Consider the following 72089-nt stretch of genomic DNA (forward strand, 5'->3'; position numbering starts at 1 on the left):
TTAGCATTAAAAAAATTTTTTTTACTGTTTATTTTTGAGAGAGAGGGAGACAGAGCGTGAGCGGGGGAGGGGCAGAGAGAGAGAGGGAGACACAGAATCTGAAGCAGGCTCCCGGCTCTGAGCTGTCAACACAGAGCCCAATGCAGGACTTGAACTCACGAGTGGTGAAATCGTGACCTGAGCCAAAGTCAGATGCTCAACCGACTGAGCCACCCAGGCACCCCCGTTATCATTTTTGCATAGTGTGTAGATGAAGTTACTTTGTTTACTCTAACACTGCCAATGATATTCTTATCCTAACCCTCTAAAGGAGGGAAAAAATATGTTCCATGTTCTCCAGATTATATTCTTACACTTTAACATGGATTCCTTTTTTGCTTTCTTGTTATTATAAAATCACATAACTTTCCATTTGCAAGGGATGTTAGAATACAATTTAGGAATGAATGTTCTAAATTATAGATATTGGGCTATTTACCCATGGTAATGTGGCTGATTAGCAAAGTTTAACTTCTATGAAATTAGAGTTGGTGACCTCAGGAACTGGAAACAAAAAGAAAATCAGAAACAAAACAACTCTGCTATATGTACGGTAAGCATTGTTTCTCTTGTGGTGACTTAGAAGAACAAGCACAGCTGGTCAAATCCAATGTGCCTCGAAGAAGTTTAAGAATAGTAATTCAAGGTGCCTGGGTGGCTCAGTCAGTCCGACTTTGGCTCAGGTCGTGATCTCCCGGTCTGTGGGTTTCAAGCCCCACGTCGGGCTCTGTGCTGACAGCTTGGAGCCTGGAGCCTGCTTCAGATTCTGTGTCTCCCTCTCTCTCTGCCCCTCCCCTGCTCATGCTCTGTCTCTCTCTGTCTCACAATAATAAGTAAACATTAAAAAATAACAAAAACAAAAAGAGAATATTAATTCACATCAGGTCAAAAATAGTACCTATTAGGAAAGCAATTACTGCTTCCATTGCTTTTGATTATTTTCCATTTGTGTGATTCTGCAGTATAAGCTAAATGAGGTAAAGTTTGGAGGTCAAGAACAGTTGGCAAACCTTCGGTTACTTCTGAAGTCTTTTTCTGTTGTTATTGGTCGATGTTTGCCGTAGACTGACCTCCTTTCTCAGTTTCATGCATTTCTTCTTGCCCAATTAGTTTTAGAAATCAAGGTCACTACTCTGAAAAGCTTTCAAATCACAGATTCCTGCTTACAAATAAATAAATGTGAATTCATTGGGTAGACTTCCTTACATGGCTTCTCCTGTTTCTTCCCCTCCCTCAGCACCTGGTGCCCCCAGGCTCTCTTGGAAAGGGTTAGTGCTCTTACCATTAACAGCCAAGAGGCCAAAAACTGTAACACCACGGGACCCCTCTGCCTTAGCTTTACTGAGGTGTCAGTCATTAAAATGAGTATCTCTCTCAAGGGACTCAATATAACATATCTGTATTTGCCTTTTCCATCAATAAATAGAAACTCCGTATGTAATTTGTATACTTAACAGCTTGTGTTGGATCTTTTTTTTTCTTGTTCTCAGATTCCTTTCTCTACTGACCATCTCCAGCACATATCATTGTCGTGTATACTTAGAAAGGGGAGAAAGCATCAGCATGAGATGGAAAAGAGAAGGGTAGCCTTCTGATTTGTGCTTCTTCCAATGGAGGGATCTGCTCATGGGAGAGTTTAAGCGGTTCAGAGTTGTTAGAGATTCACCGCAGAGGATTTGTGCTCTTCTCTGGAGACATTTTTTTTTTTTTTTCTTCCTGTTCACTGCCTAATGGGGTATATTTTGATTGTGTCTTTTTTTTTTTTTCCTGGAGAAGCAATGATCAAATTACTCACTACATCAATCAAAATAATTTAGTTAAGGTATATTTCTCATGCTTTAGAATGTGGGCTTCCATTTATATTACTTTTCTCCCTCTCTCAATCCGTCTCTCTTGTTCTGTCTCCTTTTCTTTCTGTGTTCTCCATTTTCAAGGGTGAGTTATGGGAAATATTGAGAGTAGTACAAGAAAGTGGGCATTATTCCTGCCATCCATCCGTCCATCCATCTGTCCATCCATCCATTCAACAGAATTTTTAAGCACCTAATATACATATTTTATTTTATTTTATTTTATTTTATTTTATTTTATTTTAAAGTTTATTTATTTATTTTGAGAGAGGGAGAGAGTGGGGAGGAGCGAGTAGAGGGAGAAAGAGGATCCCAAGCAGGTTCCACCCTGTCAGAGCAGAACCCAACACGGTTCTAACTTAGGAATCATGAATTCATGGCCTGAGCAGAAATCAAGAGTTGGGCACTTAACCAACTGAGCCACCCAGGCGCCCCGATACATATTTTAGATAAACTGATTTCTATCCACACAGGTCAATTGCCAGAGTAGCATTTAGGAGACTTACATTTGTTTTTGTTTTGTTTGTTTGTTTTGGTCAGTTTGTTTGGTTTATAAAGCAAATGATATATTGTCTTCTTATTTTTGTAAGGGCTACAGAAGGCTTGTTAGGAACAAACCCTGTGGAAAATAGCTTCATTTCACAGTAGCCTTTCCCCAGTTTCTTTTGTCTTGGGATGCAGTGAAATTGAACAAACACAGCGAATCACACATTCTGAAGATGGGGCACATTTATCAGGCATTATCACCACATATTGATAGAGGAATTACCCATGTTGAAATGCAAAACCAAGGAAGTAAATTAGCAATAAAAACCTAATGTCTTCTTTACTATTTTGTTTTATTGCTACATTCTCTGACAGCAGCCTCGTTTCCAACTCCTTATTCATCAAGTAAAACACAATGCTATTGGCAATCTACATAAAGGAAACTACAAAATAGCGATTTTAATGTTGTGGGATGCATTTAATAATTCAATTCTTTTATAAGTTTTACTTTCATTTTTCTTTTATTTTTAATCAAATATATACAATTGCATATCAAAACAGTGAACACTCTCTTTCCTTTTCAAATCACCTTCTTTATGAGATTTTTTTCCCTCTAAATTAATCTGGTTATTATGATGTTATTTGGATTCCCTGATTTGATGAATAAAGATTCTAAGGCCATTTTCCATCATTGAATAGCCTAGATATCACAATCTAGCTATAATAGAATCTGACCATTTTTACTCTAGATAAATCTTCATGTTCAAATTTAAAAATAGCAAAATAGAACTGCTTAATCTACATGATTTCAAAGAATTCCCCAATAAAGAGAATCTAAGTACTCAAATCCAAATCCACTTTGTGAGCCCTGAAGGGGAACAGGATATGCCACCCCAAAATATGCTACTTTGGCATAAGAATGATTTTGAGCTAAGTCATTTCAGAATTAAAATCCTTATCTGCCTAAAAGCAGAGACTCTCAAAAGAACGCAAAAGACCTCAACTCTCATAAACCCCCCACCTCCGGGAAAAGTTCTAGTCTTTTCTTGCAGACAAGAAGTTGGCACCACACTCAAATAGACATGGTCACAAACTATCATGTCCCTCATCTATTCTCCTAGGGACCTATTTATAGTTCCAAAAAAAGTCACTTGCTTTTCCATAAGTACTTCTTTGTCCCTGACTCCCCTTCAGAGAAGAAATTTACTCTCCCAGAAGTTACCCTCTGCCTGTCTCCATCTCCCATGCAGATAGTATATAAGCCACATTCTAACTGCCTCTTTGAGTCACATTTTTTAGTGAACTTCTCTGCATAAATACATAATCATACCTGTTTTTTTTCTTACTCATCGTTTATCAGTTTAATTCACAGGTCTCCAGAACTGCACCTTAGAGGGTAGAGGAAAATTTTTTTTCCCGCTCCAACAACTCCTACATGTTGGCTATGTGCGTTCTGTTTTAAGATTTCATCTCATCCATAAATCTTTTGTTAGTGTCTTAAGAAGAGGATCACCACATGTCCTAGTTTTCCCAGTCCTGGTTTTCATGTTTTTCCTCCATAACTATCAATAATATCTCATTTCACTTTCGAAAATTATCTGGTTTGTACAATAACATAGTCATCCTACCTAAGAATCGCTTTGTTAAATCGCAAGCTGCTAGAGGACAGACTATTATTAAATATTAACCTGTTTCATTCACATTTTGCCTGCAGGTTACATGGTGATTTCTTACTTATTTTCCTACTTCATCATTACCACAAAGAAGAAGATGTAGACGATTTAAAGATTCACCTAGTTCCAAATGGGAGAGAAAGGGCCACAGCTTGGGCAAGAACAGAAGTTTTGGACAACTAACTGGGCATTTTTTCCCTAGCTATTTGTAACTTTTGTTCTCATGTGAAGCCTTGCTTTTGCTGGTACTCGATGAGCATTTATTGAATTAAATCTAGAGAGAGTATGAAGTCCTCTGAGAAAGAGTCCAACCCACTGATATCGCCTGAAACATTTTTTCTTAGTTTGGGAAAAGAGAAACCTAAAATATGATGTGAAGGAAAATAGGGGACTTTGCTGTTCTAACATTTCTCTTGACCTCAACAAGAAAGGTGTTCTGACTTCCTCAAGTCACCAAAGGAATTGCACAGACCCGATATTTTAACTTCATTTTTGGAGGAAGTTTACTCAGGATTGATTGAAATAGGGGAGAATTTAAAAAGAAAGGATCAGAGAAGAATAACTTCTCAGAGCCTTGCTAATATCTTTGCATCTTGGGCCAGTGGCTCAGTTCTGGTAGCAGATAGCACAAAGTGTGCAGATATTCATCAACATCTTTAGAAGCTGCCACCAAAGCCCCCTCTCATTTTTTCCTGTAGCCTTTCTCCCTGGCCATTTTAAACCATCACTGCCTGGACCCCACAGGCAGTTTTCTCAGCCGACTGATGTCTGAGGAATGTAGAAACAAGGTCATTAGCTCTCCCCCAGTTAAGGCTTTCCTGTCATTCACAGTAAAAGAGCCTCCACTCCATGTCCTTTCTCAAGCAGAGGCATTTATTATCCAGATGAATTGCCTTAGAGATTGTTTTATTTTAAACAGTTCAGTGACTCTGCATAGTTATTTAATACTTGTTTGAGCTCCCATTCTTTATAAATCCTTGTCTTCCGACTGAAAGCGGTTGTAGAGAATGTGTGTGCGCCTGTATGTGTCTGACCCTCGCCATTTGCTAGTAGGTAGATATTAATGAGAAGTGGCTCCTTGCTTCCAGGGCAGCATTTCTTTTGTGAGATTATTTCTTTGACATCTCAGTCACTCTGACACTTCCCTGCTGCTTTCTCCAGGACATTAAAAAAAAATTATCTTTAGGAAAAATAAAGCATGTCTGTTTCTCTCTCTTAAACCTCGCCCCCCTGCCACTTCCCCACCTCCTTTCATCCCTCCCTTACTAGGACAGGGGAGCACTGGTTACAACTTCAGTTTCTTTGGTTCTCACTGGCTCTAAAAAGGATGGAAAGTCCTGAGGGTAGATATTTATTTTTTTGATTGGAGATGCACTGTCTAGATTTTGGCTCTAAAAGAAGTTTTCGCATCTAATGCCTTTTTATTCCTCCAAAAAGTCTGAACACATGCGGCTTGAATTTCTGGCACATGACTACATTATAAATTCTGCAACAATTTGCTGGGCGATAGAAATTTGAATAGCAAATATCAGTAAAGCAAACCACCTTTTCCCATAGGCTGTTTCCTGCACCTGTTGAATATGCGCGTGTGTGCACACACCCACAGAAAAACATTTGGGGGGAAAAAGTAATTTGGAAGATTTTCTCTGGTTGCCATTAGGGACTAAAATTTAAATAAACTGAAAAGAAAAGAAAAAAAAGAAATAAATGTTCTCTGTTACCTTTTATTTTTGCAGACAGAGGACGAGGGAGAAATAACCTTTGAAAAAAGAACTTAGTATTTATTTTCCATGAAAAGAAGGTTAAAAATCCAAGAGAACTGCAGTTCCAACATGGCAGAAGGACTAAGATTTTCTTTACCTTTTGCCACTATTTCTAATGAAGTTGCTGTGCTGAATTGAATGTAGTGAGACACTCTTGCACTTAAAAGAGTTTTAATTAAACTTGCAGCATTTTTCAAAGATGAAAGGAACCATAGTTCAGCCATACCTGCACAATGGTTTTGAAATGAGCTTGGCCAGGTATTTGCTACCAAAAAGTAAGGTTTCTTTTCATTAGACAGAACTGGAGAAAAAGCATGGTCTAGGCCAGGCAGGCTGATATGCTGAAAAACAATGTCGAGTAAATTATTTAACCTCACTATGCCATCTTTTGCTTTTCAATACTATTCTATAGTAGCATGAAGTTTACTAGCAGCTCAGAGGAAGGAACAAGAACAGTTAAATTGTTAATGTGATGCTCAATACCAGGCACTTAATGGTAGGGGTCTTGACCTAGTCATTACACTTGGAGAAATGTAAGTGATTAAAAAGATGTTTACTATGATAACATAATACTGCCTGTTCTTAGTCTTCCAGTTCCATAATCCTGATTTAAAGAACTTTAAACAAGCTGTAAATATTTATTGAACTGAGTTACACTCATTTGGATTTTGAGTGAGTTGATTTTATCATTTCTGATGGCTTTTGAATATAATCATGGTTTCTAAATATGTTCAGTATTAACACAACTATCTTTAAAAAGGTATTTTATTTTATTATTTTTTAATTTTTTTTAACGCTTATTTATTTTTGAGACAGAGAGAGACAGAGCATGAACGGGGGAGGGGCAGAGAGAGAGGGAGACACAGAATCGGAAGCAGGCTCCAGGCTCTGAGCCGTCAGCCCAGAGCCTGACTCGGGGCTTGAACTCACGGACCACGAGATCGTGACCTGAGCTGAAGTCGGACGCTTAACCGGCTGAACCAACCAGGTACCCCGGATATGTTCAGCTCAGTCTAAGTTTAGCTGTGGTTCCCAGCTGGCCATTCTCTCAGGCATCTGTAGCGCACGTATGTGAGCAAGACAACCATGTCAGGGAATTAACTTGGATTTACCAGTGGTAAGACATTAAGAGCTAGGGCACAAAGCAATTCATTTTCTTTTCGATTTTAGAATTATCTGTTTCTAGCAGCGTTATCCAGAAATTCTGATTTAGCATCCCCAGAAGAGAACGTGCCACAGAGGAAACTCACATCAGTGCATTCAGAGTCTCAAATGGCTAAAAGATGTACCTGGGCAGAACTTTTCAAAAGTCAGAGTATTGAAAGAAGGTCAGTTTGGAGGCTCACTGCAAAAGAAATGCAAACTCTTTGCTTGGTGGCTGTCCCCTTCCCCCACACTCCAGGGCTGAGGTTAATAATCACATTAATAATCACAAAGTGCAAGTATTTGCTTTAGGATGTTCTTCCAGAGATATGCAAATAGCTTTAGTTGATCACTTCTTCAAAGCACCCTGGAAACCTCATTAAGAGGAACTAATCCTAAATTCAGTTTGGTGTTCTTACTGTAATAAGTTTGTGGAAAAACCAACAAAAACACATGGGTATGGAGATGAGCAACCATAACTGAGGGGTTAAAAATGGAGGCTCCCAAGGAATGACTGTTCACAGTTTTTTGGAAGTATCTCCATATATCTCATATTTGGCTTTGCTGTGGACCAATGGCCCTATAGTGAAGCGTGAATTTCCATGGAGAGTGGAAGGAGCGGAGGCCTAAGCATCAGAAAGCCTGGCTTCCAGTCCTGGCTCTTCCAGCCTGGACAGACATAACTCGTCACAAGTTAATATTAATCACAAATATGGAGAGTGGCACCTATCAACTGTTGACCTTGATCTGGCAAGCCCCTTGACTCTGAGTCCTTCAGTTTCTTCATAAGGATAGTATTATTATCTACCCCTGAGATAGGGAGGAATGAAATAAATGTAGTATCATTTTGAAAAACAAAAGCAATAACGTGAATAGAATCTATCTATCCAACTAACTACCTACTTACCTACCTACCCAATCTATTTCCATCCTGTACCACAAACACGAGAATTAATAATATGGCTGTGATGGGGATCTACTGTTTTTAGCTTGGAAAAGTAGAAAATGACTTAGTTGATTTCAAATAAATTTTTAATTAAGTTATAATTGTCTTAAGGCAATAAAAAGATTTAGATAGGTGTGTATAAGAATTGTTAATTTAACGGGGCGCCTGGGTGGCGCAGTCGGTTAAGCGTCCGACTTCAGCCAGGTCACGATCTCGCGGTCCGGGAGTTCGAGCCCCGCGTCAGGCTCTGGGCTGATGGCTCAGAGCCTGGAGCCTGTTTCCGATTCTGTGTCTCCCTCTCTCTCTGCCCCTCCCCCGTTCATGCTCTGTCTCTCTCTGTCCCAAAAATAAATAAAAAGGTTGAAAAAAAAATTAAAAAAAAAAATAAAAGCTTTGGTTAAGCAACTTGTAAGAACCTATTGCACACGAATGCAACAAGCGATCCAAAAATAGAACTGGTTGCTGTTATGTGCTGTCTGAAGAGAAAGGGTGAGGCTAGCTGGTGTCTTGCAGACATAAAAGCATTACTAAATATGGGACATTTTAACTTTCCTTGGAGGAGCCATCAAGTAAACAGGCAGGTGGACGGTACACAGAGTGACCATCCGATTTGCTATCCACACCAGCCTTTACTTTTTTTTTTTTCTAAACATTTATTTATTTTTGAGACAGAGGGAGAGAGAGAGCATGAACAGGAGAGGGTCAGAGAAAGAGGGAGACACAGAATCCGAAACAGGCTCCAGGCTCTGAGCTGTCAGCACAGAGCCCGATGCGGGGCTCGAACCCACAGACCGTGAGATCATGACATGAGCCGAAGTCGGACGCTTAACCGACTGAGCCACCCAGGCGCCCCCAGCCTTTACTTTTAATAACCACATGCGAAGTAACCGCTTGAGCTAAAGCCGACCCTAAACCAGCCTTTCCTTTTAAGAGTAAAACGGGACACAGGACAGCAGGCATAAACCAGGACCGTCCTGGTAAATCAAGACCCATGTCGCTTACAGACACTCCTCCCCCCAAGGTGAGTAATGTCAGAATAAAATCATTAACAGCAAGGTTCTGAAATGTAGCCAGACTTCTGTGCTGAGGTCGGTTGCATCACGGTGGGACTGAAGCAAAGTGGAAGAGGGGCAGATCGCGGAAGCCCCGGGAGGCTATTGTGTGGTGATCAGAAGGGGGCAACTTCAGGGGAGAGGGACAGGAGAAAGGCTCCCAGGCTTCTCTGAAGCGAAGTATCAAACACGTGCCTGAGCGGTTGTCTGCTGAGAAGTCACTGTACCAGACACGCCAGCCTGGTGTGTCAAGCGGAGAGATGAGGGACTGTGAACAAAAGCTGCGGGCCAGTGAATGTCAAGTCTACCAAATAGAGTTGCAAACAGCTTCTGGGTCTGCAAGCAAAGGCTACAGACATAAATCAAAGAGCAATCTTCCAGCGTCAGCAGCGTGGGAAGGACTGGCTGCTCGTCACGCTTCAGTGTCCTCCTCCAGGGTCTCGCCCGTAGAGAGTAATTACAGTTAGAGGTGTGGTCTGAGAGTTACGATGGCCAGGATAGACCTTGTGGATGAGGCGAAAGGAGAGGACGATGCACCCCCATGTTAGAGACACGATTTACCTCTCCCCATTGGTATTCATTCTCACAATCGTGGAGAACCACTTAAAAATAGTTTCCCTTTGAGGTCTTCTCAGGATTTAGATAACATGCCTTGCTTATTTCCTCATCTCCAGCACCTGTTTATGAAAGTGTATTGCAGCCTTATATTTCTGCCGGGGAAGAAGCCTAAAGAGATTTGACTCCAGGGGTTCCCAGGGAGAAAACAATGTTCACAGTCATCGCATATTATTCGGATGGCTCTAAATTCTAAATGATGTAATCAGGAAGCATTTGAAGGCGTCCGGCGGGGAGGGCGAGGGGTTGTCCACTCCCGGGAAAGATTTTTCAACATTTAGCAAGCGAAGTCAAAAGCAGGAGCTCGCCAGCAGCTCTGTTCTGGTCTTCAGACGTGTGAAGTCCTGGGCTGGGAAGGTCACCCAGTGGTGAGTATGGCCTTCCTCCCATGGCTAGACAGTCGGCTTCATAACTCGAGTGCCATTGGCTCTTTTGATGTATCTGACACAGACTTTAGGGTGCCAATTCCAATAAAGGGTGCTTTTTTGCAATTTCCTTAGTTATGAAAGAATTGTAAAGCTTTCCATGTGAGGGCAAGAATCACAAAGTAGATATTTATATGCGCTTTACTTGCTTTTTGGCTTTAAAAACAACAACAACAACAACAACAACATATAATTTGCCCCTAAAAGAAATGGTGTCTAAATATTGGTACTGGTTTTACGTTTTGCAAGAACACGACCTGAATGGGCCTCACCCTCTCTTTCATGGATGGTAAATCCAGTGTGTTAGTATATTATGCATCAGTTTATAAAATTCTGTATCACCAATTCACAAAAGAATCCTGGAAGTTGCATTATTCACTGAGCCTTCTGATATAATGACTACATTTAAAGAGTCGTGTGATCGTATTAATATTTTTAACTAAATAGCAGTAGGCATAGAAGCCAATACATTGTTATTACCATGGTATTAATTCAGCCTTGGAACAAAGAAGAAATCCCAGCATTAGTTCACAATTGCCTTTCAGCATAGCTTTCCTCAGTAGATACATAAGGGTTTAAAAAATCAACTACTTTTGGGAAGCCTGGGTGGCTTAGTTCGTTAAGTATCCGACTTCGGCTCAGGTCATGATCTCACAGGTCGTGAGTTTGAGCCCTGTGTCGGGCTCTATGATGACAGCTCGGAGCCTAGAGCCTGCTTCAGATTCTCTGTCTCCCCCTCTCTCTCTGCCCCTCCCCTGCTAGTGCTCTGTCTCAAAAATAAAACACTAAAAACATTTTTTTTTTAAATTAACTATTTTCTAAGTTCCGGCAAAGCCATTTATTATGGAGAAGGAGCAATTTCTGAGGCCAGATTAACCTCATGATATTTTCCTTCTCATTCTGATACAAAAGTAAATCAGTACTCTACTGTTTCAATTTCTAAATCATGCTATTTCCAGGAAAGAGAATCTTCTTGATTACTGTTCAATCCCCTTTGCCAAATAATTATACAAACGTATGTAATTTTCTATTTTTCACAAGAGTAATGGTGGTATTTTAAGGAAGTGGAGTTCCAGTCTTTGGTGGTGCTGAGAATGCCTCCTTAACTGTGCTTGTTGGCAGTGTTCTGCCCTTCTGCTAAGACGTAGATTCTCTGGGCTTCATTTTACTCTGTTTGGATGTTCCCCATTTGCACACACTTAATTGCTTGGCAATTTGAAGTTTTAATTTTGGCTTTAGTGTCTTAGGCTTCCCTTGAAATTTTTTTGTTTTAATTTTTTATATTACATCCTTTTACTCAGAGGGAAGATTAGATGCAAGAGACAACAAGCCCCTCTAGGATCAGGAACCCAATCTTTGTTGATCCTGGGTGTTATACTAAAACGATGCAGTATTCAGTCTTCCTCAGAAAACGCTGCCAAACATGTCATGGCTAGCTTCCCATGATTAGAGCATCCTAACATATTGTAGATCTGGGCTTTCCAGGGTGCAGAACCCAGGGGTGGCTCTTTGGTAAAACTGTAAATAGCAGTCAAGTGTTTAATGACATAATGTGAATTTTTATAGGTTCATCTAATTCTACAACCAGATTGCTTTCCGAACACTTGAGACAAATCTTCACTCACTCTCTGGAATTGTTCAACACGCACAGGTTAATTTCTCCCTATTGATTTTCTCTATTCTGCATCTTGAATGCTTCGAGATCTCTTGACCTACCCCCAAAATTTCTGCGACTGTCATTTTGAAAAGAATAGCTCTCCAAAAGAATGCTTGAAAGACCCATGAAGATGACAAAATAACTCTTCCCCAGCTATCAGCAGGGCAATTTAACTGGACATTTTGATTCGATTTCAAGGAGGGAACAAAATCATGAACATTTAGAAGATATTTCATATATTCAACGTTCTGGACGTGAGCGCTACTCTCATAAGCATCCCCAGGGAGGCATAATATTCTCATCTCATGACTGAAAATTTCAAGTTATATGAGAATAATACAGAGTCATAACCAGAAACACCTTGGGTAACAGAAGGAGGGCAACACAGCACAGGAGGGAAAGCACTGGTCAGAAGAGCCATCTGCCAGCCAGAAATTAAGACTCCCCTCTTTGGCCTTTTGTTATTCATCTGGAAAAAACAAAGCGGGTTGGAGTCAAGAGTCTTCCCAGTGCTCAAATTCAACGCCTCTATATCCAAGACATTATAGACATTTTTATTAATAGAAAAACTAAGTTAAAAGGGAACAACAAAAGCAAAATAAAAACATTTTCTACCTGGAAAAACTTGAGAAATGTATAATCAACATGACTCTTTCATCTAGAGATGCATCTTGATCCTTGTAATTTCTCCCCCCCCTTGTAATTATTGAAAAGTAAAAAAATAAAAAAAAGTAAAAAAGTAAAACTTTTAAGGATTAAATGTTCCAATTAGTTTTGTAATCATTCCTCTCTTCACCCCTAAAGTATTGCCCCATTAACAGAAAATGGTGTCAGAAGCACTTTATTGATGGAAATTCCTTCTGTGAGCTTCCAAGGGAAACAAAAAAAACATCATCAATATCACCAATAAAAAACAAACAAGTTAACAAAAACTCCCGAAACAAAACAAATAAAACCACTTCTGTGTCCCCGGCACTGACCACACAGAATTAAAGTGAACCAAGCCATTTTCGCACATCACTTGGAGTGTAGATTTATTTGGATTTAAGAATCTCCTCAACAGATTACATCAACCTCACTCCATTTCCTTCCTTAATAAAAATTATGACTGGACAAACATCAGACTTTTAAAATTCTAAAAGTAATAGAAAAGTAAAAATAGATTTCCTAGGGAAATCCCTCTCCTCAACCTTGCATGGTTTTGCTGCTTCTGTGAAATCTTTCTCTTTGGAGTAACTTGGTAGCATAGATTTTGTTTTGTTTTGTTTTGAAACAGGATTTATACAAGGGCACTGAATTAGAACTTCAGCAGATTTGTGGAGCGTGAGCTTTTACGAACAATAAGTTACCTCTGCTCTAAAAAGGAAAATGGCAAATGTAAATGAAAGAACGGGAACATTGGAAGTTCGTTTCATTATGTAATTTACGTCTTCCATTAGATAGTGCACCCTCGTTTAAAAATAAAACAAGAGAACAGAATGGTATGAGCACTCGAAAATCATCTGCAGCACTTTGAAGGGTTAAACCTGCTTAACCCATTCTTAGTCAGAGAATGGCACCAAAGAGTACAGCTCACCCCTTAAGTGTGGCTCGTTCTAAACCTGCGGTATCCTCAGCTTTTCAGAGCAGTCATGCACTCTATTTCCGCCCCCCTCCCACCCAGTTAATAGGATCCATTCATAGCTACTCACTACTGCAGGATTTGACCTGAGAAATGCTAGGATTTATTAACTCAGCAGTTGTTTTGAAAAGTCCTTAAGTAATCTTTGCCCTTGTCCAGCAAGGGCACTGCTAGTCTCGAGTTCTCAGATGCAGCTGGTGAGGTTCTCGGCCAAGTTCTTCAGATGCAGGAATTTCTGCAGGACAACCTACTTTGACATGGCATTTACAAATCTTTAAACCAGGCTTCCTGGATCTAGGAAATGTTATTCCTGACTCCTTCGACCCAGATGCTGGCTAAAATTTAGTTTTTATAATCTGTAGGTAATCACTCGTTCTTTCCTCCTTCCTTCTTCCTAGGAGCTGGCATGGTGGTTAAATTTTTCTAAAACAGTCATATTAAGATGTTCAAAAACCCACTGCTGAGTCTCAGAGAGAGGGTCACATCTGGCCATGAAAATCTTCTTCTCTGCGGGGTTGCAGTCCACACAGCTGTTGCTCACAGGATGGAATAATGTTCTGTCCTGGAGGGGTCAGAAAGAAAAGAAAGGACTGACATGATATACGGTGAATGACTGGAGTCCAAAATACAGACAGGAAGTAAACATACCCGGGTTTACATTTCAGTATATACCCAGAGTGTGAAAAATAGGCCATCTCCCAAATTAAACAATAACAGGTTGGAGAGCTGCATGGAAAACAGTTTCCCAGCACCCACTGGCAGTACGTTGGGACTCCAAGGAGGTTCAATCAGAAACAGAGAATTCGTTCCTTCACTGATTCTTTTAAAAAGTGATCCATCCATTTTCTACTCTATAGTGAGTGCTTTGCTACATGCTTGGGTTTTAAAGATGCTAAGTATATGAGGTTGCTTGTCGAGTAGCTAATAATCTAGCCAATTGGGGAGAGGCACACAGACAAAAATGGTAATTTAGTCCATAGCAAACAACAACAGTAGCACACACACACACACACACACGGCCAGGAGAGTCATAATCTTCTCTCCCTTTGTATTGAGCCTCTAATGGGAAAGAGAAATTTGAAAGAAACAGGCACCAAACAAGCTAGGTGCTCTGTTGCCCTCGTCAGAAGATATGGGGACGGAGATACCTGATGCACAGGCAGAATCTCAATGTACAAACTCAAATTTATTAGCTCCGGAGCTTAGTACCTCCAACCCCTCTTTCTGCCATCACGGCTCTTCCTGTGATGCAATTCTCATTGCTTTCTGTAAAAGGGAAGAGGCAGCCTTCACTTCTTTTTTACAAAGTTGCTGAGTACATGATAAAGGTAACAGCTCTGTGAGAGACAGTTACCATCAGGATGCAAAGTTTAAGTGGTGAACAAGCCCACTATCTGAACAGGCTCTACTAACACACAGGTATTTTTTTTTTTTTTAAGTAATCTCTATGGCCAGTGTGGGATTCAAACTCAGGACCCCTAGATCAAGAGTCACATGCTCTTCAAAGTGAGCCAACCAGGAGCCCCAACACACACCTCTTTTCATTGTTCAAGTAGGGACAAGGAAGTTAAAGCAAAGAGAAAAAAGATCTTTCCTTAACCACTAATAAAACTTTTTGTCTCTTACAGTGTCTATGGAAAAAAAAAGCCAAGAACATGTAAAAGCATCCTCAAATCACTGCTTAAATGTCAGGATCAAATGCTGTTTTTTTTTAGGAAATGTCCAGGGGTTCTGATTATTTTCTTTAGCTGAGGAATATTGGACTCCCAATGCGTTTAGAGTTAAAGAGTTTCTCAGGCAACCTGTGTCAATATTCCCAGGTTGCTTCTGGATGTTGAGACTCCATTAACCAATATTTAATGTCCTTTTAGGATCCGGATGTTTGCACAGTTAGGCGCTGTGTGAAGGGAGAATAAGGAAGGAGAAAGGCAGTGCCTGCAATTTAGTGCTTGTTTCTATTTAGTGCAAGCAAAGAGCTCTGCCTAATACAAAGCCTCACTTTTCTGTTTTCTTGTTTCCTGGGTTTATTCGTGGATTTTACTTTCCTTCCACAAAGAGGGCTCCTGAGGCATCCTCCATTTTCTTCACCTGAGGCTTTGCTAATGCGACTGCTGTTTGACAAGAGGGGAAACTCTGAGGAACTCTGTCCTACTCTGGGTGGAGGGGGCAGATTCTAGTGGGGAGGCGGCCCTGTAGCTCACCCCACGCATCCTTCTCTCTTGGGGCGAAGCTTATGGTTAGAGACCCCTTCTCTCAGCTGCGGTGCGCCCTTCCCTCTTGCTTCCCAGCATCTCTCACACTCAGTCTCCTGCCCCCTTCTACCAGTTTTTAGCTACATGGGCCTAATGAAAAACTGAAATCAGGTTTTGAAAGAGCCTTCTTAAGCTGTTAAGTTCCTGAACATTCTATGTGACCTACTAAATTCTAATTCATTCTGTTCCCCGTACATGTACTTCTTTCTTCCCCTTACTTATCTGTGTTTCCTTCTATTGTTCCCTTTGTCAATAGCTCAAGTGGGGACCTTTAAATGCTCACAGTCTCTCCCCCAAAGCACATATTTCTATGAAAGCTAAAAAAAAAAATGAGAAAAGAAAGGAGTAGAATGCGTTCCTATTCTCTTTCCTTTGCCAGCTTGTGTACTCAGTCCGGATGCAAAAGCCAATCCTGATTTTCTAAACAGTATTTGCTGAGCTATAAGGTGATCGTATTTCTCCCAATCTCAAATTGGAACACATTCTCTGACAGATACAGGTATATGCATGAGGACAATCAGACAGGATATGCAAATTCAGCACAACCCTGAAAATCTGTTATTGTACTTCATGTTCAAATAAAAGTTGAAAAGTTGAATTCCCTAAATCCATCTATGGCTGAGAAGCTTCAGCAGCGAAATGAGAGGGTAGATAAGATTAATCTGTAAGGCCTCTCCTGGCCATAAAATTGAATGAACATTTTATTCCAAAGTTCACTGGTGACAGAGACAAATGCTGGGGCAGCAAAGTAGAAACTATCAACAATACTGAGTTGATTGATAGATTGATCATTCTCTAGTTATAGACTGAGCTCCGTTCACCCTTGTCTTTGGAGTATCTGATAGGTCCTAGAGGCGAGGCTTCTGGAGGCCTTGCCAGCCTCTCCAGAGCCTGCTTCTTCCACTTTTGACCTTGGGGGCTGTGTACATTGCCATGTTTCTACTTCCTGCCGAGCTTTTGGATTATGAAATGTCTCTGCTGATGGTTTTCTTGGCTGGAATTAAGTCAGTAGAACAAGTAATCGTTCGTCAATATGGTCTCTTGTTCTATGACAGCTCTTTGCACTCATACCCTTCATCTCATGATAAAAGATGGTGGTAACAGAATTGAATACAATGTTTTTTCTTTGGAATAGACTTCTGAATGCCTTGGCAAGTCTGCTGTTCCAAAACCCCCTTAACGGGTGCTTTTAACCGGACTGCTCATTGTTCAGTCCTGACCGGGAAGCACAGCATACGTTCTGGCTGTTCAAAGTGCAATACAGCAAACTATGTCTCTGGTACCTCTCCCACCTTCCCTGCCTGCTTCCTCCCTTGTTTTTCCTGGGTTCCTTTTATATCTTTTCAAAAAATGTTTATTTAGGGGCGCCTGGGTGGCGCAGTCGGTTAAGCGTCCGACTTCAGCCAGGTCACGATCTCGCGGTCCGGGAGTTCGAGCCCCGCGTCAGGCTCTGGGCGGATGGCTCAGAGCCTGGAGCCTGTTTCCGATTCTGTGTCTCCCTCTCTCTCTGCCCCTCCCCCGTTCATGCTCTGTCTCTCTCTGTCCCAAAAATAAATAAACTTTGAAAAAAAAATTAAAAAAAAATGTTTATTTATATTTATTTGTGAGAGAGAGAGAGAGGGAGGGAGGGAGGGAGACAGAGAATCGCAAGCAGGCTTTATGTTGTCTGCGCCAGAGCCTGATGTGGGGCTTGAACCCACAAACCATGAGATAGTGACCTGAGCTGAGATCAAGAGCTGGATGCTTAACCGACTAAGCCCCTCCTATTTTGTTTTTGCCTAGGAAAATTAGAGACCCTTGAGCAGGCAATGAAAAAGTTCACATTCAGGGTTATGGAACTGCCCTTCCTAATCAAATCAGGTCAGACTAAATATCCAGTTCTGGCCATTCAGCTCATGCTGTGAAAGGTGGGAGTGGGCCTTTTCAGGTAGCTCATTGAAAGGGTCACCTCTCCAGAGCAGGCCTGTGATCTGATTGGCATCTGTGTGACACTCGTAGGCCAGCATTAAATTTGATTAGATGTCACGCTTCGACAGGGTTGGAACTTTGAAGGAATGAGTACGTTGTAGAAAGCATTGCATGTTGTGTTCAAGGTAGGAAAAGAACAAAACACCAGAGATGCAAAGACAATAAAAGAAGTGTGTGAGTTCACAATGTTTGGAAAGATGATTCTGAGAATAAAACTCCCACATAGTAGAAGGCAACCTAGTACTGGCTATAGGGCTGGGATTTTGCTCTGCAGGGAATTTGGATCAAATTCCAGGCAGGCCACGTACTTGTGTGACCTTGGACAGTATTTAATTCTCACAACCCCAGGTTCCTCATCTGTAAAATATAGATAATACTATATCTTTTGCAAGTTTGTTGTAAGGATAAAACGAGTTAATATATGTAAAATTGCTCGCACAATGTCCTAAATATAATAAGCGATTCCACTCCGCATCTTCCCTTAATTTATTTTTAGCCAGGGAGCATCCCCAATTCTAAAAATCAGAATGTACAAACCATCTGGCCCAAGACCAGCTATTCAAGAACAAATTGCATTTTCTGAAATCCTGGTAAAGTAGAATTTGCAAAAATCAGCACCTTCCCCAACCAGTTATCTGAATTGTTATACCAGCACCTTCCAATTTAAACAAAAGGACTTATGGGGGTGCCTGGGTAGCTCGGTTGGTTAAGTGTCCGACTTCAGCTCGGGTCATGGTCTCACTGTCCTTGAGTTCGAACTCCCTGTCAGGCTCTGTGCTGACAGCCTGCTTCAGATTCTGTATCTTCCTCTCTCTCTGCCCTTCCTCCTCCACTTGTGCTCTGTCTCTCCCTCTCTCAAAAATAAATAAACATAAAAAAAAGTAAAAAAAATGATTTATGGAACAAAGGTTTTATGTCCAAAAGGATTTATGGAACATGGTTCTGGAATGAGCCCTTCTTTGTAACTATGATCAGAGTTTGTATATGGTTCATATGTTTCAGCCCTTTGTCTGAAATACAACACTGTTCAGGACAGCTTTCAAGAAGTATTTATTAAATATCTTTTGTTTTCTGGTATGTATTAGGAGATAGGCTTAGGAAGATAATCTCAGATGTATCTCCTGACCTAAGAAGTGGGGGAGACCAACAGGTAAACAAGAAATGTACGAAGTAAGAAAGTGCCAGAGAGATTGCAGATGAGGGAGAGTAAGATGTATTAGGGTATTTCAGACGTAGAGAAGAACTTGGGAACAGAGATGTGATAGCATGTGCATTTATGCATTCAATTTATTCAACAAAAATTTATTTGGGACCTACTATTATCAGGCACTATTTCAGGTGTCTAAGATGTATCAATGAACTTAGCAAGACAAAAATCCCTGCCCTCTTGGATCTTACATGCTAGAGGCAGGGTGGAGGTGAGTCACTGGGGGCACAGGCAGTAAACAATGAGTGTAACAGGTAAAACATACAGTCAGTGTGCAGACTGAAATAGGGCAGCAAAAGGACACCTCATCGAGAAGGTGACCTTCGTGTAATCTCGCAGAAGGTGAGGGAATTAGCCGTGCCAATATCTGGGGGAAGAGAGTTCCAGACAGAGAGAATAGTCAGTGCAAAGGTGCTAAGCAGGATTGCACCGTGGTGGGTTAGAGGAGCTGCGAGGGGGTGGGTGGAGTTGGGGGGGGCAGGGAGTAGGACGAGATGAGATCAGAGGTAATGAAGAGCTAGATTATGTGCTGGGGACCAGCGAGTGATTTGGTGAATTCCAGATGATTATATCCAAGAGATATCATGCAGAGACTGGGGTGCATTGCTAAGGCTTGATTTTTCATGCAAGTGTTTGCGGGGGGAGGGGTGTATTAAACCCATTGGAAGATTTAATACAGTGAGCCACAGGATCCGTATTTTGGGTAGTAACAGAGAAGAGGGTGGAGTTGGGGTAGGGTGACGCTGGACTCCGGATGAGAGAATAGTCAGAGGCTACTGCAGTCATCCAGATTTAAGCCGGCAAAAGCAAAACCCAAAGCAACAGGGGTGAGTTGGAAGAGATGATCTGTTTGAGAAGTAAATGTCTAGAACATTCTGATTAGTGGACTGTGGGCATTGAAGTGGGGGAAGAAGTGGATGACTGGAGGAGAAGCAATGCTGAGGCAAGAAATGTCGAAAAAGGAACAGGATCACCTGGGGGGAGAGGGGATAGCGATTTCGGTTTTATGTATAACAAGTCGGAGGCAGCTATGAAGCATCCAGGTTCAGGCGTCCAATAAGCAGGTGGCTGTCGACTGGACCTGAGGACTTTTCTGTGCACAGTGGGAAAAACTGAGTTGATTCCTTCTACTGACTATTCATTTCTGGGTGACATACACTGAAAGAGAACGCTTTTGCAAGACAGAGCTCTTTCTCTCCGATGCCTTTGGTGTCTCATATGGATGTGGCTAGTTTTTAATCATAGTTTTATCCCTGACAATAATCTTTGATGGTCACTTGTCAGTGAGTTAGGTTTTCCATCTACAAAGTGAATGGCGTGGAGGGGAGAGTAGAATGAGATACGAGATAAAAATATCTGCCTTCCCACCCCTTAGCGTGGTGGAGAGGAACAAGGTTGATAGATGAATGTCCTTTGTGTTCTGGAAGAAAGACAAATTAGGCAGCTTTTTCCTGCCTATTTTTACTGTTGGCCTTTGGGAGAAGGCAAATAATACGTTGATAGGCATAACAGGGACAAAGCAGTCTTATTGTCTATCCTTTTCCTTTTTTTCTTTGACAGTTAGAATTCCTCACAGGATGAGAAAATTGGTCTTCTTGCATCAGTGGCTAATTTGGTCAATCAGAAATAATGCTTCTTAATGTCCTGACCGAGCCCCTTGGTGTGTGCACTGAGATGTCACCAGCTACAGCAAACCTTCCACCCCTACTCCTTGCTCTTCTCACTGGATTTTCCGGGCTATTGGCAAGTGATATACATGAGCGTACCCTCAATTCTCCAGAGGAGCCAGAATTATAAAAAAAAAAAAAAATCTAATCTGATTTGTTAGATAACTGCTCTTCAAACCAATCAAAGCCTTCCTGGTCTCTTAGTTAAATTCTTAGCATGGCCGACAGGGTCTTGTATAGTCCTGTCCAGGCCAGATGTCTGGTTCTATAGGTCATCATTTTTCCTCACGTTCACACCTTTCAACTGGCTTCTCTCTGTTTTCCCACGAGAACCAAGATCTTGCCTCCCTCAGGGCCTTTGCATCAGCTGATACTATATCCAGGGTCTTTTTCTCTGCCACTTCCTTCACTTGCCTAATTCCTACTCATCTTTTAGGTCTCCATTTAAACGTTAGTTTGTAAGAGCAGGTTTGCCTACTTCTCTGACCTGGGTAGAGCCCCGTGTTTTGTGTTCTCATATTATCCTGTAACTTAATTAATTAATTTATTTTTGTCTGCTTCCCCACTAGACTGAAAGCTCCAAGAGTAGGGAAAACCCATCTGCTCCATATCTTGTTTCCATCTGTCCACAGCTCTTCATCTCCCCTCGGTAAACCTGGGAATCATATGAACATAACAATAGCTGCTTTTTATTAAGTATGAATCTATGTATCTGGCAGTGCTACGTATTCTACATAGGCTTTCTCATTTTATCTACCTTAACCACATAAGCAATAAGAAATAGAGAATGTGGACAAACAGGAAGCTGGGCTCATTTTTTATTTATTCAACAAATACTAATTAAGCACCAACTATATGCCAGCCAGTGTTTTAGGTACTATATGAAAGAAAGCAGAGAAACATCTCTGCTCTCATGGGATTTACATTCTAATATCTAGCCAGAGCTAAATAAATACAATGGTACAAAACTCTATAATATAGAAATACAACTAATTAGCCCATTTCTCCCATATGTAAACTTGCTTGGAGAGCTAAGATCAAATCAGAGGTAGTTTGTTGAACACATGGTTTGTAATAGTGAACACTAATTGAACTCCTAAATGCCATGCCCTAGGTACATTTAAATTTTATTTAATCATTACAACAGGCCTTTAAGATAGATATGATTATTATCCCCTTTTTATAGATGAGGAAACAAAAATGCATAGTAAGGAAGTTTCCCAAGATCCCGGAGCCGGGACCCACCTTGGAGCCAGAACTTAAATCTTCAATCTCACAGGACCTAGAGCCTCTGCTCTGGATCTCTAAGCTATGTTTCATCGCCCTTCTTGGCTGAGCCAACCAGCAATCCTCCACCTCTGCTCATGAGCAAATGTTATTTAAATACTAACTGAAATGTTTACAGTTCTTATTACCTAGATTCTTTTCTGTTAGTCCAAATGTTGGCAGGCATTTAATTCAGGAAGGCTTTATCCTTATGTTAGAGCCTGGGATAGTCTGCAGTGGAGCCTCTCTTGTTCTGAGTGACGAGAGAGAACGGCAGTTAAGTTCGTTAGGTAAAATGCTAACCGGTAGGGATATTGCCAAGTTACCTAGAAATGGCAAAAGATAAAAGGTCATGCCAACCAGGTGCGACATACAAATAAAAACAAGAGTGGAAGATAACACTATCGAAAAGGCAGTTTTATTGCTGTGCTGAATGTATTTCCCTCCTGGGAGTTAACCTCCAGCTTGGTTGAATCCTTAATTTGAATCAAAGATCATAACTTCTTAGGGTATAGTGACTTAAGTCTCCTATTAGAAATGGGGGTATGATGGAGATAGTGGGCATATTGCTTTCAGCAAGGCATTTGAAAATCTCCTCTTTGTTTTCTTTTGGGCAAGCTGCAGAAATATGGGCTAGAAGAAATAACTATTAGGTAAATCTGTATCGGTTTGAATACCTTCATCCAAATGATGCTCATTAATGGATCAATGCCACCTCTGTCTTATTATAGAAGGCTCAGTTCTTGGCCTTGGGTGTTGGGACCCACAACTCAGATGAGGGCATGAATGCGTGCAGATCTGATTCACGGATGGAATAAAACTCGTTTGACGGCTAATAAGCTAGATAGAAAAATCTAAATCTAAATCCAGGTTGAGGTAAATCTGGTGAGATAGAATTTTGTAGAAATAAATGGATGGCTACACAAGTATAAAAAGACACATTACACAGGTATAAGAGTGTAGAGATGTATCTCTGAGAAAAATGAGAAAAAGACGTGAGTTTTTATACTGAAAATTTATTAAAAAGCTAAATATGTCAAGTTAAGGTAGAAAATCAAGAAACTAAACCTAAACTGACAAAAATATATTGCTCATAACAAAAGGGAGCTGGAGGCTTATAACAAAGCACAAGAAACAGATTGCATTTTCTTTGGTCGGGACACACCTAGACCATTGTGTTCTGATCTGGGTATCATGATATTTCCCAGAACTATTTGGAGTATGTTAGGAGTGAGTTAAGGAAGATCCAGGAAGTTGAAGTAGATCCAAATTAAGTCATATGAAGAGTCGTGGCAGGAAATTGGCCTATTGAATCAGAAGTAAAGAGTAAAGATCAGGCAAGCATTGTTCAAATATTTGGGATCTGTATTCAGTGAAATGGATTAAATTTAATTGGTGTGTTTTCAAAGGCCAGGGAAGAACTTTTTAATTTTTTAAAAATGTTTATTTACTTTTGAGAGAGAGAGAGGGAGCAAGTGGGGCTGGGGAAGAGAGAGAGGAAGAGACAGAATCCGAAGCAGGCTCTAGGCTCTGAGCTGTCAGCACAGAGCCCCACGTGGGGCTTGAACTCCTGAGCTGTGAGATCATGACCTGAGCTGAAGCTGATGGCTTAACTGACTGAGCCACTCAGGCAGCCTTGAGGGAAGAACTTTTCAATACTTGGGACTGTCTAGAAATGAATGAGCTGAACTGGGAGTGTGTGACTGCCTGAGTGCGACCACAAAGTCCAGGATTTTGTAGTGGGGCTTCATATATCATAACCAAAGTTGAATTGCATGCCTTTTAATTAAACTCTTCGTATATACTTTTCTCATTTTTGGTCCTAAATCAATACCTAACCAGAATGCTTTAAAAATAAGAACCTTGTGGCCTTCCATCTGGCATCTTTGTGGACCAGCAGGATTTCATGAGCTGAGAGGCCAAAGCCCTGGCATATATCACAAGTTACAATAAATAGTCACATGTAGGCACATGCCAAGACTTCCACCCACTCACTTTGTAAACTAATGTGACTGTTGCAATGTTATCAATGTAGACGGAAAGGAAACTTCTTATCTGTGCTTCCTGTTTGATGTTATTTTTAAGTCCTTTCTAATAGGCAGTTAAACTATGAGAACACCCCAGGGAGTGATGAAGAATAGAAATTTAAACCTTTCACTTTTAGTCTTTGGGGAGGCTGTGTATGTGGTCGTGAGACAAAGAGATGTGCTAAGGATTTGTGTCTTGTGTTTTTTCTTTTTAGTTGGAAGTATAGTTGACACAACATTACACTGGTTTCAGGTTACAACATAGTGATTCAGCGACTCTGTACCTTATGCGGTGATCACGGCAAATGTAGCTGCCATCTGTCACCACACAACGTTATTACAATACCATTGACGATATTCCTATGCTGTAGCTTTAATCTCTATGACTTACTCGTTCCATAACTGGAAGCCTCTACCTTTCACTTCCCTTCATTCTTTTTGTCCAACTCCCCATCCCTCTGCCCTCTGGCAAACATCAGTTTGTTCTCTGTACTTATGGGCCTGTTTCTGCTTTTTGTTTGTTCGTTTGTTTTTTAGATTCTACATACAAGTGAAATCGTATGATATCTGTCTTTCACTGACTGACTTATTTCACTTAGCATTATACCCTCCAAGTCCATCCATATTGTTGCAAATGACAAGATATCATCCTTTTTTATAGCTGAATAATATTCCATTACACACATACATATATATATCTCAATGTATATTATGAATGATATATATATATCAATGTGTATATATATGTGTGTGTATATATATATATATACATATATATGTGTGTGTGTATATACATATACATATATGTATGTGTGTGTGTATATATATATATATACATATATATGTGTGTGTGTGTGTATATATATATACACATATATATGTGTGTGTGTGTGTGTATATACATATATATGTGTGTGTGTATATATATACATATATGTGTGTGTGTGTATATATATATACATATATGTGTGTGTGTGTGTGTATACATATATATATGTGTGTGTGTGTATATATATATATATATATATATATATGGCATTTTCTTTATCCATTCATCTATTAACGGACATTTGGGTTGCTTCCATGAATATTTGTTACATTTTATCCATCACAACTTGGGGTTCATGAAGAAGATCATTTCAATAACTGAACCCAGTGTTTCTTTAATCCATTTAAAAATGCTTATTTAACAACTTCTATATATTAGATATTAAGCAGACCAAACAGAAATAAAAGAAAAGTTCCTGCCCTCAGGTAGTTAACATCTATAAAGGAAGACTAACTATGCAGAATACAATGTTACAGGTACAAAAAACCAAAATGATATAGGAATACAAATAAGGGGGCAAGTTCCAACTAAAGCAGGAGGGACAGACAGGGTAAAGAAAATAGGTAAACATTGGAGCTTGAAAAGGGATTCTCCATCTGGCTGCCCATAAGAATGTTTTAGGAGCCTTCAAAAAATACCAATACCCAGGCCTCGCCTTCTAGAGAGCCTCAGTCAGGCTTACCTTATGCCAGTAGCACACTGCCTTGAGGGTACTTTTACAATGTCCTGGAACCTGGCGCTTTCATAATGTTTGATATTTTTTCTTTTCCTTGGTCAACATTTTCTTGGCTATTCTTGGCCTTTTCATTTCCATATAAATTTCAGAATCAGTTTATCAATTTAGACAAATGAGACAAATGAGCCTGCTGGGATTTGGATTGGTTTTGCATTAAATGTATATACCTTTTTGAGAACTGTTATCTTCACAATATTGATTCTTATCCTTAAACATGATCCCTCTATATAGCTTTAAATTCCTCTTAGTGATGTTTGGTAGCTCTCTGTGTAAAGATCTTTCACATCTGTTGTGAGATTTGTTTTTGTTCATGTGATGCTTTTCATGGTGATCAAATGAAATTGTTTTTGAATTTCATTATTTATTTGTTTTGTTGTTGTTGTTGCTGGCATATAGACATTTGCTTTTCTTTTTTTTAAATTTTAATGTTTATTTATTTTTGAGAGACAGAGGCAGAGCATGAGCAGGGTAGGGGCAGAGAGAGGGGCAGACACAGAATACAAAGCAGGCTTCAAGCTCTGAGCTGTCAGCACAGAGCCCAACGTGGGGCTCAAACTCACAAGCTGTGAGATCACGACCTGAGCCAAAGTCAGACGCTTAACCGACTGAGCCACCCAGGTGCCCCGACATTTGCTTTTCTTATATTTACCTTGTATCCGAGACTATGCTAAAGGTATTTATAAATTTTAATAATTTAGATGTATAATCTTTTGGATTTTCTGTATATCCAACTATGTCATCTGTGAATTGACTGTTTTATTTGTTCCTTTCCAATTCTCGTATGTTGCAATTTCTTTATCTTGTTTGATTATTCTGGGTAGGTCATCCTGTACAATGTAAAACAGAAGTGATGATAGCAGACATTGTATTTTATTCCCAGTCTCTGGAGGAAAGCTTTAACATCTCACCACTAAGAGTGAATGGCTGTTGTGGGTTTTTGGAGATACCTCTCTTATTTGATTAAGTTAGCTTATTTCCATTAGGTTACTTTTTATATGGCTAAGACTATTTAGTCTTAGATGGTAAAAGCTTGAGGATTCATAGATAGACCCACGTATATAAGGTCCCTTGACTTTGACAAAAAGTGATATTTACATGTAGTGGGAAAGGAAATGGTCTTTTTAATAAATGATGATTGATCAGTTTGATACAAATATGAAAAAGGAATCGATCCCATATTACACTGTACACATAAAAATATTTCAGGGAATTATATACCAAAAAGTAGAAGATTAAACAATAAATCTTCCAAAGATGACTTAGAAGACTATCTTCATGACTTTGGTGTGGGAAAATATTTCCTAAGAAGACACAAAAAACACTAATGGTAAAGAATAGCTCTTTATCAAGATATTCCATGAGAAAGAAAAGGCAAGACATCAACTGGAATAAGATATTTACAATATGTATATCCAACAAAACACTTGTATCTAGGTATATTTTAAATGTCCTCCCAAACATTTATAAGAAAGAGTCAAACAATCCATCTTAAAAACCGGTCAAAGACTTAACAGGTCCTTCACAAAGAAGATACCCAAAACAGGTAACAAGCATGTGATATCACTCTACAACCACAGAATGAAAAAGGGGAAAGAAAAAGAAACAATGCCAAGTGTTGACCAAAATGTGGAGGAACTGGATTCTCATGTAGTGTCTGCACCCTGCCCATAGCTCTTCAGGTCTCACCAACTCAGTATAGGTCCACCCAACTCCCAATGCTGGGCCACCGTATCTCACTCCCTAAAGGCTGTTTCTGGCCACAGGAACAGTTCTGTCCATAAGAGGAACCGCTGAGAGATGTCTGAGAATAAACTCCCCTCCCCTTAGGAATAATATTAACCAAAGATTAAGTGAGTTTATTTGCTCTCTGATACATGCCCTATACCGTCTCCAGAGATTTTTGGTAGGATTGAGTTCTAATTGCTCACAGTGGTACCTGCTTCATAATTCACCCTTTATTGACTTCCACCCCCTCCCTGTCCACTTACCTCCTTCCTACCAAGATTTTGAGGGACCATCTCCCAAATAAAACTCTCTCAAATTCTCACATCAGGTATACATCTAGGGAAACCCAAATTAAGTACATATTATATGCCAATAAAAATGTGTATTTATAAAGGAACAAGGGAAATAGCTCTTAATTTTTTGAGGGGCGGAAGCAACAGTTAATATTGCTTAAGATAGGTTACTATAGTGGTGTGGTATATCAATGTGGTATTTTTTCAATGTAAAAAGTGCATTTGTCACCCACATGGGTGTAAATTTGATGATGTGGTCAGAAACTGCTAATTTTTGCATGTTAAATTTAATTCACTTAATTATTATCCCTATGATGTTGATAAGGAAGTTGAAAATCATAGATGCAAAATAACTTATTCAAGATCACATTACTGTTTGGGATGTGTTAGGCATCATAGGCAATCATTATGTTGACCAGATCGTGAAGGGTCAGGATAAGAACTGCAAAAAGGCACTTTATCTTTTACTTCGTGTGAAACCAAGTACAATGACCAGATTTTGTATAAACTCTCTCTGACTTCACGATGGAAGCTGGGTTAGAGAGGGAAGGGATAGGAGGCAGGATGACCTTTGAGGTAGCTCTTAACAGTAATCCAGGGGTCAGATAAGAAGGGCTGCAATTAGGTCAGGGGCTATAGGCATGGCCGAGAGGATAGATTTTAGAGATATTGGCCAAGGAGGGGGTTGACAAGTCTTAGTGACTAATTAGATTTAGGGGTTGAAGAAGAGGGAAGAGAGTTTTTTATTTTGGATATTTGCTGATAATTTAAATATTTTTACTGAGGTCATTTCAACAAGTCATTGTTTTTGTAAGAGGGGTCCCCCTGGTGGTAAAAGAAAAACCAAGAATGAGATTCTTTCCCCGTGGTACTTGCTATTGTGGGACACGCTTGTATAAGGGAACCTAGTTACGAGACAATAAAATAGGGATCCTTACCCCCTTTTTTGTGGTAGCAATGACTCACATATAAGAATAACTGAAAGCTGGGGGGGTGGGGCAATGGATATAGGTGGTCAAAAGTACAAACTTCCAGTTATAAGATGAGTAAGTTCTAGGGACGTAATGCATAGCATGGTGACTATAGTTAACAATACAGTGTTGTATATTGAAAGTTGTTAAGAGAGTAGAGCTTGAAAGTTTTCATCACAGAAAAAATCGTAAACCTGTAAGGTGATGGATGTGTTAACTAAACTGATAGTGGTGGTCTCCTTGCAATATATGCATATATCAAATTATTGCTTTCTACACCTTAAATGCACACAATGTTATATGACAATTATATCTCAATAAAGCTGGGAAACAACCCAAAAGTCTTCTTGAAAAAAAAATTACAACAACTGGGAGCCAACGGCTGCCGATGGGTCAGAAAGTGGGACCTGACAACAACCTTCACCCACTCAAGCAAAGTAGCATCTGGTCACCTTCCTTTTCTAAGAAATTGTCACGTAGCTGGAGGAAAGGTTGGCTGCTATCAGTGGTGCTGAATCCAGTAGGCATTGGAACTCTCCCAGGGAACACTGATCCGATTTAAGAGCATGGCAGGGGAATGAGTACTTTATTTATTATTAAATTTTTTTTAATATTTATTTACTTTTTGAGAGAGAGAGAGAGAACATGAGTGGCAGAGGGGCAGAGAGAGAGGGAGACAAAGAATCAGAAGCAGGCTTCAGGCTCTGGGCTGTCAGCACAGAGCCCGACACGGGGATCAAACTCATGGACCCGTGAGGTCGTGACCCGAGTCAAAGTCGGAGGCTCAACCGACTGAGCCACCAGGGGCCCCAAAGCTAATGACTTGAAAGCCAGATGCACCTGAATCTGAATGTTGGCTCCAGCACAAATATGCTGGTATTGGTTTCTTTCTCCGTGAATTATACATAATAGAATCTAGGTCGTTGCGAGGTTTGAGGGAATGTGGGTAAAGCACTAGCTCAGTGCCTCCTTAACAGTTGGAGATGATGATGATGATTACCTTAGGAGCTTAGGAGATGGCCCACTGTGGTCCTTTAGGCAATTAGTAGAGTCTTAGGGATCTTGTTTATTCATGAATATGCTAATAAAAGGAGGGAGCTCCAAAGCTGACTCAAAAGATGCTAAATTATCTGGAAGCTCCCAGGGCCAGGTAGCGCATCCAAATAAACAAGGTAACACCCCGGAGACACTTCTCTCTTTGTGCTTTCTCTCTTTATGCCTTGGGAATAATCCATGGGATAAACAAGAAGCACTTTCAAAAACAGGTGCATCTGAATAAGCCTGAGTCATCGACCAAGATGAGATATTTTAGAAACTTTCCATTTTGAGCCTTTGGCTTGTTCCTGATTATGTATAAATACCTTGCTTGTTATATAAATACACAGCGCATGTAACCTTTTGCTAAGTAATGCAAGGCCAACAGCTACAAAAGCAACTGAGAAAAGGAGCCACAGCACAAGTGCATCCTGTAGCCGCTCCTTTTCACAAGTCCCTTAGGGTCCTGGAAGGTTTACAATGTTAAAGCTCTAAGAGTTACCTCTTGAAATCACCACAGCCATTTTTTTTTTCCTCTCCAGGAGCTCTGTGTGCATGTGTATTAGTTTGTTTTATCCATCTGTAAGCTTTTGTAAGCTCCCTAATGAAAACAACTATATTTTCTTGGCTTAATTGCACATTATTGAATGTTCTGTCTCTCATGCTATAAATGTACAATAACGAGAAATGGTCTGTTCATTAGGGAAAGCCAGCAAACTAGGGAAATGGTGACTCAGGTAGATTATCGATGTGCCCAGAAAGTAACTTCTTAAAGGCCAGAATATAACCATAAAAAGAAAACAACTTGATTATTGCACCACCCGTAGCTTGTACCATATTGAATAACAAAGAGGGGTTGGCAGATTAATCATCTGTGATGCATTTTGTAAGGAAAACAGAAGGATACAACTGATGTGTTGTACTTTTCTGGACACATAGCCACAGCCTGCCAGATGCTATGGCGAGTGGTGCTGTGCAGAATATACTTGTACAAATAGGTCTGCCTTTGAGTAGAATTTTAGGTGTCCACCGCTAAGAGGGGGAAACCAGAAATCTACCAAGTGAGGGAACAAATATCAAAACCAGTGATCCCCCATATTGATTCTCGGCAGATTCTTCCCTTTAGCTTTCTTGTATCCCTTAGGATACTGTTTACCTCCCCACAGGAGAGCCAAAGCTCATGATTAAAGTGGTGGGGGTGGCATTTTCTGTATAGTTTAGAGTAAGCCCGAATTATGCTAGGGTGTGAAAAGGCAAACACAGGGTGTCATCTTTCTGGCTGGGAAGGTCCCCGGCAGTTCTACGAACTTGAAGGGTACAATGGAGCTTATGGAGTATTTGCTAATTGACAGCCAAGTCCTGCCTTAAAAACCAAAGGAGTTGGAAAAATAATTTGTATAGTACCCTAAAAAGTTATCGAGACAACTTAATGAAAATATTTTAAAATACAAATTTAATTGCTCTTTATCAACTCAATAAAATGTGATTTTTATATTTGCTTTTGAACTATTTTATCTGTCATTAAATGTCAACTTTATAATTCTTTAAACTTTCTTTTAAGCTTATTTATTTATTTTGCGTGCACGCGAGAGAGCACGGGAAGGGAGAAAGAGAGGGAGAGAGAGAATCCCAAGCAGGCTCCACATGTCAGTGCAGAGCCAGTGTGGGGCTCGATCGCACGAACAGTGAGATCATGACCTGAGATGAAATCAAGATTCGGGTGCTTGACCTGAGCTGCCCAGGTGGCCCAGTTCTTTACACCTTAAAGTCTCCCAAATAAATTCTCCTTTGTCATACTTGGAGAGGATTTTGGCCAAATTACAAATGGGTCAGTTTCTGTAGAAAGGTTGCAACAATTGCCTCCCCATGAGTGTGGATTGTTATAACTTTGTCTTAACCCAGACAGCTCCCAAGCAAATGGGATTAAGATATATAATAAATGGATGTTAATGTGTGTGTGTATGCAGGCGAGTGACTTGAGGTTCTTAAAAATTACACATGTGTCCATTTGTTTATTGGGTACGTGGTCCCTCCATCCGGGAGTTGTCTGGGTTAAGACAAGTCCCTTCACCTGAGCGTGTTGTGGCCCCAAACCATTTTTCAGACATAACTCGTTGTGATGGGTGCACGCATAGCAAGCAAAGCCAAAAGCAATGCCCCTTCCAGCATGCTTTATCTTTAATCTTTGCTGGTGATCTCCAAATGCCTGAGCCAAATGTGTATACTTTTAAAAAAACGTTTTATTTATTTTTGAGAGAGAGCATGAGAGGGGCACAGAGAGAGGGGGCAGAAGACCCAAAGCGGGCTCTGTGCTGAGAGCAGTGAACTCCCTGTGGAGTTCGAACTCATGAACCGTGAGATCATGACCTGAGCGGAAGTCTGAGGCTCAATCGACTGAGCCACCCAGGCGCCCCGCCAAACGTGTACGCTTGTGTCCAGGTAACAATTTAAATAAAAACAGTGTGTTAACCAGCCAACAGACTTTGAGTGAGAAACCTTAAGCCCAGCAGTTTGAGGATGCCTGCGGGAACTGATTCTTACCTTTCTGTATCCCCAGAGCTGGTTCCCCTTCATGCCGTGACAGTCATAGAGAGTGACCGGGCTGTTGTGCGAGATTGCATCGAAGCAGAATTTTCGGGTGTGAAGTGGCTCCCCGGGTCGGATATCTTCTCTCCATCCCAAAGTAAAGAGCTAACAAAACAACCACAGCGGAAGAGCGACAGTGAGTTTAGTTCGGAGAGTCTGGAGAGCAAGGGAGGTCTTTTTGCAACCTGGCACTTCTGCTTTGTGAGTTACCAGCAAAGAACTCCATCTAGCCTTACTGGAGGTGCTGAAAAAGGCATGTATCATAAAGCTCTGTAGCAGCAACGGTGGCACCTTTGGCCTGGGCTGCCAAAAAGTACGAATGAGGATTTCCCAACGAGGAACCAGGAAAAATGACAGAGGCATGGCATGGGAAGAAAGAGAGAGTGAGAGCAGGAGAGAGGGAGGGAGGGACAGAAGAAGAGGGAGGGGAGTGGCAGGGGGAAGATGGAAGGGGAGGGGTGGGAGGGGAAGACGCTCTTTACATTCTTCGTTGAGATAAAATGCTACTGGATCAAATGCTGCGCAGTTAGCCCAAATAAGCAGATTGACTGCAAAAAGACGGGAAGCCGAGCTGAGCTGGACTGATGCCAGCAGTTTGAAAAATTTGATTTAAATGGAAGCTAAGCTTAATGAAGCAAAGAATAGGCAGATTAATTTTCTGGAGTCGGTAAGAGTAATTCAGCAGGGCAACGTAGAAAGTTTTGGACTGTAACGCACGGTAAGAGATCAAGTTTACACACACACGGATTCCTCCTCCCCAAGTGAAAACAGAAGCTTCATGAAAGGATTGTTGTCCTTACTGCATTTAATGGACTCTGATTGTTCCAACCAATCTTTTCCTATTTTAGTCTATTCTGTCCTGTCCTTCCCATTGTATTATTTAAAAGAATGCTACTTGGGGTGCCTGGGTGGGTCAGTTGGTTGAGCGTCCCACTTTGGCTCAGGTCATGATCTCACGGTTTGTGAGTTCGAGCCCCGCGTTGGGCTCTGTGCTGACAGCTCAGAGTCTGGAGCCTGTTTCAGATTCTGTGTCTCCCTCTCTCTCTGCCCCTCCCAGCTCATGCTCTGTCTGTCTGTCTCTCTCAAAAGTAAATAAACATTAAAAAAAATGCTACTTAGGAGGCACTAAGCACTAAGTGAATTTTACAATATATTTAAGAAAAAACACTTCTATAAGGGAAATGGTCAACCACTTAAGGAGTTCAGGAGGAGAAATCCTCAAGTAAGCGGGGAAATGGACTGGATGAGACCTACGCTTTCCTCCAATTCTAAGATTTCAATGAGGTTATGTAATTCTTTCAACAGGACTTAAGGTGGCCTTTGTGAAGCCAAGCTGTGAATGGCAAGATAAAGAACTGTCAGAGGGGCCCTGCTGATACAACAGTGAGCACAATGCTGAACTGTGTGTAGATAATACACTTGGCACTGACCAGGCCCTCGGAATATTCCAGTTTTTAGGTCCTACCCGGGTAAGAAAATGTAGAGAATCTGGCAAAATACCAGGGATGGCTAACAAAAACAGTGAAGTGATAGGGAAACTGCAGAAGACTTGAAAAAAAAAATGGGTTAAGAAAATCAGAAAGAAATGCTCTAAATCGAACATCTGAAAGTAGATTGCCTGTGTAACGGTGAGTGACTGTATTCTGTTTTCCTGGAAGACAGGACAAAAGAGAATGCTTTAAATAGAAGGACAAGGGTCTTAGGTTAGGCATTTGAAATAGGTTCATGAAGAGAAATTGTGCGGTCTCTTTTCCTACAGTCCTTGTGCCTTCTCTCATTGCTCAGCTCAATACATTGATAACTGGCCAATACATTGATAACTTATCATCTGTAATATGTCCCACTCTGTGTACAATTTCCCATCTGTACATCCCATGGACATCTCACATTCAAAATATCTTAAATTCAAGTTGATTTTCTGTCGTTCTAAACCTGTTCCTACTCCTTTATTTTGTTTTAACTGGTAGTCATAACACTCGCTTGCCAAGCTGGGAGTCTTTCATTTTTAGGTCCTTTGTCTCCCTTACCTTCACTGCTTAATCCATTAGCAAGTGTTACCATTCTTGTCTCCTGAATATTGCTGGAAGCAGTCCCTTCTTCTCTATATCTCCACTATCTTTGCTGTCAATATTTCTTGTCTGGACTACTGAAATGACTTCCCAACTGGTTTCTGTCCCACCTTCCTTTTTTGGTTCCTTCGTAACTCTTTGACCATATTACCTCTCAACCTGAAATCTAACCACGTTTTCCCATAACCCTTAGAGAATATAGTTCAAACTCTTTAACGTATAAAGAAATTTCCACCATCCTGCCTTTGCCATTTTTTTTTTCCCAGCTGCATTCCTTTCCCTTTAGTTCAGGTTCCAGCTACCACAACTCATTTGGAAGATTGCTAAGAGAGTAGATCTGAACGGTTCTCACCACCAGAAAAACAAATTCTGTAACTATGTATGGCGGTATGTGTTAACGAGACTAACTGTAGTGATCATCTCACAATACATACGAATATCAAATCTTTACGTTATACAACTGAAGTTAATATAAGTTGTATGACAATTATATCCCAATTCAAAAACATTAGTAATTCTTGGCACTAATCAGGCTCTTTACTCCCTTCTGTGACTTTGTTCATGAGAGTCCCTCCGGTTGGAAGGCCAACATTCACCAGCCAACCTAGTTCATAGTCATCAGTTCTTTAAGATTAGTTCAGGTGCCCACCCAACCAAGAAGCCTTCCTCTTTGAACCCCCTGACTCCTTCTCATCCTTTACCTTATTTCATCATGATTGCCCATTTATGTGTCTGTACCCTCACTAGACCATGAGATCCTTAATGGTAGGATTGATCTTTTTTATCTTTACATTTCTAGCATGCAGAACAATTCAGAACATATAATAAACGTCCAATAAAATTTCTATTGAATGAATGAAAACTTGCGTCCATTCTACTAACAGAAACTACACTGGGATAACTGACAAGATAAAGCAGTTGGTCTTGTTAGTTCTCTAAATAAATTTGGGCTGTTTGTGTCTAATTAGAATAATATCAATAACAATATTATTTTTTGAACTTTCATCTTCGATGATTCTCGGCTTAGTTACCTATTCCTGAAACAGAAATTTCCTGTCCTATAAACCTGTCATTGGCACTGATTAGGTCTTAATTTCATTTAAATATCACACTTTCTTGGTACTATAAACAGTCAAACCCATGCTTTTTTCCATTTCCCTCTGTGCCTTTCCTTCTCTTTTTGGTTTCCATATACGTAGAAGGCCAGAGTTGAAAGGGGCTGTTATTATTACCTAGCACAGTTCCTCATTACACAGTTGAGGGAAAAAAAAATATATATATATTACTTCTTGCTTTCTTTTTATTTTTCTTATTGTTTTTATTAGCTGGATCTTATTCATCTATTGTCCGAATTATATCCCAGGGCTCCTTAGGTGACTTTTTTTCTTGTTTCTAAGTTTGTCATTATAGTGCGATAATCATTCTCAGATTTGTAGATTGATTGTTGGCTGGTAGTTTTCAGAGTGTTTTATGCTGTATCATCACCACCACCACCATCATCATCATCATCATCGTGAGTACGTGGTGATTGCTTTCCTGCGTCCCAAGTGACCTATTTCCAGATTATATCAACTGCTTTATTCTTCTGCAACTCTCATTAGCTAAAAATTTTTCTCTCTTGTGTCTTTGAAATGCTTTCTCTTGTCATTTATCTTATCCTAATGGCCATGTCAAACCAATCAGGCATTGAGCCTTTCATTCATTAGGCACACTTCCTTGTGTGCGATTTTGTCAAACCAGGAGCAAGCAGACATTATGAAAGTTATTTTCATTGTTTGCATTTTATGATGTTATTGTGGCATTTATAGTTTGTCTCTTACCTTTGGGCTGTTTCTTACTGATGGAAATATTTAGATTTCATTCAGGTTTCCTATACAATAACTCTTGATTGTTTTCTTTTCTTTTTCTAAGAACTCTTCTCTGTATTATTTATTTGATATTTGATTTAAATCTTTTTTTTAAATATGAAATTTATTGTCACATGGGTTTCCATACAACACCCAGTGCTCATCCCAAATGTGCCCTCCTCAATACCCCTCATCCACCTTCCCCTCCCTCCCACCCCCCATCAACCCTCAGTTTGTTCTCAGTTTTTAAGAGTTTCTTAGGGTTTGGCTCCCTCCCTCTCTAACCTCTTTTTTTTTTTCCCTTCCCCTCCCCCATGGGTTTCTGTTAAGTTTCTCAGGATCCACATACTCTTGATTGTTTTCAACCCCAAATCCCTCAATTTTAGAGTCAGTTGATGTTCACCTCTCCACTTGTTTCTTTTAGGTGATACCTTTAAATATAGATCCAGAATGATACATAATGAATACTTCTTTGCTTTAATATCAATGCGGTGTATGTAATGTTGCCTGGGTTTGTGCTGTATCATATGAATAAGCTTCGCTAGACTTAGTCCTGCAAATACATTTATTACTTGATCTTGCTACCTGATTTAAGAAGATTGAAAACATTTTTCTCTCCGTGGGTAGTTATGTTTTATTTCCTTGTTATATGGTTGACAGAAATCCGAGATGTTGCACATTCCTCCTTGCAGTTGGAGCCCACCTATGCCCCGTGCTGAGAGTGAGGCTCTGTGTCCCAGAATCTGTCCTTTACCACATGCACTGACTTGCTCCCATCTCCGTCCGTGGGCACATCTCTCCAGGTCTTGCAGAAAGAATCTGCCTCTACAGCAGGAGGAAGGCCTGCTGTGCCGCCGTGCCTCCTCCCCAGCATGAGATCAGAGCCTGCTGCCTGTCCAAACTGTAGGCCACAGAGGGTTCTGGCTCCTCTCCCCTCCTCTCCCTTGGCCTCATTAATGGCATTTGGAGGATATTCTTTCCAGCTTTATTAGGTTCTATTTTTCTCTTTCTGTCTTGGTCCCTAAAGGAAACTGAAAGCCAGTACACAATGCTGCAGTGATCTCAAACAGCTAAATAGATGGATGGCCCTGGAAAAATGAATCGCACAAATTGCTTCCTTCATAGAAGCCAAATTAGTCATCACCGGTGTTCTGCAACAAAAGGCATTTTCTTATACAGGTGCTTCAATAGACTGTCCACTATCTCCCACGTAATTATTTTGTTTACTCATTTGTATTTTATTTTTGCCACTTGTTAAAAACAATCATTTCAACTCTAATAAATGCCCCTTTTGTGTTCTTTGAATGCTTTTGCATTAAAAGGATACCTACAATTTTCCTGCTCTGATATACTTCTTTTTTCACCCAAGAATTTTAATCTAAATGGAGGAGAACGAGTCTTAATTCATATAAGTCATTGAGTAATACAGTGAATAAGGCTCACAGTTAATTATCGGAAAAACAAAGCAGCTTGCAATGCTTTAATCACCAAGTCAATATATGGTGATACATATTTCAAATATCATTCCTTTTTTTTTTTAAACCTCCTGTCAACTTTGTTTAATCTCCTTGTAGCTCTCTTTTCAGAAATCTGTGGGGAAGAAATCTTTTTAAAGAACTGTATCAAACTGGTCTTTTTGGGGCCTCTTACATAGTTGTCTGCTTGTCTAGTGCTGCCCTCTGGTGGCTATTTCTTGTATTACGTGTCATAGATTTTTCCAGTTCAGCCCGGGGCGGGGGGGGGGGGGGGGGGGGGATAATAAACCAACTATTTTTAAAGCGTATGCCATGTAGTTGACTTTATTTATATTTATTTTTTAGCCGTCAAATAAAATCTGTGGTCCAGAGCCTATTTCCCTCTAGAACATGCCAGGGGACAGAAATATTAAACCTGATTCAGGCATTCAGGCAGGCGCACATACTTCTTATCAACCAGCTGGTGAGGTATGTTCCCTGGTTGGGCTGAACAGCTGTGGCAGAGAGGAAGTTAGCCTCACAGACCTAGATTTTCCCCATAACATGCTTCTGTTTCTTCTTAAAATATCCTTTCGCACTCTACACGTGGGTCTTACTGATAGGTCTGTGAAGCCTTCTCTCTGACTCCCAGGCTGAGGTAGGAATTGCTTTGTAGAGGTGACAAGCCAGCACTATTCCTCACATCCCTGGTAGCATCCCTGTGGTGCTCATACAAAGAGGTGGAGGAAGGAGAAGGCAAGTCAGAGTTTACTGACATTACATTCCTATTCGTAAATCCCGGAGCTGCAGAGCCTTCTTTAAAACCCATCTGATAAACGTCCATATCCTGGAGGATATACTTGAGTGAATGACAAATAGTATTTGGTGTTGGCAGCTGCCTTGGGCCTGAGAGAAATTTCTAATTTGGAGTTAGTAGGAAGTGAGCTGGGGGAGATGTCAGAAGGTAGAAGGGAAAGCGTATTTATTCTGCCCCTACCACACATGCAAGATGCTGTTATATCCTAGACGTGCTTTCTTCTCATTGGAACCCCGTTTGTGAGGTGAACAGTATTGTCCCTATTTACAGAGGAGGAACACCAGCTTTGAAAGACTTAACCATTTCACAAGGTCACACAGGTTAGAGTGGCTGAAATCTAGGTTGGCCTGACTGCGAGGCCCACGATCCTTCCGGAACACCGCAAGGCTGGGGGTCAGAGGGAAAGGCCCAGATCAGCGGCGAGAGGGGCGGCGGAGGTGGTTCGGGGGCTGACTGCCCTGGTTCCGGGCTGTGTTGTGTACATGCTGTGCGACCGCTTCCTTGAGTCATGCTGCTCTCCCCTGTAACGCAGGCTACGGGTGCGGTAGGAAGGGACAGTGGGGTGGGGACAGGGAGGTGCCAATTCTTTAAGATCCTAGGCTGGGCACAGCGTGTCTTCACTGGTTGAATATACAAGATGGACACTTGAGGAATATGCTAAAGGAGAGGGCGAGAGCCTTACTGGAAACTGTTGGTCTACTGTTTTCGGTTTTTTGAGAGAGAAATTAGGGACCCTTCTGACAACCAAAGCACAGGTGGGTTATACTCTCCTGAATTGGGGATGTATCCTTTAGTAGAGGGAGAGAGAGGAGTAGGATGGGGAAGGGGCTTTAACTGTATCTACAAATTCTATTCTTTTAAAAAATTTGGCAGGAATGCCTGGGCGGCTCAGTCGGGTAAGAGTTAAGACTCCTGGGTTTGGCTTAGGTCATGATCTCACGGTTCCATGAATTTGAGCCTTGTGTTGAGCTCCACACTGACAGTTGGAACGTACTGGGGATTCTCTCTCTCCCTTTCTCTCTCTCTCCCCCTCCCACGCACACACACAGACACACACACACACACACACACTCTCTCTCTCTCTCTCTCAAAATAAATAAATAAACTTAAAAAAAGATGGCGATAGCTGTAGATACTTGTTAAATCTGTGTAATGAGTGCGCCCAGATGTGCTATAATAGTTTATATTAGTTTTTATATTAGTATATATCTATTTATATATAGTTTCCTATTTGACTTTTCATAATTAAAAATTAAAACAATAAAAAGGGGCAGACGCAATTCTACCCACTCTCCTTTCTTTTTTTCAAGTGACACAGTGTGAGGAAACTCCCTCCTAAAGACCATCCGTTTTCCAAGTGGACGGGACTCACAACTCACTCAATGAACAGAAGCGCACTGAAAGGCTTTTCAATCAAAGGCAATACCTAGTCTTGCACCAGCCCACGAAGCCCGTGTGTGGAGATGTTACTGCTTCAAAGTTACCTTCATGTATAAGATTACAACCTGCTACAAGAAGGGTATGTAAAGTATTCTTTTCAAAATACAGCCAGAGGGGAAAATAAGATTAGGCAAAGTCACGAAAGCTGACAAAATAACACAGAGTCTTTCAATAAAACCATGAAACTTAGTTGGAAGAGTTACATGACACCATACAGGCTTTTTGTGGTTTGAAGACTCTCCTTCTGGGAAAGGAAATATAAGCCTGGGGTCACAGTCAACATTTCTAGCATCCTTTCTATTATTGAAAGCACATTTGTATACATGATCTCAATTGATTATCGCAGCTTCTCTGAGCAGCAAGGGAAACAAAGAAGTGGAGTCGTTCACATAACTGCCGCACTGGTTAGTGACAGAACTGGGCGGGTCTGCGTGTCCCGCCCAGTGGTCTGTTCTCACTGCATCCTTCCACGCCTGCCTCAGCCCCGCTTACACCTGTCACATACCTGTTCATGAGACCACGTCCTTTCAGAACCGTCCTTGACACAGATATCCAACCTCAGCTCGGTGCCTGTGGCTCCGTGCTTGCTGTCCACGCAGAGATTTGCTGCCACGTTTCGAATCTGTGGAAAGAAGAAAGAATGAGCACGGGTTGGTTTTTATTGTATCCCTAGCTCCTGGCAATTCTGGTATCGATTCTGTAGCTGTTTTTTTGATTACTTGATTACCAAATGATGCTTTAAGTTTATATGGAATGTGGGGAGAAAAATCAGGTTTTAAATACAACATGGCCTAATGGGCATGTAAAAGAGCATGAAATGGGGGGTGACTGGGTGGCTCACTCAGTCAAGCATCCGACTTCAGCTCAGGTCATGATCTCACAGCTCGCGGTTTGTGAGTTTGAGCCCCGTGTCGCGCTCTGTGCTGACAGCTGGGAGCCTGGAGCCTGCTTCAGATTCTGTGTCTCCCCCTCTCTCTGCCTCTTCCCTGCTCATGCTCTGTCTCTCTCAAAAATAAACATTAAAAACAAAAACATGAGATGGTTCAAGGGCAAAACGGCAGCTGGCTGCAGCAAAGGGCTGTGTAATAATGCAGCACAGGGAGCAGCTAAGTTCACGACTTTTATAAAATGGCCATTTTTTCTTCAGTGAGTTAAAAATTAGAAAAAAAATTATACATAGAATGCAAGTGTGGGGGAGGGGCAGAGAGAGAGAGAGAGAGAGAGAGAGAGAGAGAGAATCTTAAGCAGCTCTAAGCTCAGCCTGGAGCCCTAGGCAGGGCTTGATCCCACGACCCTGGGATCATGACCTGAGCTGAAATCAAGAGTTGGAGGCTCAACCGACTGAACCACCCAGGTGCCCCTCTTCAGACAGTTCCTAACTTGGAATTCATTGTCTTGTTGCCCCAAAGCATCTTCTACCATTTTCACCTTATCTGGGAGAAGAGATCAAATGTGAGGAAGGTGATGCGAGTACAGCGTGTGACCGAGATGAATGAATCCCTGAGCATCGCGTGGTTTTGTGCAGGATATGGCAACCATGTTCCAGTTCGCCTGGAGGGTCTGTGCACCTGTTGTCACGTGTAGCATTTCTCCTGGATGATAAGCTATGTGTCACCCTGGAGTGTTAGTGAAGAAAGATGGTGCTATTGGTAGAACACTATCCGGGACGAAGATTCTCTGTGTAGAGTCTGAACTTTGGAAAGTTGCAGAATGAGTGACAAATGACACTGATAATTCCTTACAATTATTGGATTAACACTGGTAAAAGGACCACGTAGTTCAGGATGGGCCGAGAGTGGACTATGAAAAGTATCAACAGAAATAGCCACAGAGAGAGTCTGGCCACGGAAACACGTCCCTTTGTCAAGTCTGGCTGTCTGACGGTTTCACCAATTATCCTGTTGACATCAGAACCACACCCTGTAGTACAGTTGGATATTGTTCGTGGCTGGTTACTTAGGCCTCAACGTTTAGATAAGCTCAATTATCTCAATCCTTTTGATGCCTTTATATAGCCCTGGATTATAATAATCCCTTTAGGTACTGTTCAGAATGGAAACAAGAACAGGATGTACTCAAGCGATAATTTTAGTCAAGACTCTTTGCCAAGAAGGAGTACGTAAGGTAGGGAGTCTCTCCGGGACAAAAGGTTGGCTGAACCAGGCCTATTCCTACTGGGACAGGGGCAAGAGGCAGAGAGAGGCTGTTATGAAATCTACTGAGTGTCACGAAAGGAACAGATGATGCCTGGGTGGCATTGTTGCGGACAGAACAATTTCTTATTTCACTTCCTGTAGGAGTAGAGGTTGGTATATAATGTCATTTGGGAGGGAATCAATGTGTGGTAGATATCAATTTCCTTATTCAGGGAATTTGGCAACAGCCCGGGTTCATCTTCCACTATTGGACCTCTCTGCTTTCAGGGTCACTGTCCCTAATGATAGAGGAATGTGAAATAATGTAGGACACAGGGCACTGGTTCTTAACCTAGTCCGGTCTGCAGACTTGTCTGAGAATCCAAAGAAAGCTATGGACAATTTTACCAAAACAAACAAACAAACCTGTAAGTGGAGACATGCCAGCACTTCTGTGTTCATTTTCCTGGAACCTACAGACCCCACAGTGGAACCCTGAGTTAGGGGAAATGCTTTCCACCCCCTCCTTGAAAACTACGTGTATCCTTCCTCTTTGTAAGGAAATCCTTAAAGACAGGGAATGAGCTTGGCTGCTGTCAAAGTGCACCTGAATCACTCTCACTTGGGCTAACTTTTCTCCACCTTCCGGAAACAAGTTCCAGGGAGGAATTTTACTAAGCCAAGCTTAAAATCAGCCTTGTGTAAAATCAATTCCTTGGTGTGTGATAGAATTTCTTTGGTGAAATAGAAACACCTGAAGGTCAAGAGTTTGCTTTTGCTATCGCTTACTGGAGCTGATCTGAGTCCAACGTGTCCATTGTCTAAAGCTCTCTCTAACCTGAGGGCTGCCCGACAGGACTCCGGGCAAGACGCTTTTTCGACTGTTGGACCATTTAACTCACAGACACACTCTCAGAGATCCAGCATCGGTTTGTGCCAAAGACACCTTCGGGGCACTATTGTTCCCTCTGCTGGAGAACAGAAGCTCTGAACCACATTTAGGAAAACAACAGCTGCTTATGGTTTATGGCCATTTGGCCACAGAGACAGTGTGCCCTTCTCTGTCAGCTGGCATGGCACTCATTCACTGAAGGGGCCCTGCTCTTGGAGAAGGAGGACATAGGGCAGAAAAGAATATACACAAGCCAGGGACACTGAGTGGCGAATCTGCCACATCTGCCCGTGGGTACACACCAAGGCCCATCAGAGAGCCTCGTTTTATTTCTAAGCGCCGTGAGCTCCAAGGACTCTGGCAGGGATGGAGGAGATCGTTTTCTAAACTCTTGAATTTTCTAAATTCTCACTCAAATGGCATCTGTGTAGACAACGGGATAAACTGTTTTGGGAGCCAAGTTGCAAGGTGCAAGGGCTTCATTGTCTACATCTGTGTAAATTCCAACACACAGCCGTGCCAGAGAAGAAATGGTAGGGAACACAGGGTGAGGTAGGCACCTGGGTGCAAGACCGGTATCAGGCCATCCTCACCGGCTTCTCTTTTCCTTTTCTTTTTATCTTCACCCCTTCAGCCCATGGCCATGCCCTCTCCTGTTGCTCACAAACACAACGCCGTCAAAACCGTACGGAGGGCAAACGGATGGTCGCCAGAGCGGGGAGGCCTGGGGGCAGGGGCAAAATGGGCGAAGGGGAGTAGGAGATACTGGCTTCCCGTTTGGGAATGAAGAAATCATGGGAATAAGAGGCACAGCACAGGGGATATCGTCAACGATACTGTAAGAGCAATGTAACAGGACAGACCTATGCTTGTGGTGAGTATAGGAACATAGCAGAATTTGTGAACTTGTCCGATCCATAAGCTGTATACCTGAAACTAATGTAACATTGTCCGGCAACTATCCTCAAAAAAAAAAGAATAAAAATAAACAGGTGAATAAAATTCCAATGGAACTAATTCTGTTTTCCTTATTCGAGTGAAGTTAAAAAATAAAGATAAGAAACTTTATACAAGGCTTGTGCTTTTTCAATGCGGGCTCTGTATCTGGCTGAAAATGAGGTGGTTTTCACACATTGCACACCCCCAAACTAGGACACAGAGCGCTGAATAAATCTTATGACAGAATAGATACTTTTCATGCTTTATTCCTTTGATGTCCAGCTTCAGGGCTTGGCATCATTAAAACTGTGTCAAGAAATCCTGAGAGACACTGAACAGGATTAGAAAGTTAGGTAATGCTTGACTAGGACCGGGTGGGGAGCTGGAGGAAAATGTGGGAAAAGAGAATCATTACGAATGACAGGATTACAGAGATAATCTCCTTTTGGGCAAGGTTTAGGAAAAGGTCTGGCAGAGAGTGAAGAATGTCTTAGATATGCAAGAGAAGTCAGTGTCATCTTGAACATTTCTCCCCCCTCCCCAACACGGGAAGTTTTTAAAAAGAGGTGGAAGAGAGGGGGAGTGTGGTGTGAATGTCAACTTGGCTAGTAGGTGTGGGATTGGTAATTCTGTTGGTTGTTAAAGAGAGACTAGCCTGGGTGCCTGGGTGGCTCAGTCGGTTGAGTGTCCGACTTGGCTCAGGTCATGATCTCACGGTTTGTGGGTTTGAGCCCCACATCCGTCTCTGTGCTGATAGCGCGGAGCCTGCTTCAGATTCTCTGTCTCCCCCTTTCTCTCTCTGCCCCTCTCCTGCTTGTGCACTCTCTCTCTCTGACAGAGAGAGAGAGAGAGAGACAGAGACAGAGACTAGCCTCAGTTTAACAACTGAGCGCACGGGTTGCTAATTCCCCCCATATCAGGGTCTTTCAAGGAAGAAGTACTGGGTTCATGATTCATTCAATACATTTTATAAAGTACCTGCTCTCCCACTCACTACACCACATACTGGGTATAGAGTGAAAAATAAAAAAAGAATCAGTTCCAGAGGGTAGGTGAAATGGGCAAAGAGGGTCAAAAGGTACGAACTTCAGGTTATAACGTAAGTTCTGGGGATGTAACGCACAGTTAAGAATACTGTGTCGTATACTTGAAAGTTGCTAAGAGTAGATCTTAAAAGTTCTCATGAGAAAAAATTTGTAACAATGTATTGTGATGGATGTTAACTAGCCTTACTATAGTGATCATCTCATAATACATATAAATATCCAAATCATTGTTGCACATCTGAAATTAATATAACGTTATATGTCAATTATCGCTCAATAAAAAACATTTGATTAAAATAATTCTGAATTTAACAACAACAACAACAACAACGACAAAATTGGTCTCCTCTTTGTGCAGCTTGAGGTCTAGTGAGGACATCAGAGTGCACACGAGTGGAAGAAAGGCTCAAGAGTCCCAATATTTCTGGCTGTGAATTTTTAAAATGGCAAAAGGAATCAAGACACTTCTTCATGGACGGCGGTTGGTTGTAGAATGCAAATCTGTGTGCCCAGCTAGAGAAAAAGAAGATGGTAGGTTAGTATGGAGAGAGAACTGAGCGGAGACAGAGCAGATCCGGCTTCTGCTGTCCAGGCACAAAAGGAGTTTCCCCCACCCCACCCATGGCCATGCATTCCTTGTATACTTCATCCACGTATGAAAAGTTAACTTTTAAGGAGTGCTTCTGAATGAAAGGTGCTTTGAGAAGCACTGATAGAGATTCCAAGGCAAAGAAAAAACAAACAAACAAACAAACAAAAAACCAGCTTCTGCTCCCAAGGGGCCCACAATCTCAGAGGGGAGACGTCACTTGGGACGTGTGTTGTTAGATTGGTAAATGCTAAGTGAGGACTGAAGAGAAAATGAAAAGACCGCTTGGGGCACTTAGTAGAACTGGTTGGTGCTATTGGAAGGGGCTCTAAGAAGACCAGTAGAATTGAATCTTGAGAGAGAAAGACAGAAGGAGCCCGGAGCCGTAGGGGTCAGAAATGAACACATATATGGAGGTTTGGCAGAGCAAGGAAACGGCACACAATCATGGTTCAGCATGAGGTTTGTAAAATGAGGACAGTCACGTCTCAGAGGGTGTTTGTAAAGATTGAACTGATACACGCAAAGCGCTTAGCACAGTGTTAGTATACTGCAAGTGGTCAGTAAATGTTCGATACTATTTATTCACTTGTTTATTTTCTCGGCTATATCAACTACTACGGTGAATGTGGTGACGCCACAATCAAATCACATTTCTATTATACTGTGAGATGTCCCATAGGCACCTCAAATACAGAAAGACTACAGCTGAACAAGCTGTGGCCCATCACTCCAGACCCCTGCTTTGGTCCTTTAGATCAGCGGTTAACCTTGATGTTAGAAGCAGACATTCAAGGTCTCAGCCTGGCAACTTGGGTGGCACCTTATACACCCCCATATCTCTACCCCCCCCCCCCGCCCCTAGTTAGCTCTCTATGGATCCCAGCCTTTAATACTGAGCACCCCACTCCTTTTCTCTCCTTTCCAGTCTTCCAGGCTTTCAACATCTCATGGTTTTTTTTTTTTAATTGCAGTGAAACATACATAAAATGAAGTTTGCCATTTTCTTAAAAAAATTTTTTTTATGCTTATTTATTTTTGACAGAGAGAGAGACAGAGCATGAGCGGGGGAGGGGCAGAGAGAGAGGGAGACACAGAATCTGAAACAGGCTCCAGGCTCTGAGCTGTCAGCACAGAGCCCCACAGGGGGCTCGAACTCACAGACCGCGAGATCATGCGTTGAGCTAAAGTCGGACACTCAACCGACTGAGCCACCCAGGCGCCCGTAAATTTGCCATTTTTACCATTTTTAAATGTAAAACTCAATGGTACCAGGTACATTCAAAATTTTGCTGAGGCGTCTGGGTGGCTCAGTCGGTTGGGTGGCCGACTTCGGCTCGGGTCACGATCTCGCGGTCCGTGAGTTCGAGCCCCGCGTCGTGCTCTGTGCTGACAGCTCACAGCCTGGAGCCTGTTTCAGATTCTGTGTCTCCCTCTCTCTGACCCTCCCCCATTCATGCTCTGTCTCTCTCTGTCTCAAAAATAAATAAACGTTAAAAAAAATTTTTTTTTGCATAATTATCACTACTATCGATGTGCAAGATGTCTTTATCCCTCAAAATAGCAACTCGTAACCATTAAGCAATTACTTCCCCACTTCCCCCGCCTCTGGTAGCATCTATGTTACTGACTATACATTTGCCTAATTTAGACACCTCGGTTAAGTGGAACCATACCATGTTTGTCCTTTTGTGTCATGCTTATTTCACTTTGCATAATGTTTTCATGGCTTATCCATATGATAGCATAGATTAGAACTTTGTTTCTTTTTAAGACTGATATTGTATGTAATATACATATTAATACACATATATATCCCATTTTGCTTATCCTTTCATCCACTGATGAAGACTGGGGTTGCTTCTACCTTTTGGCTATTGTAAAAACTGATGTTGTGACTATTGGCATACAAAGGTCTGTTTGCATACTTGTTTTCAGTTCTTTTCGGTATATGTCTAGGAGTGGAATCGCCCAGGTCATATGGTAATTCTATGTTTACCTTTCTGAGAGGCCGCCATGCTGTTTTCTGTAGCGGCTGTACCGTTTGACATTCCTACAAGAATTGTACAATGGGTCCAACTTCTTCACATGCTTGCCAATGCTTGCTGTTTTCTGTTTTTGATAATAGCCATGCTAGTGGGTGCAAAGTGGGATCTCATTATAGTTTTGATTGCATTTCCCTAATGAATAATGATATTGCATACCTTTCCATGTGTTTGTTGGGCATGCCCATGTGTTCTATGGAGAAATGTCTATTCAAGTCCTTTGCCTTTTTTGAATTGGGTTATTTGTTTTCTTGTTGAATTGTAGGAGGTTTTAAAAACGTTCTGGATATTAATATCTTATCAGATACATGGTTTGCAAATATTTTCTCGTGTTTTGTAAGGTTGCCTTTTCATTCTATTGGTAGTGTCTTTTGATGCACAAATGTTTTTATTTTTAATCAAGTTCGATTTATCTATTTTAATCTTTGTTGCCTTTTTTTGGTGTCATATTTAAGAAACCATTGCCAAATCCAATGCCATGAAGATTTTCCCCCTGTTTTATTCTAAGAGTTTTGTTACCTTGTGTTTAGGTCTGATCCACTTTGAGTTAAAATTTGTATACTATATAAAATAAAGTCCCAACCTCATTCTTTTGCATGTGGATGTATTATTTGGTAGGGTTACCATAACAAAGTACTATCAACCTGGTGGCTTAAACAACATAAATTTATTTCATCACAGTTCTAGAGGCTACAATCCTGAGATCAAGGTGTTGGCAAAGTTGATTCTTTCTGAGGGCTGTGGGGGAGAATATGCTCTATGCATCTCTCCTAGCTTCTAGTTTATGGCAATCTTTGACACTGTTTGGCTTGTAGATGCATCACCCTGATTTCTGCCTTTATGTTTACATGGCATTCTCCTCCTGTACATGTCTGTGTCCAAATTTTCTATTTTCATGAGGACACCAATCAAACTGGATTAGAGGCCAACTCTACTCCCATGTGACCTCATCTTAACTGATTACAACTGCAACAACCCTCTTTCCAAATAAGGTTATATTCTGAGATACTGAGATTAGGATTTCAATGTATGAATTTGGGGAGACGTGACCTACTAACAGTGGGTATTCAGCCTTCCCAGCATGATCTGTCCTTTTTCCACTGAGTGATATGGGTGCTCTTGTCAAAAAATCATTGACCACATAAGTGAGGTTTTATTTTTGGGTTCTGTGTTTTATTCCATTGGTCTATGTGTCTGTCCTTAGCCATGCTCACCTCCCCTTAGCTTCCTTGAGATATTATTGATACATATTTTTAAAAAAAAATTTTTTTTAACGTTTATTTATTTTTGGGACAGAGAGAGACAGAGCATGAACTGGGGAGGGGCAGAGAGAGAGGGAGACACAGAATCGGAAACAGGCTCCAGGCTCTGAGCCATCAGCCCAGAGCCTGACGCGGGGCTTGAGCTCATGGACCGTGAGATCATGACCTGAGCTGAAGTCGGACGCTTAACCAACTGAGCCACCCAGGCGCCCCTATTGATACATATTTTTAAAGTTTACTTATTTCTTTTAGATAGAAAGAGCATGGGTGGGGGAGAGGCAAAAAGAGGGTCAGAGAGAGAATCCCAAGCAGACTCTGTGCTCTCAGTGCGGAGTCTAATGGGGGCTCGCTCTCATGGACTGTGACCATGACTTGAGTTGAAACCAAGAGTCAGTCACTTAACTGAGCCACCCAGGAGCCCCGAGATATTTTTGATATCATAACATGTATAAATTTATGGTATATAACATGATTCGATGCACGTATATATGCAGAATGATTGCCACATTAAGGTTAGTTAACACCTCCATTTTCTCATGTAATTACCTTTTGTGTGTGTGTGTGTGGGGGGGGATGAAAACATTTAAGATTTACTCTCCTAACAACTTTCAAGTGTATAATACAGTATTGTTAATTATAGCCACTATGCTATATGTTAGATCCCTAGAACGTATTCGTTTTACAGCTGGAAGTCTGTGTCTTTTGATCAATATTCCCTATTTCTCCTATACCCCATCCCCTGGCAAACCACAATTCTATTTTCTATTTCTATAAGTTAAGCTTTCTTTCTTTCTTTCAAATATTTTTTTAATGTTTATTTTTGAGAGAGTGACAGAGTGCAAGTCGGGGAGGGGCAGAGAGAGCAGAGAGAGAGGGGGAAGCACAGAATCCAAAGTAGGCTCCTGGCTCGGAGCCTGACAGGGGCTTGAACCCATGGACCACGAGATCATGACCTGAGCCGAAGTCGGATGCCCAACCTACTGAGCCATCCAGGCGCTCCAAACAATTTGTTTAATTTTATTTTTAAGCTTATTTATTTATTTGGAGGGAGAGAGAGTGGGGAAGGGACACAGGAGAGAGAGAGAGAGAGAGAGAGAGAGAGAGACTCACTAGCAGGCTCTACACAATCAGCTCAGAGCCTGATGAGGGGCTTGAACTCATGAACCTCGAGATCATGACCAGAGCTGAAATCAAGAGTCCCACGCTTAAACGACTGAGCCACCCAGGTGCCCTGAGAATTACATAAAACTGTATATACACCTTCCCCTAATTCATTGGAAACTCAAAAAATTTTTTGAAGTGTTTTTAGAAATTAAAACAAATATACAAATAGAAAAGCTAAAAACGCTTGCATTATCCTTGCAAGACCTTTTGCTTTTTAACGTCTGTCTCATGGCCATCACAGCAGTTTTGCTTGAATGGATCCCCTCCGTCTCTAGTTCCTCCACGCCAGGGGCATACAATGACTGCTGGCAGGGACCAACTACTGCCTTTCCTTGAAATTATGCCCACGGAGAATTTCTTCCTATCTTATGCACATTTTCCTCTGCTGAATTTACCATAAATGTAATTGCTTTGGCATCTTTCTCTTACTCTGGGACTTACTAGAACTACTCATTTCAGAAGCCTGGCTTACATTATGCAAGAAAAAGCTGAGCCTGTGGCAGAAATATCACCACAGGGCCTTCAGATTTGTATGTGTTCTGCTCTAAATCGTCGATTTCTAAAACTATGTCCTGCCACTTGAAGTATTGTGAGTATTGTTTGTGAAACACATCCAGCATCAGAACAGAACTTTTGAGTTAAGTGTTATTTGCCGGAAACAATCTGATTTTCACAGACAGATGCAGAGGAAGATTTGCATAAATAAGCCACTTTTTATTGGGCTTAAGATAAGCAACTCCTCTCTAATAGAAGGACAAAAAATTACAGTACTTACTTCATATTCAACTGAGTGCTTTTACAACCATTATTTCCCTTCTTAATCTGCACCATGACCACGCTGTACATTCATTCACATTTGCAACTGAGGCTCTGGGACAGTAAGCGGTTTGTCCAAGATTATAAAAGCAGTAGATGGCGGGCAGGGTCTGTACCCATGTCTCTGATTCCTAGACCCATGATCTTCATATGAAATTGTGGTAATAGTTATAATTAATTCACCAGAACAGTGCAATTTAATGTGTTAAACCTGTGGCAAATGCTTTACTGAGCTCAAAGGAATATATGGAGATTAAAGAAGGCTCTGAATCCTTGGGTTTAGAAAAGAAGTGGTCCTAGTCCCAAATTGGGTTGGAGTCTGATCCAGATAGAGAGGCCAAAACGGGGTTAGAAATAAAATCACTTGGGGCACCTGGGTGGCTCAGTCGGTGAAGCGTCTGACTCTTAGTTTCAACATAGGTCACGATCTCACAGTTTGTGGGTTTGAGCCCCATGTTGGGCTCTGTGGTGACAACGAGGGGTCTGCTTAGGGTTTTGTTCTCTCTCTCTCTGCCCCTCCCCTGCTCGTGCTTTCTCTCTCTCTGTCTGTCTCTCTCTCTCTCAGTCAAAATAAAGAAATAAACTTAAAAGAAAAAGAAAGAAAACCACTTTAACACTCAGGAGCTTTGGTAAAGCCCTTGGCCGAGCCAAGGGATGAAGAAGTGATAATCAAGTCATTGAGGTCCACGACTGAAGGGGCATACATAGGTGGTTGCCTATGTGACTGGATTCTACGAAGGCTGTGGTGGTGTTAGAGAAGGAACCCTGGGGGGTTAAGAGAAGAAATCATTTCCTCATCTTTGAATGAGATTCTAGACTTTGAATCTGAATTTCTTAAAACGTCCATTTTCTGAAAAGTCAGAAAGTGGCAGAATAGTGACAACTTTACTCTGACCTATACAGTTGACTAGAAAATACCTACTTTTGTGTCCAACAGCCAGTTATATCCTGTGTTAAGCAGACAGTATGGAACAATTTTGATCTTTTGAACCCAGAACATGTAAACTTGAATGCTTAGAAACAATGAATTGATTTTTAGGTTGGATTTCTTTCCTTAAGTTCTGGTGTTGGAATTTCATAAAGTCAAGGAAAAAAGTATTTTAGTATATATCCTCTTGTGGGTACACTGCAGGAATTGAGACACTGTCTGATGAGGGAAAGCCCAATAATATTTGGTAGAACAAAGATTTTTGAAAGCTCAGGTGATAATTATTCATGTTTTGGTATGAATCACACACACATGTGTAATGAGATGAAACTTACATGCATGTGCTGCATGTCAGGAACATGAAAAAAGACATATTTTAAAAGTTGTAAAAGGTGGGGGGGTGCCTGGCTGGCTCAGTCAGTTAATTGACTTCTGCTTAGGTCATGATCTCGTGGTTTGTGGGTTCAAGTCCCAAGTCGGGATCTGTGCTGACAGTTCAGAGCCTGGAGCCTGCTTCAGATTCTGTGTCTCCCTCTCTCTCTGCCCCTCCCCTGCTCACGCTCTGTCTTTCTCTCCTTCAAAAATGAATAAACATTAAAAAATTTTTTAAGTTGTAAGGAATAATTTAAGAGAAGAACAGATTTACTTGTGTCCTCCCTTTCTCCTTGCATAAATTAAAGGTGGACCATAGGAGAGAAAATAAGATCCAAAGGAAAATTTTATAGTGAGAGTTCAGACTATCTACAGGAAAACTTGCCAAAAGGATATCTGAAAATCAAAAAAGGCATTGTAAGTTAGGAGTTAATATGAGTTTTCCTGCGTTCTTTGGAGGGAAGGAATCTACAGGAAGACATGTCCCCATGATGCTAATAATAACATTACATTGCACCTGAGTGAAGAGATTTAAAAGCAGGAAATACTGCTCTGAAGGCAAATGCAAACGACGGGAGGAGCTGGTTTGGGTGCTGGGCAGGCGCCGTGGCTCCATTTCAGCCCCAGATTGTGGGAAGAAACCCCAGAATGGACTGGAGCCAGAAATGGTTAGACCTCATTGCTCCTGTGTTGTCACTCAGAAAATGACACGGAGCCATTTCCTCAGACTGAGCCACAGGGGGCTAGTCGAGCACCTCATCTTTTAACTAATGTCTTTCATTTCTTTCCTGGAGTGCTATTTTATGAATACAAACACTTTCCCCAATGCTTAGATTTACCTATGAATTGCCAATAAATCTAAGATTTGCTCCAGTTCCAGTATAATCATGAAAAGCCACTTTTAGTATTATCCCTAAAGCCAAGGGCATTAAAAATAAAGCAACTTCTTAGTACTTGAGAAACTATTCACACAACACAGCGTCTAGATAAAATAATTCTTCCTTCCAATTCAGGTCAGATTGTTGAAATGCGGACAGGTTTAAAAGCTTGTCGAATACAGAGATGCCAAGCTCTTGTGTAAAATTTAGAACCGTTAGTTAATGAAGACCTGCAATCAAAATTATGGGTTGATTCTGAGAAGAATGTGACCCTTTGGCCCTCGACAGGATTGCAGCCAAGATCCCTGAGACACATGATAATCTATGGGCTTTTAAAGTTCTCTGGAGAAGTAGATTCTCTTGAACTCATTCTTGAGTTTTATTGTCATCCCTCTAAAGAAGGTCAGCAAATTGTCCTTATTTTCAAGTAAGATAATTCGGGGTCTGAGTTTTCTCTTATAAATTTCTCCACTGTTAAACACAGCCAGCATATTAAAAGAGGTGACTTGGGTCTTTAAGGGGAAAAGAAGGTGGAAATGTCAAATTGCATTTGGGATACTAAATTGGAATGTAATATTTATAAAATATTTCATGGTATAATTACTTCCTTACAATGTTTCTCTGTGGGCCCTACATTATGAAGCCATATCATTTCCATTTTGTAGCCGACGCAACTGAGTAGTGGTAACAATATTTCCACTCTCCTTCTTACCTCCTGCTGCAATCAAACAAGTGGGGAGCAAAAATAGCAAGAATTGAAGGCCCAGCCTTGAAATTCTGAGTTACACTGACCATCATTCCATCACTGTGTCCCGCAGTAAGAGAAATTCATGCAAAACGCATGAAGACTACTGATTAATATTTCCTATCCAAAAGCAAATGTACTCCCTTCAAACCAGTGACATCAGATATTCCTCCCTGGGGCACCATCTTATGTAACAGTTAGTGTAATGATCTCAAAATGCTTGGATCCCCTAGCCAGCTTTCTGAACAATAACCTTACATCTACTTTTAATCTAAGCATTTTATGAAATGTCCCTCCTCTGGAATTTCTTAACTGTCAGTGCAGTTAATCAGATTCAGTGGGTGGATAATTCTGAGAATGAGCAGGCCGAGGTTCGATAAGATCGTGATATGAATGGTGGGTGTCCAGAGCCAAGAGTTACCCCTTCTTTGGGAGAGAGTGAGACTGTATTACTCCCTGAAAATAGAGCAGAACAAAAACCACAACAAAACAATGCAGAACCAAGCGTGCAGTTCTCAGAGAAACTCCACGTGAGTCTAGCTCTCGTCTAGCGAGTCTGGGTACTTGCACAACCCAAACAGCCAGTCCGGACAATTTCAAGTGAAAGTCTGGTAAGCCCCATCTCAGGGCCAGGGAGGGGACTTTGGGAGGCCAGCGAGGGCTGACTCTTCGTCTCTGGAGGGGCTTGCAGTGTTATCTCAAGCCTGTGAGGCTCTCTTGGGGAGAAGTTACACTTCCCTTGTTGCTATAACCCCAGCACCTGGCAGTTTTTGGTGTGTAATGTATTAGTCAGCCAGAGCTGCTCTAGCAAAACACCGTATGCTGGGGGCGTCAACAACAAATTTATTTCTCAGTTCTGGAGGCTGGAAGTCCAAGATCAAGGTGGAGGCAGAGTTGGCTTCCTCTGAAGCCTCTCTCCTTGGCTTGCAGATAGCTGGCTTCTTCCTGTGTCCTCACATGGTCTTTTGTGTATGTGCAGGAACTCCTGGGGTCTCTTCTTATAAGAACACCAGTCCTATTGGGTTAGGACCCCATGCTTATGACCTCCTTTACCCTTAATTACCTCCTTAAAGGCTCTATGTCCTAATATATTGTTGAAGGGTTAGGGTTTCAGAATATTAATTTGGAGGGAGGGGCACAATATAATGTGAATATAATTTCAACATAATCATATGGGGAGGGTCCATAACATACAGTGCTTAAGTTGATAACTGCCTTTTGAATAAAGAAGATGGTTAACTACTTTTCTTGATAGTTTCTCTGCTGATGAATAAGAAGGGTCACGACAGCTATTTATTATTATTGTTGCAAATGATCTTAGAGTTTCACAAAGAAGCTCCCCCAAAGATTGCATGTTTCACATGATTTAAAGGAAATTTATTGCTAGAAGTTTTTGTTGGATATGTTTCATATCCACTTTCCATACTACACATATATCAGACCTAGATTTCTAGAGTCTCAAAGCCACTTGCTTTTTGCATTCATCTCTCAAATCCTTACCAAAATCCTGACTCATCTGTTTTTATTGCTGGAATTAGGTTATGGGCAAAGCTCCAGCAATGACTTTTTGAGCCACAGGTGGCCCTCCAGCTGGATGTGATACTTGTCTCGTTTATATTTTGAGCCTAGTTTAACTCTTTTGATTCAAGGCTCTCAGTGTCATTTTATGTAAGGGATTTTAAACTTTTTGGGGGGTCACAGTCTCTCTTTGAGAATCTTGCAAAAGCAATGGCCTCGGGCGCCTGGGTGGCACAGTTGGTTTAGCGGCCGACTTTGGCTCAGGTAATGATCTCGCGGTCCGTGAGTTTGAGCCCCGTGTCGGGCTCTGTGCTGACAGCTCAGAGCCTGGAGCCTACTTCAGGTTCTGTGTCTCCCTCTCTCTGCCCCTTCCCTGCTCATGCTCTGTCTCTTTCTGTCTCTCAAAAATGAATAAACATTAAAAAAATTTAAAAAAAAAAGAGAAAGCAATGGGCTTTCCAGAAAAATGAACATATATACAGGCACAAAGTATCCTTGCTTTATACATCCGGTGGCCCTTAAAGCCTGCTTCACATGTTTATTGTGTATACAAATTTCTTTGCAACACCAACACAGACACACGAGAGCTTGGAACTTGCCTTTCGGGGCACCTGTGGGATACTTTCCCTGTACCCATGGCATTGGTGGATTAGAAAATGGCTGTAGGTTTTGCTTAAAAAAAATAAACAACAACCGACAGATGCCTTATGCAAAAACATTCTCAATTATTGTCTTGTATGATTGAGTTATGTATTGCCCCCTTCATCCATATGTAATGCAAATCAGGGTTTCAATGACTGTAAATAATAATAGCTCACCTTTTATTGAGACCTTGCTGTGTTAGAAACTAGGCCAGGTGCTTTCTATGGATTATTTCATTTAATCATCACAACAACTTGATGAGTTGGGCACTGCTATTACTTCTATTTTGCAATAAGGAAACCAAAATATATCTGTTTCCTGTAGCTGCTGTAACAAATTACCCCAAATATGGTAACCTAAAACAATAGAAATTTATTCTCACAGTTTTGGAGGCCAGAAGTCCACCATCAAGGTGTTGGCTGCCTGTGCTCCTTCCAGAGGCTCTAGGAAAGATTTTGTTCCTTGTTTCTTCCAGCTTCTGGTAGATGCTGGCATTCTTTGGCTTGTGGCTACTCACTCCATTGTCTGCCTGTGTTCACATGGCCTTCTCCTCTTCTCTTTGAGTCCCTTCTCTGTGTGTCCGTTATAAGGACACTTGTCATTGGATTTAGAGTCCACCTAGATAGGATGAGATCAGTATGATCTCATCTTAAGAATCTTAACTTAATTTCACTGCAGACTCTTTTACATTCATAGGCCCTGGGAATTAAAATGTGGACATACCTTATTATGGGTCATCATTCAACCTGCTTTAATTGATAGGTTGCAATAAGTCAGTGGCAGACCTAGGATTCCAACTCTTATATTAGGGCCTCAAGAAAGCCCCACACTTACTAATTGTAGACTTCAATGTCTCCTCTTGGCTAATTATCAATCAGAGGTGCAGTTATACCATGTGCTGACTGGCCACTGTCTGGCTGGTCAGGGCTGTTTGATAGCAGTCTCAGTTCTAGAAGAACTATGAAGATGACTTACATAAAGAAAAGAAGTGAGGCCAGGACAATAGAGCCAACTATCATTTAAGGAGCAGAGTGTTGACCTCAAGTTGCTTTTCTTGGATTCTGGGGTGGGATACCCCATGGAGGCCGTGCCATGGGAACAGAAGATAGAGGGCTCAGGGGAGCCTAGGAAGCCTGATAAACTGTAGTTGGGATCTCCCTCCCACCCCAGGCAAGAGGCAGTGCTCTTGGGGAAATATTTGACTAAAATATTATGCATGCTGAAAGAAATCAAAGGAAACATAAATAAATGGAAAGATATCCCATGTTCATAGATTGGCAAACAATATTGCTAAGATATCAATACTAATGTGACCTACAGACTCAGTGCAGTTCCTATCAAAATCTCAGTGATATTTTTTGCAAAAGTGAAAAAAAATCAATCCTTAAATTAATATGAAATCTTAAGAGGTTCAAATAGTCAACACAATCTTGATAAAGAAGAACAAAGTTGGAAGACCTACACGTCCTAATTTCAAAACTTACTATTTAATGCTTCAGTAACCAAAACAGTTGGTGTTGGCATAGAGATGAACATATAGATCAGTGGAATAGAATGAAGAGCCCAGAAAAAAAAACCCCACCATATATGGTTAAATGATTCTCCGCGAAAATGAAAGTTCATTCAGTGGGGGAAAAGAATCTTTTCAACAAATGGTTTTGAGAAAACTGCATATCCACATGCAAAAAGATGAAGTTAGACCCTTCCCTTACACCATGTACAAAAATTAACTCAAAATGGATTAGAGACCTCAATGTAAAAGCTAAAACTATACAACTTTCGGGAAAAAAAAATAGTAGAAAAACTTTTCAGCTTTGGATTTTTCAATGATTTTTGGATATGACACCAAAAACATGGGTAAAAAAAAAAAAAAGAAAAAGAAATAGATAATTTAGACCTAATCAAAGTTACAAAACCTTTGGGTATCAGAAGACACTATTGTCAGAGTAGAAAGTACATAATGGGAGAAAATAGTTGCAAATCATGTATCTCACAAGATGTTAATATGCAGAATACATAAAGAATTCCTAAATGCCAACAACAAAAGCTGAATAATCCAATTCGAAAATGACCCAAGAGCATATGAAATGATGTTTACCATCACTAATTATTAGGGAAACGCAAATCCAAACCACATCGAGATACTCCTTCACATCCATTAAAATTATTATAAACAAACTAGAAAACAACAAATCTTGGTAAAGATGTGGATAAATTAGAACACTTATGCATCGCTGGTGGGAATATAAAATGGTGCAGTTGCTATAGAAAACAGTATGGTGGTTTCCAAAAAAAATTAAACGTGTAATTATCATATGCTCTAGCAATTCCACTTTTGGGTATATACATAAAATAATTGATAACAAAGGCTTGAATAGATATTTGCACACTCATATCATAGCAACAGTATTCACAGTAGCCAAACTGTGGAAACAACCCAAGTGTCCATTAACAGATAAATGGATAAACAAAATGTGGCATATACATACAGTGGGATATTATTCGGCCTTAAAAGGGGATGAAATTCTGATACATGCTGCAACATAGATGAACCTTGAAGACATTATGCTAAGTGAAATAAGCCAGCCCCTAAAGGACAAACCTTGTATGATTCTACTTACAGGGGGTACCTAAATGGTCAAATCCATTGAAATAGAAAATAGAATAGAGGTTACTAGGGGCTGTGGGGAGGGGGAATGGGAAGTTGCTTAATAGGTACTGAGTTTCAGTTGGGAAAAAGAACAAGTTCTGAAAACGGATGGTAGTGATGATTACACAATAATGTGAATGTACTTAATGCCCCTAAACTGTACACTTAAAAGTGGTTAAAAAAGGTAAATGTGTATTTTACTATAGTAAAAAAAATGCAGTGCCTATTTGATGATGATGAGAGGAAGCCAAGCTGTGGGAGAGTGGCAGGTCATACAGGCAGGACCTAATTTCTTTGCTTAGCAGTGGATGTTAGAAGAAACTTGTGTTCCATAGGTTTCCGAGTGAATACAGTTTTCTCAGTGTATTTAGGAATCACTATATCTCACACCAAGGAGGCATTTGGCACCCATTTTACACATAAGGAAAAAGTTACAAATATATATATATATATGTATATTTAAGTTTATATAATTATCTGTTCCTCTGTGATGGTGCATAATTATCTTAGGAGAGAGAACTGTCTGGAAATTCCCCCAAAGGACTGGAATTATTTCTGGTTACAGGGAAGATATTAAGACCAGCTGTAGATAGTTGCAAGTGGTAAGCATTTTTATTTTTATTTTTCTCTCTCTAATCCTGCTTCATTTGAGATGAACTCTCTTCCAATCCATACTAACTTCTTTAGAAACTAACCAAGATTGCTTTCTTAACCTACAACTCAAGTAGTCACAACCAAGCTTTCTAGCCGTAACACCAGCGTTTTGTAACCAAGCAGGGCAGCTCAAAATTTTTAAAACAAAAATTTTTGTTTGTTTAAATCTTCATTTATTTATTTTTGAGAGAGAGAGAGAGAGAGAGAGATTGTGAGTGGGGGAGGGGCAGAGAGAGAGGGAGAGAGAATCTCAAGCAGGCTCTGAATCATCAGCACAGAGCCCACACAGGGCTCGAAATCATGAATGGTGAGATCATGACCTGAGCCAAAATCAAGAGTTGGAGGCTTAACCAACTGAGCCACCCAGGCGTCCCTCAAAGGGTTTTTACAATGAGAGAGAATATTCTAATAAGCTAGAAGAGGCAAAGTCTGCTTTTAAATTCATAAGCAATTTTACAATTCACTTGGAGCGGGAGAGATTGAAAGAGAGAGAGAAGCAATAAGGAGGACTTGAAAAATAGGATCCTTTTGCTTTTCTCTGCTCAGTGTAACCCCGGTATAGGCAACACACATATGAACTTGAACTCTTCACCTTCCTCCCTGACCAAATTGCTCACTCAGAATGTCACGACTGAGCCTGACACTACTGAAAAAATTTCTTTTCCATAGTCAATGTTCTTGTTTTATTTAATTTTTATCTTCTATCAAGAAAAATTTCTGGACATATGAATTCTCAGACAAGGCAAAAACAATTTTCTTCAGGAAAGAAGATTTGCTCACTTTCACTTTGTCGTGAAAGTGACGTGGATACGGAACACTTTTAATTGTAATTTTTGATATGGAGTACTTTACATTTTAATTACCAATAGCTGTAGCAGAAACAGAATTATGATCTTTGGGTAATTCTGCCTTCCTTTGGCTTTGGGATGTCCAGAGACTGTTCCAGCAATAGCAACAACTCCAGGTACTGTTAGCCATTGATTTAAATGTGCAAGTTACTGCTCCGGGACTCCCGCCACCATGCTTAGGAGGACTGCCACTGCAGGACGGACAGGTGACTTCTGTTGGTTGCTTGCCACGTGCCAGACATTGAGGTAAGAACTTTACAGGAATCATTACAGTTAATCCTTAACAAACTCTATAATGTAGGGACTGTTACTCTCATTTTACTACTGAGGAAACAGAGATTATAAAACTTCCCTGATTCTAACCTATCTGGTAAATGTTGGAGTTGAAATTGGAACAGAGGTGTCTGGGAATTCAGAAGAACTTAGGATGTGTACTAACCTATAAGGAACTGAGAACAGCAATCATCTCCTGTTTGCTTCCACGTTGTGCATCGTGCCTTACCTGCAGCAGAGTGGGCTCAGTTTGAGTTCGTGGAATTTAATACTTTATTGATTATCTCAAATTTTAATTTGGACATTGCTGCAATGTGGCATTTTGTATGCTTATTTTATGCACTTATACCTGGTAGCCTCTTAATATAAGGGGATGAATTGTGGATTTGCTCTTTTTGGGGGATACACAGGCTAGTCCCTGGGAGTACAGAGGAACACCGTGTTCCAATTCTGTCATGCCCTGCCATGTTGTGGTTGTGGAGATGTTGTCTCATCATCAGAAGTCATGGTGTGTGTGAAGTGTCTTTCCTTCAAAATCATGAAAGCCCCTTGTTCTCATTATAGCTCACTAGTCTTAAGCCATATAAGAGCAAAAACTATGTCTCATGCATTCACCAGTCATCCATTGTGATGAGTACAGTGCCTGGCCCATTAATATTTGCCAAGGGAAAAAAGGTGAAGAAGAACGAACACTTGACAGGTCAGATAACGGCTAAGTAGGGTCACCTGAAGGAGACAGGATAAGGAGCAGAACTACAATGACCTACTCAATGGAACAGCATAAAAAAGAGAAAGATGTATTGATTAGAAGGGGTGGTCACTAATGGAAGGACAGAAAACAAGTGACCAGGAAATGAATGCAGTCAGTGGCCATTCGTATGCTACCCAGGGTAACCACCTATATACGGTAAAGATGCCCTGTCTCAATGGAAGTGGTGTCCTTAGGATGGAACTGGAGGTGGGAGGTTGTAACCAACAGACTTCAAGTGTTCTTATTAGCAAACCAACCCACTGGCCATGAAATATTCTCTTTGCCTTTGTTCTTTTTTTTTTTTTTTTAAATTTTTTTTTCAACGTTTATTTATTTTTGGGACAGAGAGAGACAGAGCATGAACGGGCGAGGGGCAGAGAGAGAGGGAGACACAGAATCGGAAACAGGCTCCAGGCTCTGAGCCATCAGCCCAGAGCCCGACGCGGGGCTCGAACTCACGGACCGCGAGATCGTGACCTGGCTGAAGTCGGACGCTTAACCGACTGCGCCATCCAGGCGCCCCTCTTTGCCTTTGTTCTGGTTGCATGTTCGTCAAACAACTGTTTGACTCCTGTGTAGTCTGCTTACACGGAGACAATGTGCTGACAATATGGACTTCACATTTTTCTATCTCCCTTGACAGCGATTTATCATGCAAAATCAATAGAGAGATTCCCAACGAACATCTGGTGCATACGGAGCATTCTGAGGTCCAAGTACCGGTTTTATTCACATGTGGATTTCTGAGCTTTGTGACAGTTGTAGTTTTTTTCATTGACCGTGAATAGTGGACATTTTGGTATTGTTCTCAGCCCCTGTGCATTTTAGCTGGGGGAGGATCAGCCTCTGGGGATTTGATCATTGAAAGCACAGGAAGAGAGTAAGTTTCTGGAGCTTCAAAGAGGAGTGTCAATTTCATTCATGCAGCTTTTTCCTCAGCCTGGTGCCTCTTAAACCTTTCCACATGGATCAGGCTGGCAAACAGGGGACCATGTGTCTGGGAGGTCAGCAATCTTGGATTGAAGTACATTTTCTTGAAGAACTCTTTCGTTGTTTCAAAATGTTGTCTGTGGTGCATTCTACTCTGTAACATACGTGTTTCATTTCATTGTTATTTTCCTGTTAACTTTTAAGTAAAATGAATGCTCCTGGGAAGATACACAGTAGTTTCCTATGGCTCCAGGTGCTCCTGGGCTCATGGTTGGGTGCTCTCTCAGGGTGTGCTTATGTACATTGGAGAAGTCCTGCTTTAGACACCTGTGTACCATTTCCAGTTCAAGATATCTGTGTCTCAGGACTTTCTAGTTCTATACTCTGTGGCTATTTTAGTTCCTCTAAGTAGAATTATTTCTTTATGCCAGAAAATGAACTGATTTTTTTTGCCCCAGATTGCTACATGGCAATTTTGGTCGTGGTGACTAGCATATCCTGTGAACATGGTTTGACAGTCAGTCTTTTCCATTCTCTTTTTGAAAAAATACCAGTGTGGTGTCTATTGCGATCCAGTTAAATGATGGATAAGATTGGACTATATGTTTCATGTGCATTTGGAGGATTAAACCAATTCCAGTAAGCATTTCGAAAACATAAATTATTTCTATAAGTTTCACTAATCATGGTATGAGTTCAACAGTTAATTTTACTAGTGAGAAGGAAGAAAGTCCTCTAGGCAGTAACCAGTGCTCTATGAGAGAAACGAGAAAGAAGGAGAGGAAAGACAGAGAGAGGGAAGTGTTCTGGCAGACAAAAAGGTACCCTCTGCTCATATTTTACATAGCATTTTGTCTCATGTTATTCCATACTGGCTGTAAGATAGAACTAATAAATATTCTAAGTATAAAATTTGAGTAAAATATTATATTATTGAGGCATTATGCCATTCAAACATAATAGGGCATGATGATGTGTTTCAATATAATGATTTTAGCTCTAGGGTACACATAAAATAAAAATGCTCGTGTCCAGCTATGCCTGCAACATCACGAAAATATATGCTTTTGCTTTCTCTTCCCCTATTGTTATTATGTTCCCACATACCTTCCGAAGAAACACATTTGAAAATACTCTTTATTATGAAGATCTCTATACACCTGATCTTTGAAAACCATCAGCATTTTGGTATGCTTGTTCATCTATTCACTTCTCAATCGATTTCTTTTTTTTGCTGGGGAATTTTAAAGGAAATTCTACATGTCCTGTCATTTCACCCCTAAGGATGTTAGTAAGCTTCTCCAGGCGAGAGGGAGAGAAAAACAGAGAGAAAATAGGAAGGCAGAGAGCTGGAGGAAGGAAGAGAGAGAGAGAGAGCGAACAGGGGAGAGTGAATTTTCTCATATAGCCACAAATTAACAATAATTACTTAGGATCTAATACCTAGCCCATATTCAAATTCTTCTGATTGTCTAAAAATGTCTCTTTTCATATAGTTTATTCTACTCAGGATCCAAATCAGCTTCATTTCATTGTGTGGTTGTTAAATTCATAGAGCCTTGTGAATATCTTGTAATCTAGAATAGTTCACCTCCTCCTGTTCTCTCCCTGCCATGTGCTGATTGAAGAAATTAGGTTCTCAAATTCTAGATTTGGCTTGAGATTTGTTTAGCTGTTTCCTCCACTCCTTAAATATCCTGTCTGAAGTTTTGAAGGCTTGATTAAATTCAGATTCAGTTTTATTTTGTTTTGTTTTGTTTTTTCTTTTTAAAGATCATTTCAGAGATGGTTCTTGATTTTCTAGCTTGTGTAAAATGTCTCCACATTGCATCCTATCAGAACGCGTGTATGACTCACTTTCAATGATGTTAAGATTGATCGGTGGGTTCAGCTGGCAGTAACATGATGATTTTACTCTCCTTCATCCCTTTTTTCCTCTGATGGTTTTGCCATGCAATGATGACTGTTGTGTGAATCAGTTATTGCATTAGGGATTGCAAAATGTTGATTTTTCTAGTTCTATCTTTCTGTTTAAGTTTATTATCTGAAAATCTGTAGGAAAAGAATTGTCAGCCACTAGGACTCTTTGGATACCCTGAAATATATAAAATACCAGAAACACATGAAATATACTTAATTATTTCCCTTTAAAATGTCAATTTTCCAGGAAATGATTTGGTGTCCTGGCAATTATCAATGGTGACTAGTAGTTTTTATTTTGTTTCCCTTTCTCTCTTCTCTCCATCTTTTAAAGCATTACTATGATTTTATACCTTTTCAAATATTTAGTACATTTTAATTAATGGGGTCATTTGTTTTTATATTCATATTGTTGCATCTATGGTAAGTGGAACTTTTTCCTGTGTCATTGACGTGACCATATCAGCTTTTGACAGCTTCCTACTCTCCTTGCTTTCTAGAGCAACAAGATGTACCAATGCCTTTTCCTACATTTTCTACCTGACAACTGGAATCAGCCATTTCTTCAATTATCCTTAGTTGCATTTTTTTTTGAAATTTATTGTCAAATTGGTTTCCATACAACACCCAGTGCTCATCCCAAAAGGTGCCCTCCTCAATACCCATCACCCACCCTCCTCTCCCTCCCACCCCCCATCAACCCTCAGTTTGTTCTCAGTCTTTAAGAGTCTCTTACACTTTGGCTCTTTCCCACTCTAACCTCATTTTTTTTTCCTTCCCCTACCCCATGGGTTTCTGTTAAGTTTCTCAGGATCCACATAAGAGTGAAAACATATGGTATCTGTCTTTCTCTGTATGGCTTATTTCACTTAGCATCACACTCTCCAGTTCCATCCACGTTGCTACAAAGAGCCATATTTCATTCTTTCTCATTGGAGCCACGTAGTACTCCATTGTGTATATAAACTACAATTTCTTTATCCATTCATCAGTTGATGGACATTTAGGCTCTTTCCATAATTTGGCTATTGTTGAGAGTGCTGCTATAAACATTAGGGTACAAGTGCCCCTATGCATCAGTACTCCTGTATCCCTTAGGTAAATTCCTAGCAGTGCTACTGCTGGGTCACAGGGTAGGTCTATTTTCAGTTTTTTGAGGAACCTCCACACTGTTTTCCAGAATGGCTGCACCAATTTGCATTCCCACCAACAGTGCAAGAGGGTTCCCGTTTCTCCACATCCTCGCCAGCATCTATAGTCTCCTGATTTGTTCATTTTGGCCACTCTGACTGGCGTGAGGTGATATCTGAGTGTGGTTTTGATTTGTATTTCCCTGATAAGGAGCGACGTTGAGCATCATTTCATGTGCCTGTTGGCCATCCAGATGTCTTCTTTAGAGAAGTGTCTATTCATGTTTTCTGCCCATTTCTTCACTGGATTACTTGTTTTTCGGGTGTGGAGTTTGGTGAGCTCTTTATAGATTTTGGATACTAGCCCTTTGTCCGATATGTCATTTGCAAATATCTTTTCCCATTCCGTTGGTTGCCTTTTAGTTTTGTTGGTTGTTTCCTTTGCTGTGCAGAAGCTTTTTATCTTCATGAGGTGCCAGTAGTTCATTTTTGCTTTTAATTCCCTTGCCTTTGGGGATGTGTCAAGTAAGAAATTGCTACGGCTGAGATCAGAGAGGTCTTTTCCTGCTTTCTCCTCTAGGGGTTTGATGGTTTCCTGTCTCACATTCAGGTCCTTTATCCATTTTGAGTTTATTTTTGTGAATGGTGTGAGAAAGTGGTCTAGTTTCAACCTTCTGCATGTTGCTGTCCAGTTCTCCCAGCACCATTTGTTCAAGAGACTGTCTTTTTTCCATTGGATTTTCTTTCCTGCTTTGTCAAAGATGAGTTGGCCATACGTTTGTGGGTCTAGTTCTGGGGTTTCTATTCTATTCCATTGGTCTATGTGTCTGTTTTTGTGCCAATATCATGCTGTCTTGATGATTACAGCTTTGGGGTAGAGGCTAAAGTCTGGGATTGTGATGCCTCCTGCTTTGGTCTTCTTCTTCAAAATTACTTTGGCTATTCGGGGCCTGTTTCCATATGAATTTTAGGATTGCTTGTTCTAGCTTCGAGAAGAATGCTGGTGCAATTTTGATTGGGATTGCATTGAATGTGTAGATAGCTTTGGGTAGTATTGACATTTTGACAATATTTATTCTTCCAATCCATGAGCATGGAATGTTTTTCCATTTCTTTATACCTTCTTCAATTTCCTTCATAAACTTTCTATAGTTTTCAGCATACAGATCTTGTACATCTTTGGTTAGATTTATCCCTAGGTATTTTATGCTTCTTCGTGTAATTGTGAATGGGATCAGTTTCTTTATTTGTCTTTCTGTTGCTTCATTATTAGTGTATAAAAATGCAACTGATTTCTGTACATTGATTTTGTATCCTGCAGCTTTGCTAAATTCATGTATCAGTTCTAGCAGACTTTTGGTGGAGTCTATCGGATTTTCCATGTATAATATCATGTCATCTGCAAAAAGTGAAAGCTTAACTTCATCTTTGCCAATGTTGATGCCTTTGATTTCCTTTTGTTGTCTGATTGCTGATGCTAGAATTCCAACACTGTGTTAAACAACAGCGGTGAGAGTGGACATCCCTGTTGTGTTCCTGATCTCAGGGAAAAAGCTCTCAGTTTTTCCCCATTGAGGATGATGTTAGCTGTGGGCTTTTCATAAACGGCTTTTATGATGTTTAAGTATATTCCTTCTATCCTGACTTTCTCGAGGGTTTTTATTAAGAAAGATTGCTGAATTTAGTCAAAGGCCTTTTCTGCATCGATTGACAGGATCATATGGTTCTTATCTTTTCTTTTATTAATGTGATGTATCACATTGATTGATTGGCGAATGTTGAACCAGCCCTGCATCCCAGGAATGAATCCCACTTGATCATGGTGAATAATTCTTTTTATGTGCTGTTGAATTCGATTTGCTAGTATCTTATTGAGAATTTTTGCATCCATATTCATCAGGGATATTGGCCTGTAGTTCTCTTTCTTTTCTGGGTCTCTGTCTGGTTTGGGAATCAAAGTAATGCTGGCTTCATAGAATGAGTCTGGAAGTTTTCCTTCCCTTTCTATTTTTTGGAATAGCTTGAGAAGGATAGGTATTATCTCTGCTTTAAATGTCTGGTAGAACTCCCCTGGGTAGCCATCTGGTCCTGGACTCTTATTTGTTGGGAGATTTTTGATAACCGATTCAATTTCTTTGCTGGTTATGGGTCTGTTCAAGCTTCCTATTTCCTCCTGATTGAGTTTTGGAAGAGTGTGGGTGTTTAGGAATTTGTCCATTTCTTCCAGGTTGTCCAGTTTGTTGTCATATAATTTTTTGTAGTATTCCCTGATAATTTCTTGTATCTCTGAGGGATTGGTTGTAATAATTCCATTTTCATTCATGATTTTATCTATTTGGGTCATCTCCCTTTTCTTTTTGAGAAGCCTGGCCAGAGGTTTATCAATTTTGTTTATTTTTTCAAAAAACCAACTCTTGGTTTCGTTGATCTGCTCTACAGTTTTTTTAGATTCTATATTGTTTATTTCTGCTCTGATCTTTATTATTTCTCTTCTTCTGCTGGGTTTAGGCTGCCTTTGCTGTTCTGCTTCTATTTCCTTTAGGTGTGCTGATAGATTTTGTATTTGGGATTTTTCTTGTTTCTTGAGATAGGCCTGGATTGCAATGTATTTTCCTCTCAGGACTGCCTTCACTGCATCCCAAAGCGTTTGGATTGTTGTATTTTCATTTTTGTTTGTTTCCATATATTTTTAAATTTCTTCTCTAATTGCCTGGTTGACCCATTCATTCTTTAGTAGGGTGTTCTTTAACCTCCATGCTTTTGGAGGTTTCCCAGACTTTTTCAAGCCTCATAGCATTGTGGTCTGAAAGTGTGCATGGTATGATGTCAATTCTTGTATACTTATGAAGGGCTGTTTTGTGACCCAGTGTGTGATCTATCTTGGAGAATGTTCCATGTGCACTCAAGAAGAAAGTATATTCTGTTGCTTTGGGATGCAGAGTTCTAAATATATCTGTCAAGTCCATCTGATCCAATGTATCATTCAGGGCCCTTATTTCTTTATTGACCGTGTGTCTAGATGATCTATCCATTTCTGTAAGTGGAGTGTTAAAGTCCCCTGCAATTACCACATTCTTATCAATAAGGTTGCTTATGTTTGTGAGTAATTGTTTTATATATTTGGGGGCTCCTGTATTCGGCACATAGATATTTATAATTGTTAGTTCTTCTTGATGGATAGACCCTGTAATTATTATATAATGCCCTTCTTCATCTCTTGTTACAGCCTTTAATTTAAAGTCTAGTTTGTCTGATATAAGTATGGCTACTCCAGCTTTCTTTTGACTTCCAGTAGCATGTTAAATAGTTCTCCATCCCCTCACTTTCAATCTGAAGGGGTCCTCAGGTCTAAAATGAGTCTCTTGTAGACAGCACATAGATGGGTCTTGTTTTTTTATCCATTCTGATACCCTATGTCTTTTGGTTGGCGCATTTAGTCCATTTACATTCAGTGTTATTATAGAAAGATATGGGTTTAGAGTCATTGTGATGTCCATAGGTTTCATGCTTGTAGCGATGTCTCTGGTACTTTGTCTCACAGGATCCCCCTTAGGATCTCTTGTAGGGCTGGTTTAGTGGTGATGAATTCCTTCAGTTTTTGTTTGGGAAGACCTTTATCTCTCCTTCTATTCTAAATGGCAGACTTGCTGGATAGAGGATTCTCGGCTGCATATTTTTTCTGTTCATCACATTGAAGATTTCCTGCCATTCCTTTCTGGCCTGCCAAGTTTCAGTAGAGAGATCGGTCACGAGTCTATAGGTCTCCCTTTATATGTTAGAGCACGTTTATCTCTAGCTGCTTTCAGAATTTTCTCTTTATCCTTGTATTTTGCCAGTTTCACTATGATATGTCGTGCAGAAGATCGATTCAAGTTATCCCTGAAGGGAGTTCTCTGTGCCTCTTGGATTTCAATGCCTTTTTCCTTCCCCAGTTCAGGGAAGTTCTCAGCTATGATTTCTTCAAGTACCCCTTCAGCATCTTTCCCTCTCTCTTCCTCCTCTGGAATACCAATTATACTATCTCTCTTTTTCTCAGCTTCCTCTTCTTCCATAATTTTATCTTCTAGTTCACCTATTCTCTCCTCTGCCTCTTCAATCCGAGCTGTGATCGTCTCCATTTTATTTTGCAGTTCATTTATAGCATTTTTTAGCTCCTCCTGACTGTTCCTTAGTCCCTTGATCTCTGTAGCAAGAGATTCTCTGCTGTCCTGTATACTGTTTTCAAGCCCAGTGATTAATTTTATGACTATTATTCTAAATTCACTTTCTGTTATATTGTTTGAATCCTTTTTGATCACTTCGTTAGCTGTTGTTGTTTCCTGGAGATTCTTTTGAGGGGAATTCTTCCGTTTCGTCATTTTGGATAGTCCCTGGAGTGGTGCGGGACTGCAGGGCACTTCCCCTGTGCTGTCTTGAATAACTTGCGTTGGTGGGCGGGGCCATAGTCAGACCCGATGTCTTCCCCCAGCCCACCGCTGGGGCCACAGTCAGACTGGTGTGTGCCTTCTCTTTCCCTCTTCTAGGGGCGGGATTCACTGTGGGGTGGCATGGCCCGTCTGGGCTACTTGCACACTGCCAGGCTTGTGGTGCTGGGTATCTGGCATATTCGCTGGGGTGGATCAGGGAGGTGCACGGGGGGGGGGGGGGGGGGGCGGGGCGGGAGGGGCAGGCTCAACTCGATTTTCCTTCGGAGATCCACTTCGGGAGGGTCCCTGCGGCACTGGGAGGGAGTCAGACCCGCTGGAGGGATGGATCCACAGAAACACTGGATCCGCAGAAGCACGTTGTTGGGTGTTTGCGCAGTGTAAGCAAGTTCCCTGACAGGAATTGGTTCCCTTTGGGATTTTCGCTGGGGGATGGGCGAGGGAGATGGCGCTGGCGAGTGCCTTTGTTTCCCGCCAAGCTGCGCTCTGTCGTCCAGGGCTCAACAACTCTCCCTCCCGTTGTCCTCCAGCCCTCCCGTTCTCTGAGCAGAGCTGTTAGCTTATAACCTTCCAGATGTCAAGTCCCGCTTGCTGTCGGAACACACTCCATCCAGCACCTCCGCTTTTGCCAGCCAGACTCAGGGGCTCTGCTTGGCCGGCGGGCTGCCCCTCCGCCCTGGCTCCCTCCCGCCAGTCCGTGGAGCGGGCACCGCCTCTCCGCCCTTCCTACCTGCTTCCGTGGGCCTCTCGTCTGCGCTTGGCTCCGGAGACCCCGTTCTGCTAGTCTTCTGGCGGTTTTCTGGGTTATTTAGGCAGGTGTAGGTGGAATCTAAGTGATGCGAAGGACACGGTGAGCCCAGCGTCCTCCTACGCCTCCATCTTCCTCCCCGAGACCAGTCTATCCTTAGTTGCATTTAGTGGAGAATCTTCTACAGAGACCACAATGAAAGCTAGACATGTTCATTGAGATTGGATTGAGATTGTTTCTATGCCTTTTCAGTGCATAGAGCTAGAGAATTTGTATTTTTAGAAAGTGAGGAGGGAAAAGTCATGAGTTCACATTGACAATTTCAATTCAAATTTGAGATTATATAGTTTTATCTTGTTGATTTTTATATTTGGATCTCTGATGCAAACGTTGTATTTATTTTTATAACATTAACAGACTTCTTAATTTGTATAGTTGAAAGGAAGGTAGATTAAAATACGTCAGAGTTAAACAGGTATACAGATTGATATCATTAATTACATGGTTTAGATTATATAGATCCTTATTAATTTTGGCTCACCTATTACAGAGTTAAGCTGTCCTATGATTGGTGTGTTTCTATCTGTTTCTTCTTGAATTTCCAGCAACTTCTACCTTATAAAATTGGTTTTTCTATAGATTGTAGTCTTTAGTATTATAATATCTTTTTGGCTTTTAACTTTTCAGCTTTCCACCCCCCTGCTCTATCCTGTTTCATATTAAAATCTCAGCTTCTGCTTACTTATTACTTGTGTTTATTTGGTATTTCTATTGTATTTTTTAATCTTTAATTGTTCTGATCATTTTGGTTTAGGTATGTCTCAGCAGAGTTCAATTTGCTTTATTTTCTGGATTTTTTTTTCATTCAGTATACTTTATATATTTGATCTCAGTTCTGGCATAGCGATTTATTATGTATTTATTGTCTCTACAAAGTCACTATGTGATCCATTCTCTTTTCTCTTTGTAATCTTTGGTATTTAATATGGTTTGTATTTTTGTCCTACTATTTACCTTTACCCTAATATTATATATAATATCTGCTGATTCTTTTTTTTTAGATAATACCTAAATTTTTTCTAAGCAATACCAGTTAGTTATAATCTTTTCCCCTTTTCTTCCCTCTTTTTCAATGTATAAACATGGATGATATTCTTTCTAGTTAATGCCTTTGGCACAATCATTGAACTTACTCTGCTTTTCCATTTACTTTCTCTATTTGTTAGTTGTATTTATTTCTGCATTGGTAGAGCACATACAATTTGCATATTCTTTTATCCTTATAGCCAGTCTCTATCAGACCTTAGGTCAGTCTGCCCTCAACATCCTTGGTTTTCTGATGCTCATTCTCCAGCATGTTTCTCAGAAAGGTTCTTGGGAAAAATAATCCCTGAGTTCTTTAATGTTTAGAACTGCTTTTTGACGGTTTCCATACTTGAAGCATAGTTTGGTTGGATATAAAATCTTTGGCTCATATTTTACATTCTGCATCATTTTCACAATGTTGTTCCATTGTTTTCTGGTACAAAATGTGCTTCAAAATTTTACTTAGTTTTTTTGGGGGTTTTGTTTGTTCATTTGTTTGTTTTTGCTTGGATGCATAACATTGTTTTTCTTCTATTAAAAAATACAATGACTTTACTAGAAATGTTTCAGTGTTGATGATTCATGAAGTTCTCATACAGAACTCTTCTAATTGGTAGATTCAAATATTTTGTTTTATGAAGATTGTCTTGAGTTATAGTTTTTTAAAAATGTTTTTTAAATGTTTATTACTGAGAGAGAGAGAGAGAGAGGCGGAGGAGCAAGAGAGAGATTGAGACACAGAATCAGAAGCAGGCTCCAGACTCTAAGCTGTCAGCACAGAGCCCGGTGGGGATGGGGCTCAAACTTACCAACAGAACTGTGACATTATGACCTGAGCTGAAATCAGATGCTTAACCAACTGAGCCACCCAGGTGCCCCTCTTGAGTTATAGTTTTATGTATTTTTTGTCTTTCACTTTTATGGGAATTCATATTGAATCTCCTTTCCATCTTTTTTGTTCCAGATCTTTCATAGAGTCCTCTTCTCTCCTTCCACGTTGTTGACTTCATTCTTCTATCTTCTAGCCTCAGTTTCTCTTACTGTGTTTCCAGGGACTCTACTTGTTGCTTTGTTCCTTCCAATTTAGCCTTATTTCTGAAATCTTGGTTCTCTCTTTTCTTCTCTTTGCTTTTCATTCCTGAGTTTCCACCTCTCTTTTCACATCATCATGCTTCATATCCTAGCCATCACCTTCCTGAGCTGTTCTATTTTTGATGTGCATGGTTCTTTTAAGCGTGGATTGTT

The 72089-nt window shown here is 40.8% G+C and overlaps 1 long non-coding RNA gene across 1 annotated transcript; it reads right to left on the minus strand.

Annotated features, from left to right (window-relative positions):
• Positions 1–12692: 12692 nt before the first annotated feature.
• Positions 12693–40024, minus strand: LOC116738021. The gene is made up of 3 exons (XR_004343521.1): positions 39965–40024; positions 31788–31937; positions 12693–13832 (listed from the first exon to the last, which is right to left on the minus strand). It is a non-coding gene; the product is annotated as an uncharacterized LOC116738021 (long non-coding RNA).
• Between the last annotated feature and the right edge of the window lie 32065 nt (positions 40025–72089).

This window comes from Lynx canadensis, chromosome B1 (assembly GCF_007474595.2).
Source record: "Lynx canadensis isolate LIC74 chromosome B1, mLynCan4.pri.v2, whole genome shotgun sequence".
Taxonomy (NCBI): domain Eukaryota; kingdom Metazoa; phylum Chordata; class Mammalia; order Carnivora; family Felidae; genus Lynx; species Lynx canadensis.